Genomic DNA, 72,089 nt, shown 5'->3' on the forward strand with positions numbered 1-72,089 from the left:
CCCCCTCCACATCTGTGTGGAGGAGCCCCCGTATCACTCTGGCGGTGTGTATGTAGGTGGGGGTAGACGGGATCAAAATGCCAGGACTCTGCATATACCTCCACTTGTGATCAAGGCGAGGCCTTTGGGGCGCCCCCCACTATTCGCTCAGTTGAATTGAAAAATCTTCTTATGAAATTCCCATTTTTTCAAAGAGTGTGCATTTCATGATGTTTTTGCATCTCCGAAAATGTGCCAACAGCTTTGTAAACTTTTGTGTTGGTTTTCGTCCACAAGTTCACAAAGTATCTTACTTTGAATTAAGAGAAAACAAAAACAAAAAAAAAAAAAAAAAAACACGAAACAGCAAAAAAAAACAAAACAAAACAAAAAAAAATCCTTGTTTTGCGTTGTTTGCTTTAGGCATAAACTACAGAGGATTCAAAACTGGCTCAAATTTATTTGGAAGCAAATATATTCAAACCAGTGATGATGTTTCTAAATAATTTTACACTATGTATGAATTAATACCAATTAAACAAAAAGCAATGATAATTTTTTTGTCCATTTGGTAAAGGCTTTAAAGAAATCCTGGAAAGGTTGACAGGAATATACCACACATCTCAGAAAACTTCATAAACCATTTTTTCTTATTTGATTTGTTGGCCTTTTGCCTTAAAATATGAAGACGGGGTTCATATGACAAACCCAAAGTGAATTAAATAATATGAAAGCAATTTCACTGCTAGTATTCATTAAAGAAATAAAAAATTGAAAGTCCACTGATCAATTAGTCAGTACTTAGGAGTATCTTAATCCATACAGCTTATAAAATGAGGCAATACACATAGTTAGATTCACAAAATAAGCCCCTGTGTTTGTTTTAACACATAGTTAAGATTTTACGAGTCATAAACTCTGTTTCTAATCATCTTTAATGGCCACAGAATAATTTGTTTCAGGATTTTATATATTTAGCCTTGAGATACTTCCATTTTCTGCTAACCACTGTCTCTCATGTCAGTGCGGAAAGACTGACCACCGTTGATCAAGAATAGATTTTGATTTATTGATGTTCAGCTGCAGTTCAGATAAAATAATACTGTAGTTTAGCGCAGATAGTAAGCTACATGAAAAATGCCAGCTGCTAATGGTTAGCTAGTTGCAGTATTTTTTTTTTGGTAATCTACCAATTAACAAAAAAAGCTGTGGTTGGACCTTTTATTACTGTGCTGTCAGCCAGGATAAAGTACAATATTCTTTAGTCTGTCGTCATAATAAAACAATTATAAGGTAATTATGACATAAAAAAATAAACTTCAAAAAGTTGGTGTTCATCTAACAATAAAGATTTTTATAAATCTCAAACTGCATTTTAAAAAAATGTTTGTTTAAGAGTAAAAGCATCCAGTTCAGTTTTATTCATAAAACCAAACTTAATTGCAATTTTCCTTTACATTAGGGCCGATGGGTCGCTCCAGAACATTACGTCAACTTTAATGTGACTAATCCCCACAGTTCTTACAGATGATCTTACAAGTCTTGACTGGCACTCAGTCATTGTTTGTCTTCTCCATTTAGTTCCCAGAATGCTTCCCGACAAAGAATTTCAAACTTGCAGGTTTCTTCAGAGTTTTTCATTGCTCAGCCCCCCAAAAACATATTTGTTAAATCTGTCAACACAAGTCGAATCTGCAATGACTTCCAGCTTCTTTCACACCTAGATGAAAGAGAGTTTAAACCAGGGACCTTTTCAATAATATCTTACACTCACCAGACACAGTCCCATGCTAGCAGAAGACTGACAGCTAACTGAATAGCGTTTCCCAAGATAAACCTACACTTAAGGAGATATCATGTCGTTTTAATATCATGAAATCTTGTGCCACAAGCTCTTGTTGCAGCCCTGACATTACACACTGAATATTTTGTAAATCTGTTTTTTACAGCTAAAATAGCTCTGACACAATGAAAGGACATCTTTGATGAAAAGGAACCTTTGGGACCGTACTTGTATCTTTTATTATTTTCACGCTGGCCCTCTTAGCAGTGGGAAATGAAATAAAGATATTCTTTTTCATGCCCATTGGAAAGTGGGAGGTTTGATGCTGTTCCTGCAGGTGTCCTGCTATACCGAGCGCAGTTTTGGCTTTAGACCAGGAGTGCACAAGTCCAGTCCTCCAGAGCTGCTATCCTGCAAACTTTAAATCTATACCTGCTCCAACACACCTGAATCAAATGGCTGAATCCCCTCACCAGCAGTCATTCAGGTAGTGCTATTTTTTTTTTTTTTTTAGTAATGATACAAATACTTTCATGAATTATTCAGATTGCTGAGGACCTACTTTTATTGTTGCCTTTTGGTGCAGATGAATGCATAACTTAGAATCCTACAACATTTACAATACTTTAACAATTATCCTCCATGTTGTAATCAAAGTGAGTTGGACCTTCTAATTCTCATCTGAAATGTTGTAGCAACATCAGCAGGGAGCAGTTGAAACAAAGGATTAATATTTTCGATGTCTCACTTGAATTAATTTATTTTTAAACTCTGTCACAGTTTGCCTTAAGTACTGGTCTATAGATATTGGAACATATGGTAACACAAATTTTCATTTCAGTTTCAATTCAAGGATAAAAAAAAGACAAAGAAAGAAGAAAATCTTTGCTTTGTGGGTATTTTATTGCACGGCATGTCCCAATTCTCCTCCAGCCCCTCCTCTGTTTATATGAGTGTGTTTTCTGTGTAAGTTCACATGCATGTGCATGTAAGGGAAAAAGTACATTCATTTCAGATAACATTACATATTCTAACCTCTTTGAGCATTGTTCTGGGCTGCACAGAGGTGCAGTTGGTACTGTTCCCTGGCATGAAGAGAGTCCTGGGTTCAAATCCCAGCCTGGGGGCTTTCTCTGGATAGAGTTTCCATGTTCTCTCTGTGCATGCGTGGTGTTGGGTTTGAAAAAGACAATCATACCAGACGTGTTAGTTCAATAAAACAAATAAACCCTGAATGAATGGGGTGGAAATGGTCTTTCTCAATAAAACAAATTTAATTCAGTGCAACAAACTACATTCTGTTGCACAGCACCGCAAACCAAGCAGTTGACTCAAATTTTCCTCTCGCCCACAACTCAGATTCCAATGTGCTTGCTGCCTGCTGGCAGAAGCTGTGCATCATTAATACCCATGAAAAACACCATTAATTAACAGAGGATTTTAAACACAATAATCATAAACATTTAAAGAAATTATTTTCAAATAAAACACAACCAAAAATGGGAAAAATAAGTGATTTATAAGTTGACTGCTGGTGGTAGTCAATATTATGACCACTAAACTCAGGGCAAAACAGCTGTAAGTTTCATAAGGCGAAGGAATAGAACCAGAAGTAATTCTGGAAAACCATCAAACTGACGGCGATCCTCGACCACGACTGAGCTAAGCTTAGCCAGACTTCAGCTATGTTCAACACATACAGTAATCTGGAAATTAGGAGAGTACTGTAAATGTTGGCACTATGTTGAAGATTGACAGAGAGCAGAGAGCAAACACAGAAGTGTTGGGACCTGTGTAAAAGGTCCAGAGACAAAGCAGCACTGAAGTGCAGGGACAGAGTAGTGGGCACAGTGAGTCTGGGGAGCAAAGCTAAGTAAAAATCAGACGACGAAAGCTCAGCCAAACGGTAATCTTTGCACTCAATCTTTGAAGGAAGGGGCTGCTCACATGCCGTTAGAGGTTCCTGGTGGTGAAAATAGTTAGGGGGATCGGGGATAGGTTTCCATGTTAGGTAGGGTGCAGTGAAAGATAGAGGAGAAGCAGGAGTGTCATTATCTGCTTCCCAGCTTGTAGAAAGGCTCTTCTGCTGCCTATAGAGAGTCATTGCACCAAACCTGTGGGCTCCTTGGGTTAACACAGGCACCATATTGACACCGAGGCTCCAGCCCTTCCTAAAGGTCTTGAAAGTGTTTTCCAAGTCTTTTACAGTTTTTGGCCTCTTTACCCTCCTCTTTTGTGTGCAAAAATTCGATTACAGCAATACAACATTTGTGGGAAATGGAGCTGACATCAAATGGCCAAGGTTGTATATTTACAAGATGCCATTTGATCACATGCTCTGTGTTTTTCGTGTGTTTGTGGTTTCTTATTGTACAGTGATATGCTTTTTTCCAGACCTTTACATGGGTGTTTCTCTGGTATAACAACCGGTTTTGACAAAGATGGACCCAGACACAAGATAAATGGTGATACTGAACTGTATCTCTTCCTAGAGATCTGGGTGTTTATTGAACCCCATAGTTAGTAATGAAGACACCTAATTTTATAACTCTTTGTTCTCCTCATCTGACATTTAGTTGCAAGAAATATGATCTGAGGCTTTAACCTGAGTTTCCTAAAGTGCTGTACGGCAATTAGGCTTAGTGCCCTTGCAAGAGTCTAGTATCTTTTGCACAACAGAAGGTCGAGCGGGTTTGCTCCAGATGTGAGCACTTTGTGAGGATCCTGAAGAGTGTGTGGAACCTTGCCAAACTAATCTTTATGCGTTTGATAACTTGGAGAAAGGGATGCAGCCATAAACCCGCGGTGTGCCCTGAATGGAGGGCTGGCTTTTTCAAACAATTTTATAAGGTTCCCTTCAAAGTTGCACGAGTTTGATTAGAAAGTCATAGCCAAACTGCTCTTACAAACTGGTGGGTGTTGAAGTTTGTAAGAGCAGAAGTGTGTGTTAATGACTGTGTTTTTAACTTTATAGAGAACATGTCCAGACACTGACGCAGTAGTGTAGTTTCTTCTTCTCATTTGCTGACAATGGGTAGCTGGCATTACCATGCAAAGTGGCCCCAAGCTAAGCCAGATGGACCTGGCTCTCTGTTCCGTTGAATCTGTTTCCCGTTCAGCAGGGACTGAGCCAGCTCGCCTCCTTTAGATGGAGGCGAGATGAAGCAGGGCTCTGACAGGCAGACTGACGCAAAATTTCTGAAATGAGAATGCTACAGTGTCTGCTAATAGGCTACAAGAGAGCCAAAGGTGAAATTGGGAATGTTAGTCAATCTACTCAATTAAGTCTCTAAAGTTAAACTGTTTACTAAGATCTTGTTAACCTATTTTTTTTTTTTTTTTTTTTACTGTCTTATGAAACTTCTTAGGTGAATTCTTGGATAAGTAGCAATATGTAAACATTCTTCAAAGAGTTTGCTTCGTTTTGCTTTAATCCAATATAGCAACTTCTGGCCCAAGACCACTTTTCTCAGAAGAACATCAAATTCCTTAAATATTGCCTTTATGGAGATTAAGTTTATATTGTTAGAACTGCAGAGCTGTATTTGCATACACATTATATATGTTCCTCCTTCTTAGTTCTTGGCACCATGCACTGATTACTCACTGACAGAGGAGGTATTCTTTAAAATAGCTCAGATGTCTGTGCATGTGTGTATGTGTCTGAAGATGGTTTCGAATCAACTTCATGCTAATCCTGTTCCACGCCTTGACAGTCTTAGTGAGAAGTGCCATTAGCATAACTAGCTAGCTAGTGCATTGAAGAACAGAGCCTCGGAGTCTCACTGGTACCATGTGTGGATGTGTGTTTCTCACTCTATTTGATACAGGAGGTTTAAAAAAAGGCTAAATGCTAGTCTTCCCCCTTTTTTGCTCATTCGTTCTGTTTAGAAATCGACCATGCCTTGTGGTTCTCATTCACGCATGTGGTGTCCTTACACACACACACACACACACACAAAATACTATCAACTACTGTAAGAAGCATTTCCCCCACTTAGATTTCTACTAATTTTGTTTTTTGGTGTTTTTTTTGTTGTTTTTTTTTGTCTCACCAGAATGTTTTGAAACGGATGTTGATGTCAGACAAAGACGAAGATATTTAAATGTGTTTTTAACTGAAAATTTCATTAATTAAGGGACAAAAGAATAAACCTGGTTTTGTCTGAAAGTATAATTGCTTGTTAAATCTTGAGTGAACTGCAATTAATTAGGTTTTATTCACTTGCCACATCCAGACCTTAGCACTGCCCTTTTGTGATAGATACTAACTCATCAGTGCATGCCCACCCAGTCTTTATTATTACCAAAGCAAAAGGTTGCCATCTAAAATAGTCAAACACACATCTGATGTGGTATCTGCAGATTTCAGCATTTCAACATGGCTGCACATTAAAAGTGTGTGTGAACTGATTCAACTCAGAACTTTTTTACCTAGTTATAGCTTCTCCATCTGCAGCACGTGGGCAAAACAAAGCAGCTAAACAGCTTTGACTGTGCAATCTCATTTATTTACATACTCTGAGTGCCTACCCATATATCTTATAAAGCAGCACGGGTTATGCAGATAAGGTGTACTGGCTATCCAAAATGCCACTAGAAGGTAATGAATGATGTAATCATATAATTAACAATGTGTATAATTGACAATGTGTATGTAATTCTAATTAATGTAGAAGGGGAGGGAATAAAGTCTGATATGAACTTTAAGTTGTTCTTATTTAAAATTAACATGAGCATTTTTTCTTTCCAGCCCTATTCTTCTTCTCTCCTGATCAGACGGTTCACAAATCCATGGATTATGTGGTGCTGTTGTGACAAATATATATCTTTAAGTGGAACGCCTCTGTTCCTATGAGTAAAAAAAATAAATAAATACTTGTTTCATTGGTGTGTGAGTGAACATCTTCACAGAGAAAAATGTAGAGACCCTTTTCAGCAAGTCCAAGGTCCTGTTGGTGTTGCACTGTAGTTCCACCCCCCTTTGCCCTTGCAGTTGTCTAGTAGTCCATGCGTGCCTGCTGATTGTGAAGGCCATGAGGATAGTTTGTTGGAGTCTACAGTCTACGCTCCTGCGGACATGTATTCCAGATGATAGCCCTGCTGTGCCTTTATTTAGTCCACATTCTGCTCCACTTCATTTACCAGTGATTCAACATTCATTACGAGGTTCAAAGCAGAACGTTCATTTTAAAACTTTTTGTTTTGATATTGTTTAGAAACCGAGTGGTCTCTCCTTCATCTGCTTCGTGGCTCGGCTTATTTTTTTAAGCAACGGAGAGTCCGACACACAAGAAGACGGTCGAGGGAGGCAAATTTGACAAAACAAACACACAGTCACCCGCCTCATAGCGGCTGCTGGCACCGAGCCATCCTGTCTGGGTCTGTCTCGGTGCATAGGGCGAGCTGTCTGCCCTCATCAGTGCCAACATGTCGCCTGTACATGAACTGCTTCGGGGGGGGACCTGGGTGTGTGTTTGTGTGTTCTGTTTTGCTCATCCTTTTTTATAAACCACTACCCACTGACCATGTGGGGACAACAAAGCTCATTATACTGGTGACCCCATTCCTGTTTGATATGTGCAGTCGGAGTTTAGTCATACACAGATGCACACGCACTTTTACCGACAGATTTTGCATACTTTCAGGAAGATGAAAGTGTAAGTAAATATAGATTCACAAACAGGAGATCAGAGCGATGCCCAAAAGGCTGTTCAGCTGTCAAAACATAAAATCTCCGGATGTTTCTTAAACATGAAACTTTCATATTTATCATCAGTGACCATTAACTAGATGGCTTCAGTTTTTATTCTCATATCAAACCAACCAAGACTGTCATTCTCACTAGAAAAAAAAAATAAAAAAATTCTCACACTGTCTCCTTGGAAACATAAAATCAATCCCATTTCCCACTTCCCAAAGCAGAACTTGCTTTAATTATATGCTAATTTCTTTCTTTCGTTATTTCTCATGCATTAAGAGAGCCGCAGTGCTGCGTACCTTAATCTGGGATTATTGCTCATCCTTTTATATGAGAACTGTCCTGTAAATAAGCGCATTATCAATGAAAAAGACAAAAAAATAAATAAATTCAGGTATCCTTTTCAAATACTTGAAATGCTTTTTCTTTAAAAGCTAGCAATCGTTTTAGTCTAAGCTCTACCGCTTGCGTTCTTCCCCTTTACAATGACTGGTATTTGCACACAGCACTGAGACATTGGACCTGGTTGGCATTTACAGATGAGGCAATGTCTTCAGCACTGATGCACCCACACAAAAAATGAAAAATCTTGTATATGTGAGAGATATACATTACATGTTAACAAATATTACTGCATATATATGGCTACAGATTTAAATATGACAATGAAATGTGTTTTTTGTCATGCTCTTTGCACATATTTGCGTATTCATCCTTGTGTGTGTGTGCGTGTGCGTGTGTGTGTGTGTGTGTGTTGGTGGTGGGGGGTGATAAAGCTGTCTTATCCCTGAGGCCTCAGTGTCAGGAAGCATCGCGGTCGACAGTGAGCACACTCGCTGGGGTGACTGGCCTTTGGAACACTGATCTTTGTGTCAGCTCAAAGAAAAGGAATCGCCCTTTTTCACTGTTAACCATCGTGTGTGTGTCAAAAGCAAGAAGAAGACACAAAGATCTGGCCCAGCTTTAAACTCTGACACTTTGTTATAACAACTTCACACTGTCTGCCGTCTTGCTCAGTCTGACTCCTTGTCATCTCTTCTTCTAACTGCTTCTTCACATCACTGGTCTTTTTTTTTTTCAGTGCTGGGCAGACTTTGTAATTTGTTCTGCACAAAGATTAATTGCTTCAGTAAAAATACACCAAAAAAAAACACAGCTGAGGCTCTTTGATTACAGCAGTAGGCTGCAGGTATTTACGTGGACATAATCTGTCCTTTGATGTCTTTTCTTGTGGTGTCGTTACAATTACAAGCTGCAGTCACTGTTAAGGCATGTTTGATCTCAAAGTAATCAGACACATTTACATTTTCAGGCATTGACTCCTTGTGAATCCAAATCTGGAAGGATTGAAATAAAGTCTTGATGTCGATTATAACAATCTGGAAACATTTTCGCGTATCTTAATTTAGGAGAAACTGTTCCTAAATCAAGTAAAACATACAACATTCAATGTGAATCTCAATATATATTGTATCTCTCTCAGTGACAGATTCCTCAGCTGATTCATTCCAGTCAGCCCTTCCTGTATGACCATTTCTTGCTCCATGAAGTCCCATGGATTCCTCAGCACACATGGAGTAACACAATGTCAAACATAACTCATAATGTACAAAACTGTTGGCGTGTGTGGCGTCTGATCTTATTGTATGGCTGCGTTACGAAGGATGTCATATGATGTCATATGATAATACAATTTGCAACGCATCAACAACTATTTATCACTCCCAGCAGTTACCGTATTTCAAAAATCCCAATCCAACCAAGCCTTAGCATGTTCTCGTATCACTTACTGTAATTAGATATACTGTACACTTGGTTCATTATATTTGGGTAAATATCTCTAGCTAAACCCAGGCTGGATCAATGCTGGACCTGTCGAATTAAGAAAACCTCTATGTGAACAATATGGAGTGGGCTAAAATTTCTCAAAAAGAATCCCGCCTCTGATCCAAAAATGTTATAAGCCAAAGAAAAACATATTACTGTCATCAATCAATTTGGAAAGGTCACAAAACTATTTCTAAGCCAGTAAATCAGAGAATCATTATTTACAAATGGAGAAAACAAAGAACTGCGAACCTTCCCAGGAAATGCCACCCTACCAGAATTAGGCAGTGCGTACTCACAACTCCCCCAAGAATCCAGAGCAACATCTGCAGTCAAGGTGCAAAGCTTTAGGAAAGCATGATGTGGACTGACAAGAAAAAAAACAAACCTTTTTGGAAGGTGTGTGACTCATTGCAGCAGGTGTGAAACAGTATTTCAAGAACAGAACATAAAATCAGCACTCAAACATGGTGATGGTGGTGTGATGGCTGCTTCAGGATGTGGGAAACTTTAAGCTCAAGCAAACTTGGGTTTTGCATCAGGACACCTCTGGATGACACATCATGCGACCCTTCAACATGAAGTAGAACATTAATTGCCAGTTATTACAAACTTCACCTTGATGAAAGTTGTTGCCATCAAGGACGGCGTAAACAGTGATCAGGCTCAGGGTGCAATTACTTTTTCACATATCGAAAGGTTTTTAGGATAACTTTTTTCCACCAATACATAAAATTAAGTTTTTGATCTGTTCTTGATCTACTATTATTGTTGTTGTTATTTACATTCTCTGAAAGACGTGAATGTGGCAAACATGCATAAACAGGAGAAGCCTATTAGGGTCGAATGAATTTCTACTGCACTGCATACGTCAAGCGTCGTATACACTCACAGCCCCACGACAAGCCTCTTAAAACGACAGTATCGCTGGTAAATCCAACATAAAAGTGACTCTGTCCTTTTCAACACCTCCTGAAATGCCAATTAAAGCCCCGCACTTAATTTGAATATTTCAGATTATTATGGAGGCTCTCTCTCTTACGTATTCAAAACAGGGTTTTCAATTCAATTAAATGGGCCATGTGCTGTAAAGGCGTGGGCAAACATGATTGAAGGCAGAGCTTAGGATGACAAACAGGAGCAATCTGAGGGAGATGGAAAACCGCTTGCTGTGAAGTTAATGGAAGACTCTGCGATAATCACTGATGGAGCAATGGGTGGAGCTGTGTTTGTCTCTCTCTCTCTCTCTCTCTCTCTCTCTCTCTCTCTATCCCTCTCTTTCTGTGTGTTTCCGTGCGCTGTGTGTGTTTAAAAGACAGGAATACAGAAAAATAAAAGGACTAAAAGGAAAGTGTGAATAAGGACTTAAGAGGGTGAAAATGAAATCGAGGTATAAATTTGCAGAAAATAGAAGGAAATGATGTTTGTGGGAGTGCGTAATGCTTGCAGAGTCCATTTTTTATTTGTATGTATGCTCTTAAAATCTATTGCCACTGCATTTTCCCGAAAGGCGCTCATGGAATATACTCGAATGAAATTTAGATTTGCCAGCTAACGTACAGGGGCAGGCGGAGATTAAAGAAATAACATTTTATTTAGAAAATACCTAACAAAACAATTCATGAAGCAAAAAGCAATTACTCTAATAGCTATGGCACAGCGTGTTGTGTTATCTGGAGAGAGTGTTATTTGGAGAGAATATTTAATTGGCTTGTTCAAAAGCGCCAAGTGTCAGAGGTGCCCTTTTACTCCTACCGTCAAGACATTATGTTGATAAAAAAAAAGGAAAGAAGAAGCTCAGTAAATGCAGTGGTGTGTTTTGTGTTTATAATTGTGGCCCTTCATCTGCCCTTCGTTCAAAACCCAATCAGTGTCTTTGCACGTGTGTACCCGAGCAGCCTGATGCTTTTCTGTCAGACTCTTTTGCCTGATGAATGCCTTGGCGTCCCACCGGTTCGCTAAATATGCGCAGTGAAATGAGCTGAAACACGGGCCTTAATTAAAAAGTGGAGGCCCACGAAGATGTGATTAAAGCATCGCTCAGCGGATTACAGTGACTAAAGCGTCTCCAAAGGCATACAGACAGAGAAATGGAGACGTGGAAAAAAAAGAAGAAGAAGAGAATGAGTGAGTGATTAAAGCACCACCTTCTGTCTTTCTCTTTCATATTTGGTCTTCCTTTGCAGGATAAATTCTCATAGAGGATCTTTTTTTTTGTCTTTGCTTGACATTGCAAGCTATGAGCCTGGGCCTTATGTGGAGCAGTTTGGAAGAAGACAGGCTGAACCTCTTTCTGATAACCCATTTCATATTCACCTTATATCGGTGCTCGTGTGGAAAGACTTCTGAAACATTTCAATTCGATAAACTATATTGAACACCCATAAAAGATTATGATTACAATGTCATTCTGTTGATATAGCAAACTTTACTATAAGTTATCTCCTGGACAACAGAGGCTATATTTCTTGCAGCCACCCAAGAATATGCTCCAGGAGCTGCTGGTTCTGAACTATCCAGTGCACATCCATCACAAAACAGGACAAGTCCAAACTACAACGAACAATTAGTTCTGCAGAGAGGATCATCAGGTCTGACCTTGTCTCCATCCAGGACTTTGCAGGCCAACATCTCTGCAGACCCCACACATCCTGAACATAAACTGTTTGAACTTTATCCTTCAGGTCTCGGCTACAAAGCGCAGAAACCAGCCGCCTCAGAGATGGGTTTTATCACTCAGAGAGCCCAGATTGAAATTTTGCATATCAGCTCATGCATATCAATCTTGTCTTGGTGAAAACTGTCTGTATGTAAATATACCAATACACATATTTACAAAAAATCCCTTTTTTCCTCAGTGTCTTCGAGAGCAACATGGAACCAAAATAAAACTCTTTGCGTTTTCTACTTTCTTTATTAATAAATTGATTTAGATATTTAATCAGACCTATTTACTCACAGAAATCAAACGGCAAACCTGCAAAAAAAGACCGCAAAGAAATAAAAAAGAACGGGCCAACGGGAAAAAAAAAAGAAGTAAAATTAAAACAAAAAAAAAAAAACTAAATATGTGCAGCTTTTTGTTGTATGCAACACATTTAAAAAACCGTAGAAGGACAAGACAATCTTTCACAAAATCTGTATTAACTTCAAATAGCAAATACGAATAATACGAATAATGATTTTTAATTGCTTCTACTCACAATGGTGTGGAACTGTTTATCCTAACGTCATGTATTGGCTTTAATAAAACCTTATTTTCCAAGGCTAAATGTTTTTATGAGGATCTACAGTGTGAACAACCTGATCCTAACTCAAAGTAATGTTTCTGTTATTCACAGAAGCTAAAGCTGAGAAATGTCTAATTATATAAAGGGGAAGGTCAGATTAATACTCAAAATAAGTATTTTTTCATCTTTATTCCATGTTTCTTAATGTGTAGATTTAAGCTCCTGCATTAGTCCTTATAATTTAGCATCACATTAAAAATACCCTTGTCATTACAAAGACAGATCCACACTGCTTATTCCCTGCTTTCTGTATGCAATCTCTTTACTATCAACGTAATATCTGTCATTCATTGTCTCTTTTCAACCAAAACTCTCATAAATGAGATAAGAGTTGGATGACAGGTAGATTGAAAAGGTTATAATTTAAAATATAGTCAGAAATGAATGAATACATTCATTTGCACATTTTCTGTTTTCTTTTACACGACTAACATGATTTACACTAAAATAACAAATACATGAGGAATGTCAAGGATGGTGAAAGGAGCAATTGAAAATTTGAACACCTAAAAATAAAAATAGAGGGCTAAAATACATAAAATAATTAATGAGAGCATGAAAGAGGAAAGGAGGCATAGATGGATGGGAATATAAAGGATCAGAGGAAGCTGAAAATCGATGTAAGAGAACGGTTATGCTGTTACTTTACAAGATCCTCACTACACATCCCCGCCTCACTCACTTCCATATCACTGACACCTTACAGATCTCATGTCTCCTACTGACAATGACTTATTATCAACCTCTGAAGGCCTGTCTCACCCTTCATCGTGACGCCTAAACCACTCAGCACTGTTCTTATAGCTACAATCTTTTTGAAAGAACTTCTCCCCCCATCAAAAATGTCATCTGCTGGCTTTTAGAAAATAAAATAGGATCAGTTCAATTCTCAGTTAGCAGAAGCTGCAAGAAGACTCTGGGGCTGCCGCAGCCCCCCGCCTTCACCGTGAGGAGCCTGAACAACGATGCAGCAGGTTAGCAAAGCGGTACTTAGCACATGCAGCGCCAAGACGTTGCATTTTTTTGCAAAATGAAATGCTAACTTTATTCCTGTAGCGCAGTGAAGCTTCGCCTTCCGGACCAACATTCTTACATGTAAACAAAACACCTTCTTCTCAGTTCTTTGTTTGTTTGAAACAGATGGTAGCTGAACTTGTGATCGCAGGAATAACCCTGGTTTGCTTCGACTGAATGTTCAACACATATTTTGAAGCCACTAGCTTTTTCCTGTGTGACAGCTGCAAATCACTACCCCTGGCCTTTACCAAAGCCCTTGATGTTAATTGTTTCGATTCACTTTAAGCAACCCACAAACTGAACCATAGTGTACACTGAACAAAGGTGAAATCAAAATGGAAAAGAAAAAAAAAAATAGGGAAATATAAGTACACGTCAGGAAACATGGAAATGATCGAAGCAGAGGCAAGGCGCAGACAGCCACTTCAACGGCACATCTTAGAGAGCGCTACAAACTGAAGCTGGAACTGAAGAACCTGGCATCGAACAATGATCAATCAGGAGCTTATATAGCAGGTGAAACAGGTGAGCAGCATAAGTGGGCCGGGCAGACACAGGCGGGCTGAATGAGCTTAATTATCGGTGAGTGTGAACAATATAGAAACGGGGAAACAAGACTCATAAACACGGAAGGAGCTGAACTGGTACTCAAAAGATCATGAAAGCAAAAGAGGAAAAGCCTGACAAGAATCTAAGAAAGCAGAACACAAGAATAAACTAAGAAACTAAACAAAGAAATGAACAAGTGGGGCAACACCTCAACAAGACTAATAAATATGGAGAATAGAACCGACGGTGCACCTCAAAAACAAGCAATTTGCTTTACCGTGAACATTGCTACATAACTTTCTTTTTGGCTGAATCCTATGGACCAAATTACTTACAGAGTAGAGAATGAGAGGATTTTACTGAAACTGTAGCCCTATTAAAATGTAGCATGTGCAGAGAACAGAATAAAAACAGATGTGAAGGGCTGACGGAGCGCAGAGTGGAAATACGAGCTTATGAAAAAGATTAGGTAATTACAGCTTCATGTCATTTTTACAACGCTTAGACTTCTAAAAATGTGTTTTCAGACACAACACTTCATTGCACGATTGTAAAAGACTTCACAATGAGATTGTGTGTAAAACTTTAGGGAGGTGAAATATCTTTTAAACATTTGCAAAGGGAGAAATTTTACAAGACGGATTCTGGGTTCATGTGAATGTTCTTTCCACTTGGCACTCCAGAGTTAACTCTGTGCTGCTGTCCATTTAACAACGCTTGGCTCTGTGATTAGTGACTCTTTGGAGAAGCACATAATCTTTGCTGTATTTTCAACACACACATTTTACAGTTTTTAAACCAGACTACTTCACGTAGCATTAATTCTTTTATAGTCAGATATTTATCATTAAATACCAACATTCAATCAAGCGGAGGTGGTAAAAATACTCAAATTAAATAAATCGGTGAGGGAAAAAAACGGCGCCTTTCAGCTGTATCCTCTCTCTTGCTGTAACAGTTGTAACACCATAGCTCCTCCTAATAAGGCATGAATTAAATCTTTCACTACTTCAATACAGCGTGGTGTTCTTATGACGAGTCATTTGACTCATGGTGTCACCTGTCCTGCTGTGAGAACATCCAGTGTTGAAAAGGTCAAGGTGTTATCGTTACGAGGAAGTGAGATTTTTCAGCTTTAATGGACACTTCACTGTCACTCTGTGTCCTGGTTGTTGTCAATATCACACTCACCCAGTTCTTATTATTAGTCTGTGACTCAAAGAGAGGTAGTGACCTGACTGAGAACATTCGACTGTCAGACAGATCACACTCACATTGTGGTTGCGTGGGATGATCTTAATCCATCATTTGTCAGACAAATCATGCATCCGGTCATGTTGGGTCTGTTTTTAACGCTATTGTTTATTCTTTTTAAGTAACAAGTTTGAAGAACTTCCAACTGGCTTCTTTGAGATGTTCTTAAAGATTTCACAAAAAAAAGGTGCATTCTTGCAAAACGTAATGCCAGCATAAAAATGATCACTTTATGGTGACTTTTTTTGTTTATGTGATTCTTTCAAGGCAAAATTAACCTTGCATGATAAATCTGATGAATTGCACAGTGCTAGCTTAGATATATTACGCAATATAATCATGGAAAGACTTATGACAAACTTAGAAAAGGATGCATTATCAACAGGGAAAGTAAGTATTTGTATTGGTCAGAAGCTGTAATTGTCAAAAGTATTGGCATTTTGAAATGTATCACTCGTGTGTTGTGGTTCTTTGTGAGATTGACTTTTTGAATTAAATTTATGCAATTAATGAACCTTTCAATAACTTTGCAATTTATTTACTGGCAGTTCAGAATGTGCCTGTACAAGAGAAAAACAAACTTTACTTGTCAGTAGTCTGCTGGAGAACCTTCTTTACTTGGTCTGTCCCTCGATACCTGTTTAATAAGCCTAACTCATTTTAAAAGACAGAACCCCATACGCTCTGTAATGTTACCTTTGTCATTTTCCCTTTCAACTGCTCTTTCCATTTGTCCACATTCACTGTATGCGTTCATTGGCTCAACCAACACCCACCTGATGATTAACTCTAAAAGTAATCTAAAACAGAAGGCACACAGATCATTAAAATGTCAACACATTTGCTGCTGACTTCCAGAGAAAGACAATAATGGACTTTCCTTTTGCTAACAGGGTTTTCTCAATGTCCAGGCAAAAATGTGAAAGAAAGTGACAATTTCACCACTGTAAGTAGGCTCATAAAGTGAAAAAAAAAAAAAAAAGCTTTGGGTGCTTTGTGTGAGTAGGAGAGGCTTGTAACGTGCATTGTGTGTGTGTGTGTGTGTGTGTGTGTGTGTCTGTGTGTACGCGCACATGTTGAAAAGTGAAACAGTGGAGGTGAGACAGCAAGGCTAAAAATACTTCCAGGCAGGAAGTTAGCAGGGCCATCAGTGCAGAGCGCTGTGAGAACACCACAGCTAGGTGAAACCACCTGATGAGGTGTCTCACTCCTACACACACAAGTTCAGCTGTGTGACATTATGTCAGTGACTCCCCTTTTCTCATTATGGAAGCCTGCTCCCTCCCCTAGAGAAACTCTGACCTAGTTACTGAAGCAAAGACGACGGAGTTCTTTGCAAAAAAAAAGCATTAAAATCAGTTTTGTTTGTCTTTTTTTAGAGTTGAAATATGCGATACAGGAAAAAAGACACAGGAAAAAAGGCATCATAAAATGTTACAAATATTAGGCAGATGTGGCATGCTGTTGTTTTTCATCAGAACAAAAAAGTCTGAGGATTGTCCTTGATGAATGTTGCTACACTGTGGACAATAAAGTTTGCACATGAGAAAAGACTCATGGGTTGTTTGCAATGTGGCAAACTGCCTGAATCCTTTGAGTTTCACAGAGAGACGTGTCTGCTGGTGGCATTTACATGTTTCAATCTGTTCCATCTTTCAGGCAGATACACACACTGCACCATAAGGTCGACCACAGCTATTTAAGGTCCAAACTTTGACTTCCATCTGTTAACTGTGAGCTTCACAAATGCTGATAGAGTTTAGATATCAGAAATAATTCCTTAGGAGGTGGTTATTGGTTAATGAATAAGTGGGAAAATATGGTTTCTGAATATGTAGTTCCTCAAATGCTGCCACTTATATTAGTACCAACTTCAGTCCATCTAAATCCAGATCTACAGTATTTATTACATTCTAGTGCTGAAGTTAATAATTATTTGGTAGTCAATAAGTCAAAATGTTAAATGTAGTTGATTTTAATCCAGATCCGCTTTGTGCAGCAGCACTTAATTTGTTCTGATTGAATTTAGATGCCTACATTATCAAAAACTCCCAAAAATTAAAAGTACTCTTCAAATGTGACTTTGACTAGTCCATAGTGTAAACTGTAGAGCACCTCAAATTAGTCTACACCATTTAGTCCTCTTTAAAAGTCTTCTTTTAAAGAGCACATCTCAATGAGGCATTTTTAAGCTCATACAAACAATAACATTCATATTTAATACCTGCCTAACCACTAATTTTGGATTAATCCACTCTGGGTCACTCGATGTGCATCAAACTTGCTTCCCAAAATGGTTAGATAATCATTAAATATGAAAAAAAGAAGAAAAAAAAGATTGTGACAAAACAAAGTACGTTACTCTGCACTAATCCAGAGCGCATTTTACAAATCGTATACACTTCTCTGTACACCCACTTTCTAAAAGGGCATAAATGATAAACCTACTTCATATACATTATAGGACTTATTTCTCAAGAATGCATGTTCAAGTGCAAACAGGAAGCAGCCACAAAAGTCTCTTTGTTAATGCCAGTGGAAATGCGGTCTATCTGCAGGTTCACGGCACCACATTAACCACAATCTAATTATCTTATGTTGTTACCTCAAAGCAAAGAAAAGGTTAGAGCTATCCCACGCATCAATTATGACTCCACCAGTAGAGCAAAAGATACTTGGTTATTTTTAAAATTCTTTCTTCTTTTGCATTTTTTTTGTAACTTATGTATTTTTTACCAACTCTGTTTTGTTCTTTCTGTTCATTGGTAAAACTGAATGTGCAACCATGGTAGACCTGTCTTGTCACTGTAGATTATTGCTCTTGGTATCATTTCTGCAGGGCCGTGCAGAGACCACTAAAAGGGCAGGTGCTCAAAAAAAAAAAAGGGCACATCTAACCGCATTCTAGGACAGAATATTAACAAAGCCACACAGCTTTCAGAGTTTAATAAACAATGATACATTACAAAATTGTGACATATACAATCAAAGTTAAGGAAAATCTCTATATAGAGCATAAAACTATGCATATGTAAGATATTTTATCTGCAGATCTATTTTGTTATAGGAAAGTAATGCAATGTTCAAACCCGCAATTTAGCAAGACATGTAAATCAGAGCTAGACCACCAGACATATTGTCTTTACAGAATTACACTATTAAAATATAAACAAGGGCACAATGCAACCTTTTAGTGACTGTAATCTATAAAAAAAAAGAGCTGCCTGTTTGCTACTGCAGTGGAGATGAAGATGGTCCATTCAGGAAAGCAGAGCTGCATCAAACTTTAATGTGGAACTGCAAAAAAAATGAAAAACACAAAAAACAAAAGCAAAAATGTAATTGTTAATGCATGTCACCATGAGAAAAGCCTACTGAGTTTTGCTTAAAACACTTTTTTATGAATTAAAATCACACATTTTTGTCTCATGAAGTGATTTTTTTTAGTCTTGGCAAAACAAATTTATTTGTGCATGTCATAAATATTTTCTTGCTATTCAAAGTTTTTGTTTGTGACTCAAAGTTTTGCCTGTGATTCTCACATGACGTCGTGGGCAGGGCCCAAAATCACAACAAAAGATTTCTGATGTGTGGAAATAAAAGTTTGTTTGGCAAATAACCTTTTAAGTTCATGAGACAAAAATTAGTTATTTAATTAAAAAAGAAAAAGATTTTTAAGCAAAACATTTTGTTTTTAAAAAAAGAAATCATTACAATTCCCAAAGTTTTGATTACAATTTTATTTTACTTAACTGAGGTTAGTTTTTCTTTTTTTATTATTGAATTGGGAAAAAAAAAATAACTTCATACTTTGGGAACCAGACCCTAACCTTACTTAAAGTCTGGATCAATGTTTTCCCCCTTCATTAATGACACTTTTATTACATATATATTATGGTAATTAAGGGTGAGTTATTTTTAATTCTAAATGAATATCCTTGTTGGACTTTTATTTAAGAGCTATTCTCTTCCAAGGTACATTTACCTAACGCCAGAATAAATGCAATGAACATTATGCAGCAAAGGAAATTAGAAGATCAGACATATATCCATTATGGAGATGATAAGTTTTGGACGGGCGATGTGCCCCTATTGCATAAGCGATACTGAAGAATGATCATTAACAATACTGGGAAGAAGCTTTTTAATTATCTAGCTTCTAGAAAAGTCATTAGCTAGCAGCTAGCTTATAGCACAACAACAGCAGCCTAATGTCTGCATGATAAAAATACTGAATCGATAGATAAGAACAGTTTCTCCTCACCTGGTTGTCTCCTCCCCTCAGTAGTTCTTCAGAGAAAAGCAGAGGCCTGTCAGTGTCTGTTGTATTTCATTACCTCTCTGCTTAAACCGCGACTCCGTGCTGAAGCAGAAATGATACTTCAACGTTTTCCGTCATCTGACAAGTAGCAAGTCTACTCCACTTTATTCACCAAAAAAGTTTTTTTTAATTCACCAAAAACTGTTCTGTAATCTGGAACGTTCGCTTCGTTGAGCTCCAGTTAGCCGCCTTATCTCACTGCGCAAAAGGCAACTGCGCCATGCGTCACGGGCAAAAGGTCAAAGGTAACAAGGTGACCAGCTTATTATATTGTACAAAAAACCCCAACAAAAAAACAAATAATTTTAGTACATGTTATTATGTCAGAAGAGGGCTTAGGACATAATAATACAAAAAAAAAGAAGACCAAAAGGGCGCTAAAGGGCAAGGAGCAAAAGGGGCAGGTGCTCATCACCCCTTAGCCACTGCACTGTAACATTTTTGCAGGTTGTTATTGCAAGAGGGATGGCATCAGACTTTCATAAAGACTTCAGCAGACCAAAAATCTTGGATAAGCTTCACTTTTTTCCCCCTTTTTTCCAAGGATAGTTCAATATATTGGTCTGGTGTTTAACAGCATGATCCATGTAGCCATCCTGCTGCTGGATAAATTGGTCAGTCCTTTTTTCTGCCATTTACTGCAGCTTTTATCTGAGCCTCTGTATGATGCTTTTATTTAAGACTGCACATTTGTCCAGCACCAAGGGCACCATGCACCCAGTGGGTCCACTGAAGATATATATTTGTCCAAGCTAAATGGAACTGGGACTAATAATACTGACGGTTCCTTGCAACAAGCTCTTTTCTTTTTTTTTGACCTAAAAAAATAGATTAAGAGCCATACTATCCAATATTGAGATTTTATGTCATGGATCAACTCAAAGTAACAGATTTGTGGGGGGAAAGAAGAAGTACGCCTAGTTTTCAAAGATTTTTCACAAATAAACTAAAAGATTAGCTACAAAATTTGAGAAATTCATGTCAAATAATGGTCCAATCAAAGTCTAGACATATATGTAATTGAGAACCTGTGGCAAGAGACCCAAATCTAAATGCATTATTTATCCAGTCTGGCTCAGCTTGAACTAATTTGCAAAGACATATTTAATCCTCTAAATATAAAAGGCTGGTAGAGACATACCATAAGAGACGATGCAAAATTAATTTATTGAGAGTCACTTCACAAACCTTTTCACAAGGCGCTAAATACTTCTGCTTGCTTCACCTTTCAGTATTTTTTTCTTAAAATTACAACTTTATCGCGCAAAACTCCATAAAATACATTAATGTTTTTGGTTATGATGTGACAAATACTTAGGTAACAATAATAGTTTATTCAACTAATTGAGAGGTTGCCCTAAAAAAAATATGTGTTTGTTTTTCATCATGGCAGGATAGATTGCAAGATTTTATGTCATTACAGATTAATGCTGGTCATTACAATAAAGTAACTGAAGTAAAACGTTGAAATCAGACAGTTTTAGTCTTTGTTGAGGTATTTTTGACAGTTGTCCAGTGTATGAAATGTCATCAGATGTTCAAGTCTATGACATTTAAATCAGTCAATTTGGCAAACAAAGTATCAGCTCTTCACCATCACCAACCGCATGAAGTCAGTGTTTAGTTGTATTTACATTACTCAGCTGATATGTTTTAATCTCGGTCTCTGCAGCCCTCATTTTCCTGCAGCCCTCATCTCCTCTGGCCAGCCTGGTGTTGCTATAAATAAATTGAGCTAGATGCATGATCAGGAATGAATTTATCTGCTTGACATGCAGCCTGCAACAATTTCCAAGGCAATTTGTAACTGTTTGAAGTTTGAGGTGTTCTGAGCTGGCGGTTAACAAAATCTTATCAAGCCACAGCGGGCTGGCCGGAGAATCTGAGCAGTGCACCCCCTCCCCACCTCCCCCACTCCAATCTGTTGGATTTTATTCACTCCGGTGGCTTCAAGAGCTTTATCGGTGCGCCAGAAATACTAAGTAACCGAGTAATGCCCATTTCTGTTTCTGGCAGAGCCTCTGCGCATATACAGATTGCGACACAATATCATAAAAACAAACCTTACCTTGTTTATGCACCTGAAGTTCCACTCAGCTGTGCTGTATTTTTGAACACACATTAAGTAAATAAGCCCCTTTTTTTCTAAGTGGGCATCGACAGAAATGGACTGGCTATGCAGTCGCAGACATACTGCCTGTCAACCTCCTACCGCCGCAGTCACACACACACACACACACACACACACGCACACACACACACACGCAAACCCGCACACGTACACTCACAAATACACACACACACACACTGGATTGGTCCCAGTGCCTGCCATCTGCGTGTGTTTGTATGTTGGCCTATTGTACCAGGAAATGTGTTATATTAATGTGTGAAAGTGAATGAATGGGTGTTGAAATGAGTCTTTTGATATTTGGAAAGTACAGAAGGTCAGCCTGTTATGCTGTCAAGGCCAATGTTGTTTCTTTGAAGAAAGTTTAGATTGAAGTTTGTTCTCACAGAGCAATTTGGACCACATAGCTCTGAAAAGCAAAAAAAAAAAAAAAAAGGAAGCTTCTTTTTGTTCAAGAAAAAATTGGATGTAGTCTTAAGTGATTTTATTGAAACAGAAAGCAGAGCCGAAACACTACATTACATTGTTACAGGATGTCCTCTTGAATGAAAGGTATTGACAAAAATTAACTGTTGGCTTCAAGTCTCCTTTGCCTTTCTGGCTATTTGCTTTTTATGTAAAAACGATGTCCTTCCAGATGCTTGTGCAGAAAGAAATGTGTTTTTTCTCTTCATGCTGTCATTTTTTTAGGAGTTTGTTGATTGCAAGGACGAAAAAGCTTACTCCTTTGCCTCCTTTCTTTTTGTGAAAACAGGAGTGATTTGTGTGCTTAGCGAAAATATGTACCGTTGAACTGCTTGGGGTCAAATGTATTTCAAATGAAACTAAAAAACAGACAACTGGGTCAGAATAGATTTTGCTCTTAACCTATGGCTAAGTTTTCTATTTCCATAGATAAAAAATGTTCACTGTCCTTAATATTAGACACATTATATTTCTTGTTTTCTGCATGCTTTCATTGCATAGCATATAACACAGAACATATAACACAAAGCAAACTTTTTAGAATAATTTAAGGTCAAAAGATTTTTATTTATTTATTTCACAGAGTAGACTGTGAATATGTTCAAGAGGGAAATACTGTATATTGACTTTTCACAGGTTGGAAAAAAGTCCCAGAGTCCTTCACATCTTATAAGGATATACATTGCAAAACCATAAATAAGACACCTACACATAAAAAAACTAAAGTAATAAGTCCCATTGTAAATTACATACAGTTAAAACATATTTCACAATTGGGAAGAGTGATAAATACAGTTATTGGAAAAAAATGATCTGAGGAACAGCTGTTCTTACTGACCAGCTGGGTTTGGATCAGATTACTCGAAGGGACTCTTATTGAGACGTTAATGATACTGAAAAGTCAGTAGCATCATCTTACAACACTAAAAAAAATACTAATTTAAATATTGATATAATCTACAGTGCAGCTCTTATCAGCACCCCCAAATAATGCCATTAAAAATGCTTTATGCTTTAAGTTGATCAGAATGTCGAGGAACTTTGAAATAATAAGTAATAACTGCTTTTTTTTTTCATGGAGGATAATCACCACTAGTCCAGACGAGAAACCGCATTTATATTTCCTTCACACATCATTGTAAGGTATGCAAAAACATTCACTGTCAGATGACTGAAGCAAATGAGTGCCATCATTGGCCATAACCATTAGACACCATCAACAGACCTAGTGGTTATTTGGGAATGATGCTAGAACCCAGTCCCCCATTTCCTTGTGTTACAGTGGAAGCAGACATATATAGGAATGGATATTTTCTGGAATTGAAAACACTACAATCAACATTTAGTAGTCAGATATATGTTTTCATAACTTCAGTAGGTTACCTGTGTCATAAAAGTTTAAAGACATTTCCATTTTCAAACACATTTCGATACTGACCTGTGCTTTCAAAAAAACCAAATAAAAATAAATCACACAACTTTTCTACTGGCACAAGAACAGAGAAGAGCTTCAATATCCAGAAATTGTTTCCGCAGTGTGAATGGTACTAGCACCCTCTATCATCTCACTAATGGCACACTTACAGCAACTTGTCATTACACATAACACTTTGGGACGAATCTCAGCAAAGCAACAGGGATGCAAATCCTGCCTGTCCACCCACACCCTAATCAAGATGTCCAGCTACTTCATAGCAACTCGCAGATCAGTCGACACAAGTTTTCAAGTGTTAGTGTTGGCAGATGATGTCGTCTCAGTGTGTTCTGCACTGCTCTTTTAGTCACAGATGGACATCGAGCACCAAACAACACATATCTAGACCTTATTCCTTTATGCATTACTTAGCTGAGTTTGCAAATAAACCCTCACAGCATCGATGCAAATAGATAAAGGGAAGTTGTTTCTTACCGTGCTTTGTGACTTTTACACTCGGTTGAAGGGTGTGTGTCTTCCTCTTTTACAACTTTTTCTTTAAAATGATGTTCATGCATCGCTGTGTCCAAAATCGATGAATTTGATTGAACAGTCCAGCTGAAAATTATTGCAGACCTATTATACCTAGAAAATACTGATGTCAGGCACCATTTCATAACTCTTTAGCTACCTGAGATAAAAATAGTGGTAAGAAGTAGGGGAAATTTGGGAGGACAAATTATAATTCTGGTAGCATTCAGGTCAATGTTATATTTTTGCTCGAGTTCTGAGCAGCACTTTCAGTGTGATTCAGATGGGCATGCCACCAGCGCATTCATTTCTCCTAACACCTGTTTTATCAGTGAGTAGAAGCAGTTGAAGGTTTCACTTTTTTACACATAATCGGACAGTGTTTGACTTGTGATGGTTGAACAGCACTGCAGTGACGGGACTCTCAGAGGATTCTGGGGACACATCTATTAATTTAAACTCAGAAATTCCCTCCAGTGAGTCTTCCTACAACAAAATGAGATTTTACCTGGGAAAAAAATAAACTATGGTAACAACTGCAGTGGTTCTAAGAAGTCTCAGAATAGTGATTTTTCATCAACTGCAGAACCTTAGAAAAAAAAAAGTTGTGGTGGCAGGTAAGGTAGATGTCAAAAATATTTCATTTGGTGCTGCAAGAAAAGGTCTTATTTGTCAACAGTTTTAGGTGTGCAGCAACACGTTTCATCACACAAAGCAGTCCCTTCCTGTTTTAAAGAAACGTGGATCCAAATGCAGAAAATCCTGTTATCCTCAGAAACCTTTCTAGTTCGATCTGCGATATGAACATTTTGCTATCACAAAGAACAATATAATCAGGATTAATAAAACAACTTCTCTACTTTTTCCACTTTTGGTTTTCAGGTTTGTGTAGAACATCTTCTTGTCAGTTGCCTTGTAAATCCACAACCACGTTGGAGTGCGTTTTTATTTATTATTTTTATTATTATCATTTTTACAATGAACTTCAAATTTAACCAACTTTGATTTTTCATGAACCAACCTCAACAGAATCACAGTGCATTACTGATACCTCCTAAAACTCGCTAAACCTAATCATCTACCATGTTTCACAATCAAACAAAAGCAGACAACGGGACTCTACATCCCCAAATGCTTCGCGTGATCTCTGCCAGCCTCTATCTGGAGAGACAGGGGACTGGAGATGGAGAACGCACAACACAGACGTACTGCGAGCAAACGAGTCTGAGGAGAGAATGAGCTACTGTACTACATGGTGCTGTAGTGGCAGATAAGTGTTTTTCTGGTGTGCAAGATTAAAAGACTACAGTCTTCAGATGAATGTATTAACATTTTATGAGGCAAATCGGGGAATGGCAATTTCTTCGCTTGCATAAATAATGAGCTGGTTTAATATGACTGCCTGGTTGGGAGTCTCCCCTGACATGTGTGAAATTGAATGGGATGCTGTGTGTGCGTGCACTTGCCAAATGTGTGTAAATAGAGGTAACAATGAGTGTGTTTGCTGGAGGACGGATGAGGGCTGCATGCTGCAGTGAACAGTTGGGGTTTGGCTGCGGGTTTATGTGTGGATGCTGTGCATTCGGTATTGGCTTGCGCGTGTCTGCGTGTGTGTCAGCGTGCGTGTGTGTGTGCGCGTGTACAGGCAGGATGCTAATGACTGGATCACTGGCACTTACACCAGGACATTACACACATGTACATACAAATAGGAGCACCCAAGCACCTTGATAAAATGTGCAATTAGGAGCTGTTAAGCTGCAAATTAGACTGTGCAAAGCCTTCCAGATTGCAGTTTCAGGAAGGCTTACCAGAGTGCACCATCTTGTTCTATGACTTTTTGATGTGGTTTGGCACTATTTGTTGTATGCAGCAAATTTTCCTTTTAAAAGGCTACAGCGACATGTCTGTCACTTGTAAATAAACATAGCAAAACAAATTAAAAACTGCCCACTTGTTTGTTTTATATAGTCAAAGAGAAATATATAAAAAAATGCAGTTATGTGAAGATGTTTGCTCTTCCGTTGTCCTGTCCTTGAGGTTGAAGTTTTCTTTTTTTTTTCTTTTTTTTTTTTTAGTTATTTCCACCAAACAGAATGTCAAATCTCATGCTCTACAAGCAGTTAATGACACGTACCGGAGCTCCATAAAAACACCCAGTGACTGAAAGGCAAAAAGATGGTAACAAAAGATAGACATTGAAAATGTCTATCTTGTTATGAAAGGTGGTTTTTAACCATTACCACTGACGAATACTTGGAATTCAAGGATGGCAACAATCTGGTGTCAAGGGTGACGAGCTAGTGGTACAAAACAAACATAACAATGTGCTGAAGTGAATGTCTGTGCCACATAAAATCCGAGCAAAAATAATAATAATAAAAAAAATAATAATTTCACACCTTTTGTAAAGGGATGAAAAGCAAAAGGTGTTATGTGAGGATTTTCACGTGGATTCATCTCAAAGCGACCTGGGTTTCTTTTCTTTAGGCAAATATGCTGCAGGTCAGCTTTTAAAAGAAACCTGAATAAGATACAAGCTTCTGCCTTGATGAAGATAAAAATTTTTAAATTGAAATGGTGCATGAAAAAGAAATCGCTTCAATTTGCTCTTGTCTTGATTTATTAATTTGCATCTCCTGTCTAAGAATGGACTGAAATAAAGACTGAATGATACAGAAAATCCATTTACCATGCTAGGCTTTGAAAAGCTTTAACTTTTTATTTCTCAGTTGTCGCTTATGAACATTTGAAAACAAGTGAGTGTATTTTTCACATTTAGAGCAATCAGCCAGACTTTATAAATTGCACGGAGAAGCAAACTACCATGTTATTCTATTAAACGGCTACACATATAGCAGCACATATTTACATCAATTACCGTTACGGTGCCATTAGAAGCCAAAACAAGAATCAATTCAACCAAACTGTGAAACTGGCGACTGGTTCCTGGAGTGCTTTATTTCATAAAATAAAAGCAATGTCCTGAAAACTTGTTTTGCTTTAAACTCAAAATAAAATAAAAATAGTAATAATAATAATAATAATAATAAATCACATAAAAAAATATTCCATAACCTAGTTGACTTAAGTTGCACATGCTGCACCCCAAACCTATCCACAATCCTTGAACTACAACGCTATGTTTATTTATTATTTGAAACAACAGACTAATCCAAAGTGTAATAGTGAAAAATATTTTCAAAAATGATCTCCCTGTTACATAATACCCATGTTTATGTGTTAGAGTAACCCAAAGTCCAGTCTGTAGACATATAAAGTCATTTTATGTGTGATATGTGTGAAATGTTGAATATGATGTAATATTTATTTCTGCTATTTAATCTGTTGGTCTATCGCTTACAAATATAACACAATAAACAGAAGAGTTTGGTTGTAATCTGACATAATATGAAAATGTTCATGGACTAGGAATACTCCTGCAAGGCACTGTGCACATTTTTACATTCATACTGAGGTTAGCAGGACAAGAAAGAATGATTGAATAAAATACATGGATAAAGCAGCAGTGTAGAAAGGGAAAAGATTGAATAAAAAGTACGATCAACTTTAAAGTGACTTTAGTCAAATCGACAGTGTTTTTTTTATTTTATTTTTTTATCTTGATCCAGTTAGATAAAAGATGGCAGGGAAATACTTGGTGAGTGCCATTAGTTGTGCTGTGAATGGACATGCATTATTCCTTCTACAATGAGTTGCTTTAGTGCATAGCTGCCTGGATTATGGAGCTCCTCTATTGATGTGGGCTTCCCATGAATATGTCTGATTAGAGAAGAAGGGTCAAGCGAAAGCCTTGCACCTGCAAGGCCGGTTTGCAAGGAAAAATGAGCAAGAAAAGTTAGAAATGAGAGATCTTTCGCTTGGCTCCACCATGATGAAATATCCCAGAACATAAGTAACAGATCCAGCATAAAGGTCAACTTATTATTGTGCTATTTGTGCAGGCGAACACATCTCAGCACGTATATGTGAACTCTTAAAATGTGTACCCTGTTAGGAACAGGACGGTAGAACCAGTTCTAATACAGAGGGGACCTGTGTGGCTCTGACCTACTGTGATAAAGTGTGAATGCTACGCCCCCTGAGAAGTGTGGAAGCACAAAGAAACAGCTCAAAGTAGAGCATGACTTTGGCAGGTCATTAACAACACAGAGCTCTGTGCTCCTGCTGTGAGTAACTTGGCTGGGGGGGTCACTTTATTTTGACTGGTTATGCGTCACAAAACAGATTCTAAGCACTACAGCAGCCACCTTTGTGTTATTATTGGCTTAAAAATGAGATAGGACATCAGACAACTAAATCAAATGTATTTCCGGTTTGTACTTTTTATGCAAACACAGCTCATTGTTAGGTATTAAAAAAAAAAAAAACCTTTAATAAAACCAATTGGCTGTACAAATGGCATAAGTAAAAACTCCAGACGGTTGTAGTGCCATGGAAAAGTCATGACAGGATCTGCAGGAATATGATTTGTAAACCCTACAGAAACAGACCAGTGGCAGGTTATTGTTTTGACCAATCACTTCCTTCCATCAATGTGTTTCTTCTGTTCAGCTCTTTAAAATATAATCTCATTTCTGTCCCTGCGTGTGCTAAAGCACCCCAGTTAGCATGTCCAGAGGTTTCCTGATTCACATTGGTCACAAACATGTCTTTGTCTGCAGAGATGTGAAGAGAATTACCTAACATAACCAAACTCAATAAATTTTTGAGAAATGTAATGTCTGGATAATAATAATATAGTGCAGTTTATGAAATGTTGGTAAACGGGTTAATGGTCCTCTGCGATAATTTCCTCACATTTGAATGTCTGATGAAGGTTATTGAGCTCTTTGCATGCACAGAGTTCTCTACCTATGGATTAATCAAGTGTGGAGACAGACCACATAAAGCTTGGTTATGAGACCATGAAGGACCTCAAGCCACGCATCGTAAACTATTACACATGTCTGAGTCTTACTTTGGGTTTCCATGGCTCTCTCAGAGCTTTATAGCGCCTGCCTCTAAATTTGACAACATTATCTGAAGCACCAAGTATAAAGATAAGCCACGACATCGAATGTGGTTTTTTTATTGCATTAAAAAAACAACAAAAAAAAAACAACAGATATCTTTTTGTGTTTCAGAAACATAAAGCAGCAACCAAAGAGCAGGAGGATTTTAAATAAGTGTCTCCTCACCTTTTCATGTTATTTAAATACATACTTGTCTGAATCGCATTGTTAAATTTTTCTTCAGAAGTTTGTTAGGTAAAGCTATCGTCTGCTGTGCATTCATCTGTGATATCTTTATTTTTTTTCTTTATTTTCAGGTTTTTTAAAGAGTTTATCTGCAATAATAGTGACAAGATGAGAGTCATTATTATAGTTTAACTACAACACTGAGAAATAAAATTCTTGCAGCCTAGTACAGATCAGGAAAAATGTGATTAATGTGATAACTGAAGAATGCTTTATAAATCTTAAAAAGTCAGCTAGATTAAACATTTCATAAAAGTCTAATTAGACGAGTAAGTAGCTCCGATAATGCTTAAAAGAACTGTACAGAAAAGCCTGGCAAATTCCATACTAAACATAATTAAATTTGAAAAAAAAAAAAAAAAACTTCATTGACAATACTGATAAGGAAAAGAAAAAGAAAATATCCAAAAATTTGTCAATTTGCCAATTTCTCCAAATTGGTTCTATATTGTATAAACGCAGATCATTTTTGGCTCTGCGCCCGACAAGAAGACCTGCAGAATAAATTTAAAGCACATCAGTCTTTCAGCTCGTAAAATCAAAGATTTGCAGTCTACCTTATGAAAGCAATACTACACAAAGATGAAGTACTGTAGTGCTCAAATGAAAAAAAAACAAAAAAAAACAGACTGAAATCAATCTTCAGCTCCCTAAAACCGTCCATCATATACGCCCCACAACATGTAAGAAGCATTCTAGAAATTTCTTTTGACGCTGACCAACATGGACGGAGAATCAGCGACACAATTTCCACTTGAGTGAACAACATGAGCAAATGAAAACTGATGACTTGCACAACTTTTCTTTTTTTTTGGACCAGATAAGTTCTGTTGTGGTGAAGGTGAGGTCCGTTTGTTCAAAGTGATGAAAGGATTCTTCAGACTACAAGATGGGAAGATTGCAAACAAAGCGATCACTCTGTTGTAATTTTCTTGTAAACTACAATTTATTGAACTGTCAGAAGCTCCTCAGTCTTTGAAGTTGCATTAAGTTTCACGTCATTGGCTCCTACATGCTCTGACCTCTGCAAAAGTATTCATACTCACTGAAATTTTCTACATTTTGCATTCCATAATCGTGAAGTGGATGGAAGAAGGGGCATGATTTACTTTCTTTACTGCTATTATAAACCTACCAAGTGACCATCAATCTAAAGTTGCAGGGCAAAGAAGGAGAGTGCTAATCAGAGAATCAGCCAAGAGACCCATATTTACTCTGTGGGAGCTGCAGAGATCCACAAAGAATCTATTGACAAAACAACTATTTTTGTGAGTGGGAAGAAGAAAGGCATAAGAAGTAGTATTTGTCCTTTTTCACAAGTCATGTAAAAGCAAACATATGACTAACCCTATATGTTTCTTTGGGCAGGAATATTTATAAAGGTGAGTGGGTGGGATATTTGTTTTGTTTCTGATATTTTAAGCTGTTTTAGTGATGTTATTTTGCTATTGTTCGTACTAGTTTTGTGTTAAAAATCAAGCTCTTGTTTGCTAATAAACAGAAATGTATTCACTTTTCCTCCACTTTTGATTCTTACAGAAGAGTTTTTGCTCTTCTCTAAATGGGACATAAGCCTGAAAGAGAACTCCCAGTACACACAGTATGATGACTCTAAAGTCAGAGGGTTGGGCCTAGATACTGTAAAGTCTGTGCACACTGTCCCCAAGCTGTCTCTGTCTGTTCCCAACAATGGGTGTGTACCTTTCTCAGTGTTGTGTACACAGACTTGCGTGTATCCTTGCATTCTGCATGAATACAAACCTCCACCTGAGCATGACTGGCTGTGTGTGTGTGTGCGTGTTTATTCCCTGCACGGCTCTTGTCCACTGTTGGTGTTAAAGTCTGTGCACTGGGCCTTTCTCTGCACAGGTGGCGATAGACTGGCCCCTAATGAGTCCATATGGGACTGTCTGGGAGAGAGGTGTGTGCATATGTGCTTTTCTGTTCATGTATGTGTGTCTCATGTCAGGCAGCAAGTGTGTACTATTGACAATACCAGTTGCTTTTACACTTATGGGCATTTATAAGATAGAAAGCCATATAACACTGTAACAGTCTGAGTGTAAGGAGCTAAGTCAAGACTCACCTCTGAGGGAGAAACTTCACCAACCTGTTAAAGTCACATACGCTAGATCTTCCTGTGTTTCACACCTTCAGGTTGGTTTAACTTTGAGTTAATTTAGTGCTGCCAATGTTTGAGAGGGAAAACATAGGAACTATTATGTGTTACATGTAGAAGAACAAAGATTTCACCAAATATGTTAGTGAATAATTTTCTGAATTTTCAATACACATTTGTGCAAAAAATGTTAAACTACCTGTGTCTTTTAGGTAGTTTATGTGCAGCAAGGTGTCCTATTAATAATAATGTTGACATTTATAGTTGAAGTAATGGATCTTCTCTGATGCCTATGTCTTCTGGAGAAGTTGGGGTGGTGATGTTAAGTAGCCACGTGTGTCTTAAAAAAGTGCAGCTTGTTGGCCAAACCAATAACAAAAGCATCAGAATAGCCTAACAAAGCTCGGTACGTTAATCAGCTGCGAGTTTCCCCCGCACCAACAAACACCTGAGATATACTCTATAAACATATTGAATTCAAGCACAGTGTTTATCATTTGAAAATCTCCTAAACTGCTGTTGGCTTCTTCTCCAACCACGGGGTGATTTCTTCATGACTACAAGTACTATATTTTGCAAAAAACCTATTTTTTCACAATTTTTCCAGAAATTTATTTATTTGTTTATTTTTTTGCTCAGGTGATTTGTCCCTGGTTTTGCTGCGGAGCCTCACATATAGTAAAGGATTCTGAAAGAACTAGTTTCTAAGAAAAAAAAAAAAGATTATTTTTTATTTATATTTCACAGAAAAATAATGCTAAAAATCATATACAGCACTTTTGATAATCAGTGGAAAAGCTTTACAGTGATCAGCCTTTTGTGTGTTTCCAATTTTGTTTGGACATCTGTTTTATCTTTGGTAATGAGCTCCATCTCTTTGAGGTTAGAATGCATCATTCCATAACCCTAATTTTTGTCTCCCTCCACAGAATTTCTGTCAGATTCAAGTTGTGTCATATCTGCGGCGCTGAGACCAGAACCTGTGTGCGTGCGTGTGTGCTTGTGCAGTCTGCGTGTGCGTGCGTGTGTGCTTGTGCAGTCTTGTGTTGTCTCTGTGCTGCTGGCAGAGCTGACATGCTCAGCCACCCACAGTTGTGGCTTATTAAAGCTCATCAGAAGGCAGCTTAAAAGAGTGGCTGAGGCAGAGCAGAGTTTCTGGTTTGTTCTCCACATCATAGTGGTAAATTGGCTTCCCATTTCCTTTTGCTCCTTTTCCCCTTCAATCTAAGAACTCTTGAATGCTTGCTCCAAGTTGATTGTCCGATTCGTCTTTGTTTGGGCTTCCATGCCAGGCTCCAATCTCCTCCTTCTCATTCTCATTCTGGACACTCATTTTTCCTGGCGCTTCTCAGAGCGCCTCCTCTACAAAAAAAAAAGAAAAAAAAAAAGAAGGAAAATTAAGATTTTTTTTTCCACTTTAAGATTATAGAGTCGAATGTTTTTAATTGTGTAAAAAAAAAAATGTTATCCTTTAAAACAATTACAATATACCACACCTGCCTTTAGGATCCTTAAAAATATGATCCTTTGAACTGAATTTGGTTTCCTCAAATTCAACCCACACCGGATTTATTTACCACTAGTAAAAACTTTCTTTTGCAAAAGTGTAATCATTCCTGTGTTCCACCAGAATAAACACTGATGACTATGAGTTATTTCGAAATCTTAAAATTACTTAAGCTTGACGTAACAGTTTACCACATTTAAGTTAGCTTTTGTTGCCAATAACTTCGCTGAACCTCACATATAAAAACAAAAACTGAACTACCCTCTTAAAAAGAAACGTGTAAATGACCCAGCTGACAAAAACCAGATCAGTAGAAGCAGTTTAACTGAACATCGGGGAATAAACAGAACTACTGAGTCTCTGTTGATATTGTGCACACTTATTTAAAACCATGAGGCGTGTGCTTTTGATTTATTTTTCCATTGGCGTTTTGATGTGTTATCTCTCTTTCTGTTGACACAACATGATGAGCGTGAGTCACTGAGTTGAGTCAGTAGTTAAGAAACTGGTTCAACCTGCCTGTTACACGAAACCTGCTTCTTATCTGCCAGGCAAGCAACAGTGCAGCAGAAACAATAACAAAATTGGGCCTTTAGGTCTCTAGCATGGCAGATGTTTTGAGCCGTAAGTGGCAGTATATACACTGAATTAAAACGTCACTCTTTTAACTATTGTTTAAATATCTTTTGAAGTGGAGATGGACAGAACAGGCTTCTCCTGGGTAAAAAAAAGTGCATTGTTTTGATATCTGAACTGCCAATTTTGATCTGGATTGAATCTTTGTTTTTGTACTATGACTCATAAAAGAGAAAACGTGCTGTGGAATCTTTAGTAGAGATAATGACGTTAAGTCCAACAGAAGGGGAAATATATGTAAGAATATCTAACGTACGCATCAAAGCATACATAACCAAAAGGTGCATCAAAGCACAGTACACCTGTTGGAGTTCTTAATATGTATGCATTAGTTTAGAAATCGTGTCCTTGAACTAAAGAAACACGGAAATTAAATTACGATTTTAAATATCATTCAATGTTGTCATTCGACTATTCTAGGTTTAGCACATTAGCTCATATTTGATATCTAAAAATCAAAGCGAGTGCTTTGTAGCCACATTCCACCACAACATGATTATCCGTAATCCCTCTCCCTTCACACAGCAGATGTAAGTCTTTCACAGATATAACTGGGATAATAGGAAGACAGCAGGAGGTCTGTAAACAACTCATTCTTTCTTCGCAGAGGTTTAAAAATCCTTATTTTTATTCAGCGAGCGGAATCTCTGCTGCCTGTTTACAATTATAATATAACATTCTCTTCTTAAACATCCAAGTCTGAAGAATGAATTAAGCATAGGAAATTGGTATCGCACATGCAGATGAGGGAGACAATCAAAAACAGGAGGAGGATTTGATGAAACGTTTTACCCACCTACTGAGAGTCGACTTGCATCAAACGCAGGGAGGAAATGAAGCTTAACACAAAAGACGTGACTTGTGAAAGGGGAAGGCATTGTTACTCTATTAGGACAATGTGCAGCGGTCAGTTAAGCATTTGGTCTATCAGAATTACTGCGTCACTGTTAACCTTGACATGTCATGAAAGTCAGCTTCGACCAGTTTCCAATACAGATTTCAGATTAACAGTTGCGGGGAGAGTTGACCTACTGATTTTGTCAAATTACAATTTCCCTTTAGGAATTGTAAATGGCAGCACTGAAAATATTTTTAGTAGCCTTCCTGCCATATGCAAACTTCACTCTGTGTGTGAGAGAGAACAGCTGCTGTAAAAGAGATTTATTATTATTTTGAAAGAAAAAAGAGATTATGAAGTTTTTTCATGGTTATTTTCTGCATCCTATATTAGCAAGTAGTATTGTTTGATAACTGCACAAAATTGTACAAAAACGTAAATAGCATCCTCCTTGTGTAATTTGCTAGGCTTCCCTGTGATTTCCACAGGGCTGCCAAAATGTTTTAAACTAATGTGTCCCATAACAGGAATTAAAAGAATGAAATGCAAACTTCCAGTTGTCTGTTTGTCTTACTTATTTATGCAGCAGCCTGCATGAACAGTTGACATGCCTTGATAAAAACATAGAGCTTCCTTTTAAAAACAGTTTCTTGCATGCCTTGTCCTCCCGTTAAATTAACTCAAAACACTTTACTGGTGGTGAACAAAGCTACAATTTGGTCTTCTTTTTACTATAATACCTTCCACACTGAAGAGGGTTGTTGTTAGCATTAACTAGTGTCAGAAAACAACAACAAAGAATAAAATTCTGGGGTCTCTGCATCTCACTTTTTTCCTGCATTTTTAAGGCTCTTTGACTTTGTTAAATGTTGGCACCAGGTTTTAAAAAAAGAAATGCTTAACGAACTTTCACAACAATGAGATATTTGCTTCGACAAACTTCCGTACACTTTTTGTACTTTGCGCGGCGTCTCTTTCATATTTTTGGCTTAAACTACCACCTTAAACGAGGCAATTTCTTTAGTATAAAAAAATGTCTAGCATATACTGTATAGAGCATTTAAAGTGAAGTACCAAATAAAATCGCACAAGAATGCCTCTCACATCGTCTCACAAATTGATATAATTCACTTCGAGATGTTCAGAGCAGAGTCTTGTCATCTACTGTAAAGGGCTGTGGAAAATCTTTAATTTCATAGCACTTTTTCCTACTGTATTTCTCATCTGGCATTGTGCTTCATGTACTTTAATAATAATACGCCACATGACGCTGAAGTAACTAAAGTCCTTTGATTTTGTTTTGTTTTCCAAATCCCCTTACATTTTTTTTTTTTTTTTGAAAGCCAGGCTTCAAGAGAAGACAGAAGAGTAGGAAGAAAAGCAGCACATATAGAGGGTAATTTTGACTAACAAAGACAGAACACCACGGCACAAATAGATGTGAGTGACTATAAGTGGCTTAAAGCGACGGATGTGCTGTGTAGTTGCCATTTACAAATAATGGACCTGTCATGATGTGGGAAGATGGCGGTGTAGGAAAATGGGGGGAGGGACGGGGGGCTCCTGGTTCATTTGATGCATGTTTATGTAAAGGTCAACTTTATTATGCTGAAATAGAAGGAGCGCAGCAGCCTGAACTAGCTTGTCAGCTAAAGAAAAGCAAGTGTCTGTTAGGGGAAGAAGAGGAGCAGAGTGATGATGAGGAAAGCTACTAATGAATTGGAGAATGAGATAAAAGTAATAATGCTATGAAGGCTGAAGGATGTTTGAATAAAGGGCTTAAGGAAAAATATTCAAGTATTCTTCAACTTTTTCATATTTTACCACATGTAAACTCTAAAGATATATATATTTTAAAAATATTATTGTTTTTAAGTTTTCTTGATACAGTTCTTTCACTAACAAAAACCACGAGGCGTTCTCAGAATGTTAATTTTGATACTAATGGGCCCATTCTGTGGAATCATGCAGAGAGGAATCAATACATCTGTGTGCAATATTTTTCACTTTTTTATTCTTGAAAAACATGAAAACCGTGTGCGATACTCCTTCCATTTTACAATTATGAACTATTTTGAACTTCTTGTCCAAAGCCATCATATCCTTTGATGATTCTTTGAGAAAACGTGTATGATCTGAGTTACTGCAATGTTTATTTCCTTTTGAGACGAATAAATTAATTTCAAACTGCAACGGATTTGTGTTGGTCTATCGCACACAATCTCATCCCATCAATGTCACTACAACTGTGTGTTTTTCTTAAAAGAAAAAAAAAATAGAAACATGTAAGACTGATTTCTTTCTTGATGAAAACTCTAACCACCACAAGGTTGAAAACTCCACTTGCAATGTGTCAGTAATTTTCAAATGAAATGTCTTCACCGGTGACTCTTGAAGTCAAATGAAAGGGCTACAGTTGATTCCTTTTCTATAGAGTATGAAAAGAAAAAAAATTAGAATTTTGATCAAGCTTATTCAAGAAGGTGAAAGCAAAGTAATTTTGTGTAATGAATTATTCATCTCCTTCCCTTTCCCAATCTTCATTTTCACTGACAGGTGCTGGTGTGTGTGTGTGTGTGTATTTTTTTTTCTATTACCCATGTCATTCATTCTCTTTCAACCCCATTTCCCATTTGTGTCCTTAACATCGATCCCCAAATCGGGGACAGCGGACGTAGAAGGGTGAGGGTAGAAAAGCTTGAAAACGAGCATGAAAACCCTAATAAGTGTGATGAGAAATAAAAAAATCAGTTCTTTTCACTCTGATGCATAGCTAGACTCGCAGATTTATAGATAAGACAGCTGGGAACTTATCTAAGCCATGTCTAAGTCAAAAAGCCAGTCTGAAACCTTGTGGTATGACGGTACAAAAACCACTACTTCCAGATGGACAAACGCTCAGCCAGCCAGGCAGGCAGTCACACTTCAGTTTACCACCTTACCAACTGTACGCTCAGCTACAAAAAAGCTGCGAGAAGCAGCTCGCGAGCAGCCAGCATTTCAGACTGACAGCTTTCCATCCATAAGGCACACCGACAGATATAGGGACAGCTCAGAGAAAGAAAAGCCTTCTCCCCGCTAAGGTTTCCGCTAATCTGATGGCAGCTGAACATGTTGGTGTCATGTGTGAAGTCCCCTGCTAGCACCTCTTCTGCAGGGAAAGTTGACGGAAATCTCACAAGGTTGGATTTACAGCGCTTTACAAAACTTTTAAACCTTTCTTGTAATTCCCACCAGACTTTTTTTCTTTTAGCTGTCAAAGTTGTCTTGATCAGCGATTCTGGCCAGTGTTTAAGTGAGTAAGTCTGTAAACTTTATTATCTACGTAGAGCATTTTACAGGTCTAGGACCACAAAGTACTGCACAATGACAACAAGCAAAAAGATGATAAAGAACCAGAATACATACAACATCAGGCAACATAAAAAAAATATTTAAAAGCAAGTATTAAATTGCTTCTTAGAATAATTTACAAAATTATGCCAACACAGAGATGGAAGCATCAAATTCGACAATCTAGTGGCAACGCTCTAAACAATTTATTCGATCTTGTCTTAAAATGTGTTCATGAACCCAACAACAGCCTTTGACAGGATACTGTGAAATGGTCAGAGATATGTGCTAGGGCTTCACCAAACAGACCTCTAAAGACTAAACATTTTAATTTAATTCTAAAATGTGCTGGAAGCCGATACAAGGAGGTTAAAACTGGAGTAGTGTGCCGTCGCTTTCATGTGTAGGTTAAAGGCCTTGCAGCATTCTTAGCAGCCAAGATCTTATTCAAACACATACAAAGACTGTTACAATAATCAAGACGAGATTATGAACTAGCTAAAAAAAAAAAGCATATCCATGCAACACATTAAATAAAAAGCACAAACCATTACCTCCAGTTCAGCTTTTCAGACCAGAGTTGGAAGCTAAGAAGAGTTTTTGATTAATCCACTTGAAAAGCACTTTAAGAGATGAAGAATTATGAAGCCAGACAAAAGGAAAACAGAGGAAGATTTCAGGCCTAAATAGCTATCAACAGCAGATGGTCAATACCTGGAAGTTGTGTCAAAGAAAGTAAATGCAGCGAAGACCGAGGTATCGTACTTTGTTTTGTAGTTTAGGTTTTTGTAAACATTTGGTGCAAAACTATTATTTTATGAGTTTGAAGTTGTGTTTCTTTCTTCAGCTTAATCAATGGAAAGAACTTTTAAGAAGTTGTTTTTCTTCTTTTAAGAAGAAAAACAAAGTGCCTAACGATCTAATCTAAAACTGGTTCTTTTTAACTGGTCACCTGCTATGTGCAGACCTAACACTGGTTCATTGCTTGAGTTTGAGAGTAATTTCAATGTGCGCAAACAACAAATGGTCTCAGAAATGAATTAAAGAAAAAATAAATATTTTAAAAGCTCAAAAAACACTTCTTAAAGCAGCCTTAATAGATTAGAAACGGTTCTTTAAAAGCAACACCAAGGAATTATCAGTCAAGATTTTGTGAGACTGCTCTTGTAACAGGTGCATTTGATTATTGTCTAAATAAGTAAATTACACACAGTTGCTTTATTGATTATAAGATTAGCTTTTCAGAAGAGTCCTACACATTTTCATGCAAATAAAGGCTATTGTGCCAAGCTTATCGGAGACGTATCAGTATATTTCTAATTGCTTTATTTAACTGTCTTTACATTCTCTGCAGCATGTTCACTCGCTTTGATACTGATAACAAACGAGCTGTTTTATAATTGAAAACTACGAACTATTGAAGGTTAACTGGGTTTGAGTTGGAGAAGCTCACGCTTCTGCTGTGTGTGGAGTCATGACGAAGTAGAAAGCCACATCCTGCTCAAAACACATTTCTGGTTCATTTGAAGGAACAGCATGTTTAAAGTTATATAAAAAAAATGTTTTCAATTTCAATCACCAAAGTGTTTTGCAGTTACTGTATTTTGATACATTGGAGCGTATTCCAATCAGATTATTATTTTTTCTCTCTCACAACGATCTGAATGTTTCAAAATAGGCATTTACAGAAATCAAGTTTTGATATTAATGATGTGTAACGGTGCAGTCAGGTCTCCTTCAGCCTCACAGAGATATGAGTGGCTCAAAAAACAGATCAACTAAGAGGTGCAGGACATGACATAATCTCTTTCTCTGTCCTTTCACTGTGAACATCAGTGTAAAGGTAAACATATGACCGTAAACTTTGGAAATAATTGTAGAGTGCTATATGTTTGAGAGTTAGACCTTGGTCCAGACACACATGCTGTTTAGATCCGAACTGGAGTCTGGACAAACAGACTGTGCGAGGCTGATGGTCACATGTTTTACATCTGTTTCAATATAATTGTTTTTGATTATTCAGGTCTGATTATAGAGTATTTCCAGTAATCGTGTGCACACTAAACTTGCAGTAAACGTTCTCCTTCTTAATGAACTTAATCTTTGTTTTTAAGTTAGTAAAAGGTCATTGCTGGTGTGTCAGCTGCATTCTGGGGGGCAATGTTCAACACTGAAAGTTTTCTGGGCTTTCCTAAACATGGTGTATCGGTGGTCCCATGGTAGAGACAGACATGACACTGCAACATACAATACAGTCTCTCTTTTACTGTGAATGTGATTGCCAAGAGTCAAAAAGAGATTGTTAGGGAAACCTCAGATTTAGTAGATGAACAAAAAATATTTATTACATAACACTTGTGACCTGATTGGGACATTCCTGGTTAGATTGAAAGTTGCCTCTGTAATGCTGTAGTATAAGATGGGTTTTTCTAAGGCATGTGTGAGTCAACCTTAAGTCACAGTAAAGAAAAGGAACCAATGTGTCAACACTGTAATGCTTATGCACTGACAGATTAATGATGCCGCTGATGTTATCTCTCTCACATAGTGGGCTCATGGTTAAAAACAGAGCTAAAGAATAAATAAATGATCAAAGCAAGAACATATGTATTATTTTTTATCAATACATTGTCTGGTATTCTGCACTGAGATCATACAACACAATTGTGAAGGTGGGTGTTATATCAAGGCAGTTTATCGCCTTCACATTCCAGTCAGATGTTCAATAAAGGAAACAAAAAGCAGCAAACATCAAGCAGAAAAACAAATAAAGTACAAGGGCGAGTTAGAAACATCCATAGTCCATATGGAAAACTGGGAAATTAAACAGAATTTTAAGATGAGTTTTCTTCTGATTCTGCTGTTGTATTCTTTCCTCATTTGCTGTTTTATTTCCTCACTCAACTTTAGCTCTCTCTCTCTTTTTCTCTCTCCCAGTCTCCAGCTCCTCTTCCCTCTCCCTCTTGCTCTTTCTCCAGACAGCGGTTAATGTAGGTCACCCCGTCTGGAAGCCTCTCTCCTGTGTCTCTCCTTCTTTCGCCGTTCAGTCGTTCATTCTGTGCCTCTCCTCCTTCGCTGGGGACGCAGATTCTCCAGGCTGGGCGCGTGTTGCTGGATGGCTCGCCTGACTGGACACTGCTGTTCTGGATATAATTTATATCGCATCTGGAGAGAGCAGGAGCTGCACGATTACAAGGCCTGGGCGCGTCTTTATCCTGAGAGGGAGCACAAGAGATTTCTGTTGTTTTTATCAGTCACAGCATTCAGGTAGAGGCTGAACATGTCCAGAGCTGAAGGGTCATCCACTGACGGAGGGTTTTCAACAGAGAAAACACTGGCATCCCTCATCTCTTCTCACCCCATCCAAAAAAAAAGACCACTGGAACGCTTTGTGTCCGTTTGCTTCCAAAATCCAACACACAGGTCCAAGTTTTTCTTTTCTATCCTCCCACTTTGGGTGTTTGTGTCGTTTTTTTTGGCATGTCACTTGAGTGATGTATATTCCTTTCATGATGACGATACTCCAAAGACCTTTAAAACAACTTTCATCACAATGACAAAAAAATAAAAAAATAAAATAAAGACTCCGAGAGGTTGTTCTCCACAAAATGCTGTGCTGGCCAGCATCTCTGTCCTTGTCTGTTTCCTTCCAGAAACATAGGAGCGAAGCAGAAACGTGTGTGAGTCTGTTTCCCCTGCCTGCCGCAGTGCAGAGCGACTGGCTTGGAGAAGAGAGGGAGGCGAAACGCAGACTGTTGCTAACTCTGTGGTGGCAGACTGGCAGAAAGTGTTCGGGTTTGTTGGCTGACTGGATGCAGCTTTGCGGGGCATGGATTATACATCTGAGGCCGTCATACAGTGAAAAAGAGGTTGTGAAAGTTTGCACGAGTGCATTTGTTGACACCTCAGAAACTATTAAACGTCTGCCAAAATCATCAAACACAAGAGATTTTTCCATCATTCAGTCAGACATAGCAATTAACAAATTTTACCATTATTGTGCTGTGGCACAAATTAAAGTACTACAGAACCTTAATTGAACACAGATAAGGTACTATGGTACAGTAGAGCTCAAACATGACAAAAATTAGATTTTTTTTTTCCTAATCATGAAATGGATCAATATTAAGAACTCACAATATTATCAATAAATCCAAATAAGACAATGTGCACTGTTATAAGTTCAGTAAAATAAAATAACTGGTTCTACTATCATCTTTAGAACTCAGACCACAAATACCCACTACTGCAAGAGATGCACTGAGTCATTGTTAGCATTACTGAATCTCATTCTAGTGTGCAGATGCTCCTCTCACCTCAGGACATTGGATGCTTGAAACTGAAACTGAAAATAATTACTTACTGTCACACTAGTTTGACTAACTAGATTAAATACTAATGGATTTAACTAATTTGAGAGCCTTAAAGAATTTCTCCAGGTTCTTAAAGTTTAATTTCAAAGTTTAATTCAACTTTAGAATTCAAAAGTTGAATTAAAAATGACTTACCTTTATCAAAGAACCTGTGGACACCTTTATTTTATCTTTATTGTGTTATAGTCCGCCCTGCGACAGACTGGCGACCTGTCCAGGATGTACCCCGCCTCTCGCCCGGAACGTTAGCTGGAGATAGGCACCAGCACCCCTCCCGACCCCACTGAGGGACAAGGGTGTTCAGAAAATGGATGGATGGATGGATGTTATAGTCCTCAGAAAATATGTCTTTAAAAGTCAGAATGGGGAGACCAGACCTTAAAGAAACTAGGCATTTGTGTCAGACAGGTACAACCTGATTGGTTCACCTCCATTTAATATTTATTTTGAATGTCTTTTGCAAATGTGAAACCTCAGTCATTTTCAAGTGAGAAAGGGTACTTCTTTATGATGCTAGGCATTTCATTTCCGGCACAAACTATGTAATTATATTATATTCATTCAACACTGCTTGTTGATCTGTATGTTTACACAAGTGTACCTAGAAATATATCTGACTGATTGCATGATTGTTTTCTTATTTTAATGAAGGACTGTAGACTGTTTAAATTAGTTCAGAAAAATTTTGTTATTGGTTTATTTTTGTATCTTGTGACTGCTCTTTCATTTATTCTGTGTACAGAACCCTGGTACTGTGGGTGCTTAAGGCTTATTGCAAAGTAACCTTCTATGGGATGGTATAATAATAAACATATTATGGTGCTTCTTGTGAAAAAACAAACAAACAAACAAACAAACAAAACAAAAAAAAAACTAGTGTCTGTCACCCCGAAACGCCTTTTAACCTGTCATGACTGATGGTTCCAAGTCATTTTCTATAACATATTACTATTAGATGTGGTTTTATTTTGACATAAGCCAGCGGGAAGATTTTCAGAATTATCTGGGTTTAGTCAGGCGTCATATTCCTTATAAGTTAACTTGCCTAAAAAGTGATCAGAACTGCGAGCTTTGGAAAAATGGCTAAGCATAACGTTTTAAGGAAATAGTTTAAATCAAATATTCATTTGATCTGAGCCCTTTTATTCCAACATATCTTTCTACTCCTAGAAAGATACAATGTATGTAAATGTACTTACCGTGGTTAAGTACATATATCCAAAGAAGTTCATGGAAATGCCCAAGTGAGTTCTGATATGTCAAGGTTGATATTATTATAACCATCAAAAATGACTTTGTAGGCCAACCATTGTTGCATGCTTGAAACCTATTTATGTGATCATAATGTTGTATTTGCATACTTTGTATGAACCCATTTTTTGCAGTAGGTGTGTCCATAAGTATGCTGGATAATCATACACAATGCAATTCATGTGTTGCAACCCATCTAATAGAATGCTAACAATTTAAGAAAATCATGCACATAAGTTTTATTATGCATAAAAGCATATAAACATCTTTGAAAGAAAGCATCAGAGAGCAAACAAGAAAACCAGATATTCTTTCTTTTCAACAAACCTACAGCATTTCTCATGTTCCAAAAACAATACTTTACAAAGTTAGGTAAGAGTCTGGATAACTTTAAGCTCTCTTTGGGAACACTGTCATAATGCTCTGCTTTCTGTGAAATAACAAGAATTGCTGTGATCGTCAGTCTGAAGCGTCCCGCGTGGAGACAGAGAGAGAGGGAAAAAAGTGGATGAAGTCAGTCCTGGCACAGAGATGAAGCCTGATGTTGTTTCTCTCAGCTGCAGCTCCTTCCTCTCCTGCTATTTTGTTCCCTAGTCCTTTCAAAGAAGGGTAGTGACATCTTCCTCTGGCTCACACATCAGCCTAATATGTGATAACTGGCCCCAGTTGATTGCCAGTTTTTAATGAACTGTTGCTCTTTTTTTTTATAGAATTCAATATCCTCCTAGGCTATTTTTGTATGCATACATATTGCTCTCTAATCTTTTCCATTCCCTTTTCTCAAATGATATGCACTTTATGGGACTTGGCTTATTTAGACTTCTTTGTCTTGATGTTTTTATTTGGTGCAATGTCAATAAATCTACAAATACAAAACTATTGATAATTTACTTTTCTTCTACACCAGATGCCATCACCAGAAGGAAAATTATTTGAGTATTTTGCATACTTGATAACTAAATCGGATTCTAATTTAGTAATTTAGGGTACATCCTTGTACATTTCTGCACGGTTTAATAGTTTCGTGGTGGTGAGGGTTTTGCAAACACGCTAAATGTCCACTGATTGATACCAACATGTATGCTTTTGTTATTTACTTCTGTTTAAATATGTCAGTACCAATTTCAAAGAGGCCTCAGGGAGGACAAAACGGATCCAGAAGCACATACAGTCTGTTCTTACAAAAGTACGGGGAATTACCAAAGGCTTCAGTTACAACTCTCCATTTGGTACTCAAATCTCATACTGCCAATACAAAAATACAATAATTTCCCCTTTTCTTACATCGTCACCAGTTAGGTGAGTCGAAGGGATTGCTAAGCCCTTGTGTCAAAAATGATGCATAAGGCAACCTTCAATGTTAGGTTTCAACCACTAGTTAAACACTGAAAATCATTGTCATTTACAGCCAAGCACATTTTTACCTTGATATAAACAAGCAAACCAAACAAACCTAATCCTAAACAGAGAGAAACCAAAGGTAAACAGTGCAAGTAAATTCAAACAGGAACACTACTCTGCCACCGCCCTACTTTCTTCAAGAAAACATAATTTTCAGAGTCTTTAGCAAGAAGGTAAAACCCAGCCACTCGTCTTATGCTATTTGCTACGTACAGAGTGTCCCGGCTCTCGGCTGTTGAGAACCGATACCTTCCTGAATGCGTGGACTGTATTGAGGTTTTAAATTTTACCCAGTTGCCAACGTCTGCCCGTGACGTATGTATTGTGCGAGTTCAATGCTTGCCACTGTTAAAACTACAGGCAGACTACAATTCTAAAACACCACAAGCAATGGACGTGATCAGTCACAACCTCACCTTCTGTTTGCTGATTGGTCCAGTAAAAAATCTACATACAATCCAATTCAAGGGGAGAAACCCCACACTGTGCAGGAGGGAACAATTCTTTTTTTAATTGCACAGGAAGGTAATGGTCCAGCCTGGCTCTGTTTGAAGGTGTTCTGCTACTGGCTGAGGGGTCTTGGGATGTTTTATAAAACATTGATTATTCCTGCTGATGTCCAACAGGTGGAATTTATGTCTTATTTTTTTCCTAGCAACTAAAGGCTTCCTATATGTGTGCTAAAAAAAAAACAAAAAAAAAAAACGAAAGTTTGAAGTTATCTGGTGATATGAAGTCGTAGTCAAATAATCCAATGAGTAAATACTGTACTGGTAAGGCAACATTACCATGATCCTGTTCTGTATTGAAGAGTTTTTGATAAATTTGCTTGAAACATTTTTTAGTTGCAGTTACCTGTAATGTAGACAGAACTTACTGAAAAAGTACTGCATTAAAATTAAACTAGAATGTTGTAGTAAATATATGTGTCCTAAGCAACCTCACACAGACAGTAAGAAGCGATTGCAGCTTCTCTCTCACTTGGATATAACAACAAAGGATGAAGAAAGGCCTGGATTCAAAGCTGGAAATCTAGATTTAATCAACAAGGTAAAATGCACAAACTATAATACAGTTTTGCAAATGGTGCTTGAGAAAATAAGCCATGGTTGTTGAAAACTGGTTCTTGCTGGAAGTACAGCAGACATAATTACAGGCTGCAGACGGTAGAACAACAGGAGCTGGAAGCTGCGTTTCAAAAGCAATACCAATCATTTAAAAATGCCTTGATTGAGAACCTGATTCCTGGGATCAGATCAGGACATCGCTATTGTACACGGCCTTGATCACAGACAGCAAGCAGTGAAACCAAACTCTTCTCTTTGGTTCTTGCAAAGCAGAGGAAAAACAGCAACTAGATTCAAAGCAAAACCATTGAATTCTTTGAAATATGAGGTGAAGCTGTGTAACAATGTTAAACCGTCCCAACATCCTAAAGGCTAAAACACTGACGGGTGTCGTTAATAGTCTGAATCCTCACTGAGTGAAAGTGAAAATGGGAGGATGTGCTATGTGCCACTGCGCTTGTCAGAAAGATCAGACATGAGTAAGAGAGCATTGTCTGCCAAGGTCTGACTACCAGTAAAACAGCTTATTCTTGTTCCATCTCACAGTTGCTTTGACAGATTTTCAACCCACACATGAAGAAAAATAAAAGCTTATTTTCTTCTTCAGCACCTTTTGGCCAGTAGGAGAAAAGCAGGTGTCGGTTTCCTCTGCTTCAGCTTCTAAGCTTATGTATTAGAATACATTCTAAGATTTTTAATTGATTGACGATGATACTACAGTAAGGGCAATATCAGCTGAACCTATTTCATTTAATTTTCAATAGAGGTTTTTGAGAATTGATGGTAGATTTGTGATTGAAAGGCTTAGTTTATTAGGTTGCAACATGTTCACACTAATACTACAATGACAGAAGAAGCTTAAATCATTTATAATAACTGCACTAGTAGGTGTTACTCAAAAACACTTCAGATGTTTCTCTGCAGTGTGTTATGGGATGCATCACCCATGTTATAACAGCTTGACAAGTTCAGTTACATTTTGCAAGAAGAGACTTTGGACTAACATAATTTTGTGCTGAATTTTCTAATCACATTTGATTTGGTGAACCAAAAAATTATTTGTTTTAATAATTTTAAAACGGCTAATTGACCTTTATAAAATCAGTTTCAAAAACCAATTTTTAAATAAATATTGAATTTATTATTTATTATTTGTTTCGTTGTTAGCTATTTATTATAGCTAACAACGAAACAAAACCCTAATTTCATCTAACTTAAATGAACATTACCTTAAAACAACATGGTAATTCATGTTGAAAATTAGTGACATGGGATTATCAAAAACCCGATAACAGCTGAAAAAATGTGAAAGCAAATGAGACCTTCATCTTTCTGACTTAGTCTGACTACAGGGCTCTCGTTGCCCATTTTCCTCCTACTTTCCCCCCCCTTTCTTTCCTCTCAATCTGACAGACACACATGTGCTCATACAGATTGTCAAGCACATCCTCCCACTGCCAGGTGTGAAGAGGGAAATGGCAGTCAGTAATTGGTGAGAAAACAGTTTGTCACTTTGCCGGAGGATGGATTACATCCTATATGCTTCTAATATGATGGAACCCAGATCATAGACATTATATTTACTATAGCTACAGAAAGCCAACCTGTACTTTCTGATGTGAAAAAGAAAATACAAGGACACATGGTATGAGTGTATTTAATGATACATAATGCAATTTATAGGTTTTTCATTTAAAACAAAATAGGTGTTTCTTTCAAATTATCGTACAAACTTAGCAGTAAAACATTTTCAAATACTGGATCAAGATCCAGTTATTGGTTGGTTGTTTTTGCAGTTAATATCTTGCTAAAGTTTAACCAGTATTTTTTTAAGAACAGAGTTACATGTTGAAAGAAAGTGACAAAGTTAATAAGATTAGCTTTAACTATCAGACTCATGAAAAGACTGAACAGATTAAACCCATGATGGTTGAGTTGAGCCCATCACAATGAATGATGAGATAATATTACGAAGTTAATTCTCTAACATCCTTGCATCTTCATGATTAAGTCACAGTTTAATTAAATTAAAGTGAGTGGATTTTAATTTTAGGACTGATGAGTTGACAACTAAGGTATCCCAAGCTCATCAGCATTTTAAATTGCATCTTCCAACTTATTAAAGGTTTAATGTTTAGGGATTTTCTGGTTCTACTTTCTACAAACACAAACATGTTGTGCTGCAACCTTGTGTTTTTCAGAATAATGCAACTGTTTTGAGAAAACAATACCAGGAAAAGTATGATTTATGTATCTGTAGGACATAATGTGGAAAATTTGTATCGGTATTTCAAGTTTTTGTCAACATGAAACTGATGAAAAACTCATCTGAAGTTACAACCCCAAACCGACTCAATTAAACAAATTGCTTTTTCAAATGATGATATATTTTCACAATTTTATTAGCTATGTTTTTCATACAGAAATATTTTCAAGGTATAGTCAGCAATGGCTGTGTAATTTTTATGTGACACAGGACAACACTGACTAATGTGCTTTTAAAAGGATTATTTATTATCACTATCTCTTGTGGTCATCAGGTGAGAAGCATGGTATACTCTGGAAAGGTCGCTTGTGCACCACAGGATAATTGTGATCCTCTTTTTTGTTTTATCTGTAACTTCTCCATGTCCTCCTCCTTGTTTTCTCTTTAAGTCTAAAATTCTCTGATTTTACAGTCAATGTGCAGAGAGAACAAACCTCTAGAATGGTGACTATGTGCTCATGCATAAGTGTGTGTGCATTTGTCATCTAAAGCCTGAAAGCAGTAGTTAATCTCCAGAGATGTGAAGCACACACACACACACACGCTACTGCCACATCACCTGAGGTTCACTCAAGGGACCTTTTCTGGCGTGTCATCTGTGCAGTCAGCCTGGGGCAGGTTAGCAGGGATCTCGAAAGAGGTATCTTCCCCCACACACACGCACGCACGCACACACACAGGCATTGCACAAGTAGGGTTGGGGGGTGACACGGTGACACCATGTCTCCCTGATACCCGCTTTCTGTGAAAGCTCAAGGATAGCTGGTCACCTTTGATAGACACACAAACACACACACACAATGCAAAGACTTTGCATTGACTTACATTCACCTTTCACTCATTTCTGTAGCCTAACCCTGACCTTTACCCTAAACCAGACCATTACCATTACATTCCAAACACTAACACTAACCTAAACTCAATTCATACCTTAGTCCTAAATCGAACCCTGAAACCCAAAAACACTTCTGCTTATAGTGCCCAGGCTTTGAACTCAATAAGAAGAGGCAGGTCTTTCTGCAACAAAAAATGAGCCTTACAAAGTAAGAAATGCTAAAACACACAGCTGCACACCTGTATATCTGTAGCACTAAGCATCTAAAAATATTTGACTGCAAAGCATTGTTTTATTTTATTTTTTTCCAAGGCATATACTCTGATCATATCTTAATTTTACATGCTTCTCAAGAAAGCATTGTTGCTATGCAACATCATGGGGTTAGAATAAATGAAAACTAATTAACTAAACACATTAAACTTGGTACGATGAACAGAGTCACTGTTGCTGAAAATCTATTGTTAAATATTTCCCATTGCCTAATTCAACCAGACTGTATGGGGAAACATGAGAACATTACATAATGTCTAAGAAACATATGTAATGTTATACATGTACCAGACTGTTGTGACAAATTTGCTTAATATGTGTGCATGTGTGCATGTGTGCGTGTGTGTGTATTCTGCTTAATCACTGCCCTGGTAGTTTCTCCCTGCCTGTGTTTGCTTTCCCTGACAGAGACAACCTTGAAATGTGACAGATGTTCAAACTCAACCTGCTGAACTTCACAAATCAGAGCTGGATCTTTAGTAATCGGCTCCTGTCAGTTAGGGAAAGGAGAGACCGAGGTGGTAAATTAGATACATATACACCCAGAGACACATGCACGCTCTGAGTTACACATCACAAATCATTAACAGCTAAGTTGGGGTCATACTTTGCAGCTGCTCTTTCTGGATAAGATAACACTTAGCTGCTGAAGGTGGGTGTGTATTTGCACTCAGATATGTGTTTTTGTCTGTGTGTGTGTGTGTGTGTGTGTGTGTGTGTGTGTGTGTGTACATGTAAAAAAAAAAGAAAAGAAAAAACACCTGTTCAAACAACCTTTTCTAAATATCAGTGAATAAATATATTTCATATATACAGTAACTAGCCATCTGTCTGTTACAGGGTTGTAAAAACACATTACTAGCAACACCGGCGTTGTTGATAGTAGAAATATAATAAATCAAAGAACTTCATTGTATCCATTGTGATGGAGGGAAACAATGAACTGTTGGCCCAATGTCTTTTCATTTACTCTTGTCCAGTAAAGGTTTGGGTGAGCTGATCAGATCACACATCAAGGGAATATATGTGAGAGTGTTAAATGACCCAAATGCAATTGTGTTGTATCTCAGATACTGCGTCCTGCAAAAACTTTTCATTGGTATTTTATGTAATCAAATGTGCTCTGGTCAGATGAGGCCAAAATGTAGCCTCTTGGTTGTGCGCAACATTGAAATCCCAATAAAATACAGTTTGAGATTAGTGCAAAGAACTTGCCCTATTTCAATAAGTTCTATTTTCATACATTGTACCAACATTCAGCTTTGATAAGTCTTAAATCTCTTCGTTTCGCTTATTAAACCCTTTTTATTTCAGTCTGTGGAGGCAGAGATTGCTCTTTACCTCTAGTCTTTGACTGGCATGTTTACTCATAAACATACACAATCCACAATTTACCTTTGCTTTTAGAGAGCATTAAACTATTTCAGTGGAAGCATCCAGATTTCCACATGCTTGTGCACTAGTTAGGACTTTTCTTAGGATTCTACATCAGATACAGAAGCTTGCCTATTAATGACTTGGAAATAATCAGGGGTATTAAAGGTGGTAACATTTTTCAAATTAATTCAAAAATTTGCATTAAAAAAGGTTCGCAAACAACTGAAATGTTTCTCACTTCTTTAATTCACAATTCAAAGGCAGTCTATTCCCAACAGTCCCTTGTCTGTATTCATAGCACCTCCACTGTTTTTCTTTTTTTTTTTTCTTTAAAAAGAGTCTGGCCTTAAGCATTGCATTTTAATTGCTATAAAGGTCAAGCTTTGGCTGGGATTAGCAAATGATTGGGTAGAATCTTAATTGTTTGTATGACTGCTGGCTTTTGTCGAGCCTGTTTGCTGTTAGTCAGTGTTCATGCACCTTATTTAAAATCTATGTTTTGTTCTCGCAGCCAACTGGATAGTTTACTCATGTCAGGATTTAACCCTTTGTTTTTACAACTTCTTCCAATATCCTCGCCTCGCTGTGTCATGAAAGATCAGCATGTTTGGTAATGAACGTACCGCTGCTAAAGATTCAAAGTGCAGGCCGGCTAAACTCTAAGTAGTGTTTGTGACAGCTGGTCAATACACACCTCCATTAATATTTAAATATGGGAAGATTTTAAGTTTTCATGAAACCAACTAGATGTACTTCGAGTGGGTGGCAGACCATATGGTGTCACTGTTCTGAATAACAGATGACCTCAGATCGGATTTATCAGCGGAGCGAGAAGGGGGGAGAGAAAAGAAAAGGGAGATGGGGGAGATTTGGCAGCATTCCTCATCTAGCATTCATGCCAATAACGCAAACTGAGCTAAAACGAGCAGAGAGCTGAGGGGGGGTGGAGAGGGCTGAGAGAGCAGAAGCAGAGGAGGGAGTGCACATACAAAGTAGAGAGAGGTAACTTCCTGTTGCACTTCAGCCTATAGGAGAACTTCATGTAAGTTCCCCAACAAAGTAAGAGATATCTACCAATACTTTCACATACTTTGAGAATGCACTGCTCAAGTTACAGATACAGGAAACTTGACTTTGCTACACCTATCCATAGTAGTGAGGAGAGCAGCTGCCTGAGGGAAGACGAATGAGCAAAATGTGAAACAGGAGTGAGCCTGTTAAACATTTTCTACGGACTTAACAAATACCTATATGATCATTTTATATTCATTTAGTCTACAGATGTTTCAAAGTAATCTTCAACTATGTCTGAGACCTAAAGTGCATCTCAGATTTCATGTCTTCTTTCACTTCTTTATTACTACCGACTTGATTTTACAATCACGAGAGTTTAGCTTAGAGTGCATCTTGAATTTAAGAGCAGGAGAAGGAAAATGTTCAGGGAAGTTGCGAGAAAGTGCAAGATAAAGAACAAACGCAGACAAAAAAAAAGTTTGGGGTTGGTAGGAGGAGCAAAAGGGGTGTGGGGAGTGGGGGGGTGGAAGGGGCACAAAAAGAACACCTGTTGAGATTAGGGTTGGCACGCGACCCACTCCAACTCGCGTGGCAGCTGTACCTCGCGGAAACAATGGCGGTAAAAGAATGAGACGGAGAAAGAAAGGGGGAAAGTTTGAATGCTCTGCTTATCCTTTCAGCTTGTGGGTGTGGGTGTGTGTGTGTGTGTGTGTGTGTGTGCGTGTGTGTGCGCCTGCTTGTGTGTGTGTGTATTTACGTATCTAGGCATGTGTGTATGTGTGTGTTACACATTCTAATGTGTACACTGAAAAACAGAAAGGGATGAGGGGCGGGAGGGAGAGCTACAGAGAAAGCAAAAGAAACAGAGAAGTCTGCCAAGAGACAGAGGTGTGTATTCAAGTGAACTGTGAAGCCAAAAGTAGGTGAAAGGTCCTATTTATTTGGAATAGAATAGAATAGAATAGAATAGAATAGAATAGAATAGAATAGAATAGAATAGAATAGAATAGGACAAAAAAGGCCAGCTGTCAAGTGGGGTGCTTTAAACATGCAGTTTCAAGCTTAAAACATCTTACTAAGTACTGTGTAATCCATCACCTGAAAAAGGAAAGAGAATGGCACAATGACAAAGTTACTAAACACTCTAATCGCAGAGTCATAAATAAGAGAGTATTAATCAGGGAAGCAGCCAAGAGGCCCATTTTACCTCCGGAGGAGCTGTAGAGGTCTACTCTGTTGAAAAGACAACTGATAGTTGATCATGTAGGGGACACAGCAAACATGCAAAAGAATGTGAAAGTCAATAATCAAGGAGTGCACTTCATTGTTTTTCTGAGCCTGAGCATATTTTGCAACAAAGAATTAGCAAAAATGCACATTTCAAGATGCACAAAGCCAGTGGACACATAACCCAAAAACATGCAGCTCTAACTGCGGTTTATGGAGGTTTTACAAATAAGTAAAAGTTCAAATGCATGCCACATTTGAATGTTTTTTTTGTTTTGTTTTTTTTTTTAAACACAATGCAAATTTTTCCTTCAACTTCACGAATACGAACCAGATTGTTTTGGTGTTTCATGTTAAATGGCAATAAAATAAGTTGAAGTTTGACTTTAGGAATGCACTGTATAAAAATAAGGGCTAAGGCTGATGATTTCTCTGCAAACAGCCAAGACCAAAAAATGTAATTGTACAGTCTTTAAAATGCAAGTTCTTGCAATACCTATTAAAAACCTTCAAAGGTTAACTGTCAGAGTGACTGTCTGATATGAAACAAATGGTAACAAAAGCAAAAAGATGTTTTGGCTTAAAGCTAGCACTATTTTATTTTTATTTTATCCTACCTTACTTTTCTGTTTAGTTAAAACTCTGGAAATGCTTCACATGTTCTGCTCTCAGTATGCGTTTCACACAGAAAACTGCATCCTGCCTCCATATTCTTTGTGACTAATAACAGGTTTTGCTGTAAATTAAATCTTATAATATACTATTGTATCTTGACAGATCTAAGTTGTGACATCCATAACTTACTGAACTGGATTTCTACTAAATGACTATGACAAAAGAGTTATCTGTTACACGTAGGCTATTAAATAATACAATTCTCATAGAGCCAAACTTAAGAAAAAACGATTCCCTTTAAGATTAGGGACATTATTGAGTTATTTTACCAGGACTCATTTCCACTGAACTGTACTTTTTTTCCCTGATGGAAACTTTTATTTAAAGGACTCCTTCTTCAGCCCCTCCACTTCTATAGGACTCACTTATGTAAAATGTTTTCCTGCATTTCCTTATTAAATTGGCATTGCACAGCAGTGCAAGATTGTGAGTTAACGTTCTTATTTCCATTGCAGTTCTGCTCCATGAACACACAAATTGGAGCCCAATTACCCGTCGTTTTCCTTGGATGCACTGCAGATATGAGGCCATATTGAGCATAATTGCATCCAGTGAAATGCATCCAGTATATTGTTATTCTTTCTTACTGACTTCCCAGTTGGGGTTCAAATCAGCTGTGGCTTTTACTAACAGACAGAACATCTCAACATCTCTCTTGGTCTCTGTTTTATTTTATTTTTTTATTTTTATTTTTTAACTGTAGACCTTTTTGTCTTTATTTCTAGTTTGGTGATACTTCCAAAGTGCAGAAATGTACGTGAGGGTTTGTCTGCAGAAATCATTAAAGCGCTATCTGATTACAATCCAAGCTGATTTCACTAAGAGCAAACTGCTGTAATGTTCGAGTTAATTTCACTTGTTATACCCCCACCTTACCTTGGAGCAAGTCACCTCCTTCCTTGCCCAGCAGTCTTGCTTGGATGGCGTTCTATCGTACAGAGACATTATGTAACTTACCCCTGCTAACCGTTCTTATTGCTCTGACTTGATCTCTTTTTTACCCTCACTAAACTTCCCTCCAGCACAGCCATGCATGGTAAAGTGCTTTCTGGCTCTGCGACGCCATCTAGCGGTATTCCAACTATGTATTGATTGCAATCCTTTCCTATTTTTTTCCCCCTTTGGAGAGCAACAATTTGTTTTTAAATTAATTAAAAATATTATAGATATGATTGTCTTGATGAAACCATGCATTTTTTAGGACTTCTGTTGATTTTTTTTCTTCTTCATTACATGTTATTCCTTCCAAACAAAGCACAAAGTAGAAATTGTTATTAAGAGCAGGTAAAATAAACCTGTGAAACTCCACTTAAACGTTGCATAGTTACGAACTTGAAATTGTTTTAAGGTGAAAATGAAGGCCTTTGAATTTTGCACGCAACTTTGAAACTCAACTGTGTGGCAACATGTGCCCAATTTCTTATGCAAGTTACGAGCGCCTTCCCACACCTGCTGTTGTTTTTGTCTCTTCACGGGAAAATGAACTTCTCGCAGTTTCGGGCGGTGCGGATGTTGTGCGCTCTCGCGGCGGGCTTGTTGCTCGTTCCTCCTCTGCTCTTTTCTTTTTTCTGTCTGTCTGGTCTGGTGTGCTAGAGAGAGGCTGGTTATGTGACAAAAGACCGCCCAGTCCCGCCTCGGAAGGAGAGAGAGAGAGCGAGAGAAAGGGAGGGCTACAAAACCCCAGGCACCTAGGTTTGCAGACTTCTTTAACACGAGCCCAACGATTCTGAAAAGACATTTGCCTGTTTGTGTGCCAGTGAGCAAGAGACGCTCGACTGTTGTTTAGCAGCATGTGGATCACTTATGGGCACCTGCGGTTGACAATAACAACTGTATTTAATAGTCAACAAACAGTAGTGGTAATAATAATAATAATAATAATAATAATAATAATAATACTGTAGGTGTAAAATTATGTTTACTATCAAGTGATACGTATTTTATATCAGCTGCATTGGTTGCCTTTAGGCTCTTCACGTTTATTCATTATTACATACCCTCCCCATTCACAATAATAGTGAGGCAAACAGAGCAGCACTATTTCTTTAAATCTGTTTCTCTGGCTGTGTGTTCAGCACAACTATAATTGACTTCCCATATAGCAAAACCTATATGTTAATGATAGACACATGGGCTGTCATAGGGTAGTGGAAAAGGGGGGTTCATAACATTAGCCCGTGTCTCTTTAAAAAAAAAAATCAAGTTTCTTGTTGTATTCTGGAATGAGGTCAGACACGAGGCTTCTCATTGCACGCGCTGATTATTATTAGAATCCTTTGCTCGCCAATCAGGTGCGAGAGGGGGCGTGGCCTGGCCCCAAGCAGCGTAGCGACAGCGTAGGGGCAGTCTGATTGGTGGATTTTTATCGCCGTTGTATGAGAGAGGAATAAATGCAGGCAAGGGGGGCAGCAGTCTGAAGGGGTGCTTGAAACAGCGACTGTTAGTCTTTGCAGATGGGAGGCAGGGGAGTGTGAGTTGCTCTAGCTTCTATTTTTTTCCTTCTTCTTTCCCCTACCACAGCATGCACGGCTTTTGATTCTTGAAGTAGATGCAGAGAAAAAGCACTTACTTTTACACATTGTATACTTGGGGGCCCTTTGTAAGTGCCTGAGCGCATGTGTGGGCACTCTGCTCCTGCAGCTTTGTAGATTGTGTTCAGTGATCACAGGGCTGTGTTGATTCTTTTTTTTTTCTTTTCTTTTTTTTTTTATTCCAACACCGAATATACGCTCCACAACAAAGACGAACTGTTTTAACACCAACAGCACCTGGAAATTAAACTTTTTTTTCCTGCATGTAGCCTTTTTAGGCAACTCTGGACTGTTTTCGAGTATCCTGCGCATCTCAGGAGTGAATAACTGCTTGCACTGTTTGCACTCAGCACAAACTGTCAGAGTGGGAGAAAAGAGCTGAGTTTGCTTTAAAGTGAACCAGAGGAACCCAGGAGAGAGGGGGGAGAAAGAGCAAGCATCCCGCTCTTACTTTAACCGGACAGCATGGTGCAGAAAATGAGCCACACAGAGAGCACCGCCGAGGCGCTGTCCTTTTTTACCGGGGACTCAGGCTCCGACTCCGGGGCAAGCATGGATCTGGACCCGGCCGCCTCGCCTCTCTCCCCGGCGGGCTCCGCAGCCTCCTCCACCGCCGGCGACAAGCTCGGGGAGAACCCGGCGTGGTGCAAAACTCCCAGCGGCCACATCAAGAGACCCATGAACGCATTCATGGTGTGGTCGCAGATAGAGAGGAGGAAGATCATGGAGCAGTCCCCGGACATGCACAACGCAGAGATCTCTAAGCGGCTGGGGAAGCGCTGGAAGCTGCTCAGAGACAGCGACAAGATTCCCTTTATCAGAGAGGCAGAGCGGCTTCGACTTAAGCACATGGCGGACTATCCCGACTACAAGTACCGACCGAGGAAGAAGGTAAAGTCGAGCGCATCTAAAGCTGGCAGCAGCAGCGATAGAGGAGAAAAAGTTACCGGTAGCTCAAACAACACCAGCACTAAGATGTCCTCATCTGCGAGGAAGAACGGATCAAAATCACCCAGCAGCAGCAGCAACAAACCCCAAAAATCACTTTTCGGGAGCAGCAGTAGCACCAAAGCTTCACTGTTTGCATCTGAACACCCGTCAGAGCACCACCACAACTCTCTCTACAAGTCCAAATCTGTCTCCTCGGCTGCCAAGCAGATACCTGATGCCAAGAAGCCCAAGAGAGTATACGTTTTCGGGAGCGGCGCGGCCAGTCTGAGCGTCAGTCCCACGTCCTCCGTGGCGGTGCCAGCTAGCCCTACGCTCAGCAGCTCGGCGGACTCTAGCGACCCGCTCAGTCTCTACGAGGACGCGGCCAGCGGCAGAGAGGAAGGCGCCGACTCCCCCGGCAGCAGCAGCAGCAGCAGCAGCAGCAGCAGCTTCGGCGGACCTTCGGAGCGCCGCAGCGGCCACACATACAGCAACACACGGCGGGCTTCTTCGCCTACTCCCTCTGGGTCGCACTCTTCTGTCTCTTCCTCCTCGTCTTCCTCGGAGGACGAGGAGTTCGAGGACGACTTGCTGGACGTCAACCCGAGTCCGAGCTTCGACAGCATGTCGCTGGGGAGCTTCGGCTCCTCGGTCCTGGACAGGGACTGGGACTTGAACGGCGAGTCCGTTTGCGGGGGTTCCCACTTCGAGTTCCCCGACTACTGTACGCCCGAAGTCAGCGAGATGATATCGGGAGACTGGCTGGAGTCCACCATCTCCAACCTGGTGTTCACATACTGACTGAGTGCTAAAACTCGCAGACGCAAACAGAAACAGAGGAGCTCCTGCTTACCAGTGGGTTTCACTACTGCAAACCATGTCCCTGCAAATCATTGGAAAGCTTAACTCTAAAGCGAATAACTTGCTTTTTTTCGGGACTTTTCTTCGGATGCCTGGACTGAGGGAGTCGGAGGGGAGCCGTCCAAACAAGAGGAGACAAAAAAAAAAAAAAAGACAGACTGAGAGCTTCCTGACAGCTCAGTGCAGGACTGTTTTTAAACTGAGTAACTTAACTGTGATTGATTTGCACGTTATGCGGTCCGCCGTACACTTAATCAATGTCGTTAATGAATTTTTGACAGAAAAAAGGGACATTTTCACAACTTTTTAACCAATCGCCAAGTGAACTTCGCCACTAAAGGAAAAAAAAAAAACAAGCAAACAAAAAAGGTACAGACTAGGACTGCCGTGCGACAGTTTTTTTATTTTATTATTATTGCATCACCAAGAGGCTTTTTTTAAAAATGAAACCGAGGTGGGTTGATGTTTTTTAAAAGTTATTTTCTCAAGAAACAAAAAAAAGCGTGTTTAGCATGATAGACTACTTTGTTCCTATATCTTGTGCTGAGATTTTCTGTGCGACTGTTTGAGCAGTTTGTAAACTAGTATTAGGGTTATTTAAAAGGATCTAGGTGGCGCTCACTTCGGTTCTACTTTTTTTACGGAGAAAAAAAAAAGGACTTTGAAATAATCACCAGCTCACTTCAGGACACAAACACAACTTCAAGTCTGTGCTTAACTGTATTGCTACATTTTTTTTTCCCTCTATCAGGACCAAAATTCTATAATGTTATTTTCCAGACCATAGCTATAGAGAAATCATCAGCGATTTCTATTTTGTTTTGTTTTGTACATGTATTCAGATGCCATTTTTATATGGGGATGCTGTATTTATATACTGGGCCAAGCATCTTTTGTTTTGCTAGTTCTTTTATACATGATCCTGTCAGTATGTCTGTGTCTGTCACATTTCCTTCTCAGGCGAAGGGCTAGAGTTTTAAGAACACACAACCTTTTTAATTTCCTTTTTATATTTAAATGTACACACTTTTTGGACACTTAAAAGAGAAGAAACAGTTTGATTATTTTCTCAGTGTATTTTTGTACAAATCTATATTGAACACGGGGGTATGTGTAGCCTAACTAATACAGCTGTATTGGATTTCCTTGTTTTTTAATGCCCTCAGCAGGCTGGTTTTTTTTCATGCTGCCTTCAAGTGCTTATGGTAAGCTTGTTACTTCAGGCTCAGTTACTTTAGTAGATTAGATCAAACAGTAGAAGTGTCCGTTTTGTATCCTTGAGGTGCCTATTGTTGGACTTATTCTTTCAAATTTAAAGATACACTTCCACTTTTTTGACAGAAAATGCGAGTTAGTAGAAATCTGGTTGGTAGGCCTTATTTGTCCTCTTTCACAAAAAAGAAAAAAAAAATCCAGAAACACTCTTTAAGTCCTCTTTGATGTCAAACACTTAAACATCTGCAGCACAGACGTGAAGGTGATTAGGACATAATTGCAATTTTTCCGACAGCACTTGAAAGCAGCACCAGTCTCAGCCCCCTTTTCCAACGTTTACAGTGCCAGACTGCAGGCTCATTTTTTTTAAAGACACAGGAGCACGAGTCTTTTTAAGAGGCTCCTCCTGTGGGACCATGTGGTTTAAACAGCAGCACTATCCTAAAAAGCAGTCGCTTGCTTTTATTTTTTTTTTTATTTTTTAATCATATTTTTTTGCGTCCAACGTCTTGAAGATTGTAGCTTTAAATTTGACTTTGTTTCTTGATGTTTTCACTCACTGATGTCACATCTTGCCATTCGGCCAGTGGATTGAGGCGGGCTGTCCATATCACAAACAAAGATGACAACATCAAGCATATTCAAATTTCTGACCTGAGTTGCGCAACACTTTCTTGTACTGCGTTTCTCATTGTATTTGAATATATAAACTTTTCTACTTGTCGGCTAACTACTAGCTAATAATTGTTTTAGTATCTTTATGGCATGGTGAATAGCATTTGTATTTCAGATTCAGGTTATTATTAGCTGTTGTGTTTTTTCAGAAAAAAGAATGGAGAAGAAAAAAAGAGGAAAAAAAAACAATGAACTTGATCTTTGTATATTTTACTGTACCATAAAGCAAAAAGATTGTGTGTTTATGTATGTTGTTGCTATCGAGGACAGGCACTGTTTAGAACTGCTATCTTTTACACATCCTTACTTACATTTAAGGTGGTCAGTTCAGACTGTTGTTTTTTTTTATAAATATATAAATATATGAAAGCATTTTTAAATATATTAACTTTATTTTTCATCCATCCTGTGCAATATGCTGTGTAGAATTATCATTTATTGTCTTTAATCATGCCATAAACAAAGAAGCCACCTCTTTTTTCTGATTAAAAAAGGGGTAGGTTGACTCATGCCAGCTAAATTTTGTCCATTCACTGCCTGTCAGATTGTTGATACAAACTTGTGTACAGAACTTTTTCAAGGAAGGAAATAAATATCAGCTGGAACTGAAACTCCTGAGCTCTTTTATTGCGTTCAGTGTTTTTTGGCAGTTGCAGCACAACGTGGTGAAACTGCAAAGACAGACACATAATGATCATCAGGATAACTGCCAACATTTAGTTTCATGCATTTTTTTAGCATTATGATGTTGCTTTGCAAAAATCCAAGAAATGGAGAGTAAAATGTAAACATCTTTTCACTGCGCCAGATTTTATTTTTTATTTTTTAGCAGTTCTATCTTTTTAATTTTGTTGGGTAAACAAAGGCAGCTGATAGTGAGCCTCAGTGTGTGGATTAGGCTTAAGTGCTTTAAACAACCAATAAGAAATGATCTAGCAGTGATGGAAAACTGCTTTGAGAAAGCCACTTCAGTTTGTTTTTGGGATATGTTCCTGAACAAATGTCACGTATACAGACACTTTTAAAGGGAAGCAAACTGACTGGAGTGTGTAAAAGAAAAATAATACACAAAACAAGTTCAGTAGATACTTTAGATTTATGACAAGTAATGAAAGATTTGTGGGATAAAACTTTACAAATACATCAGTTTCACACAGAATCAATACATTTAAACTGCCTCCCCACAGGCATGTGTTTTTAGTTTTGACAAACATCTGGATTAATAAGCATTTAGAAAGCTGAATCAAACCTTAAGCAAAAGAAAAATAATAATAATAAAAAACACAAACCTAGAATTAACTAGATGTGGCATAATTTTGCACCTATTTCATTGAAAGGATCTAAAAAGGGCTAAGTCTGTGTTATGCATTGGGGGGCACGCTGATCTGAGACCTGCATCGCCAATGCCGAGGATTACGTCACCGCACTGCATGGACCAGCTAAGGATTTTACAAAAACTCTTAAATACTATGTGGTCCTTTAAAGGACCAGATAGTGTGGCACCTTTTTTTTGTGTGTGTGCGATATCAAAGACAGACGTCTCTGCACATGAAAAATTGATTTTCAGCTCAAGGCGTTGCAAATTGTGAACACAGTAGCTGGAAACTATGCTGCTCCTGTGTGAAAGCAGAAAATAGGCTGGTGTCACATGTTGTAAACAGAATACGTTTGTTGTTTCCTCCCCAGCACCACATGACTGCATTAAGTGCTTAATATATTAGATTTCCTCATGGTGTGAAGTAGTGTATAATCAAAAATTGCCAGATCGTTTGCAGAAGCGTGCAGCATTTAAACGATCAACATACTGAAGGAAAATTGAGAGCCGTTATTAAAAATGCCTGCGTAAAGATATTGGTTGAAAGACAAGAATCCACCTTTACAAATATACCATGCAGCAAATTAGATCGGGATTATTTCTAATTGCCTCAGTAGAAGAAATTCTATTCTGTGTCACTGCTGCTTGCTGTGCTGGGGTCCAGACAGTTCTGATTCCCCTTCCCCCTCTCCCAGACAGGGCCTTGCAAGGGGGGATGGGCAGCAGCAGTCCGCCGAGGGCCCTCCAGCATCGCTGACAAGCATGCCTGTCTGTCTGCTGGATGTGTGTTAGTGTGTGAACATGTATGAGCGTTACATGACATGCATGACATGGTGTGTCTATCTACTCCTTTCTAACGGTGGGTTTTAAGAGCAAAGCATGTGGGCTGAGGAAAAAGGTACTCTTGTTATTTACTGCATAGAGATTCACGAATCAACCTTTTCCTGGTTGATTTTTTTTTCGGTCCTGCTGAAAATATATATTTTTAAGAACTATAATATATGTAGACAGTAAAAAAAAAAGTGCTGGAGATTTTGTAATAGAGACAGCAATTTGGATCAGCAGAAAAATGCATCAAAGCAACCTTTACTGACTTTTAAATGTGCTTAAGCAGAGGACACTCTGTTGGTTGAAATGTATAGACTGAAAATGGTGCCATAAAAAGAATGGTAAAAACACACACACAATAAAACATTTTTTTGTATTTGACCTGGATGTCCAACATTAGAGTCAATTAAAGCTCATGTCCATGTTCCATTCCATTCTATTCTATTATTTTTCGTTCAGAAACACATTGAACAGATTTTTAAATGTTATTCTTTAACTGTATCACAGATTATCTTTGGCATATGAATGAGTCACGCTTATATCCACACCCCACTTAATATTAATCTGTTTTGTTCTATTGGCTTATTGCACTTCATACTGTTTATATAGGAATAACTGATATCGCTTGTAATAAAAGATAATCAGTTTTTTGATGTAGTTTAGCAAATTTCTGCAAATTTCTGAGCAAATCCAGCTCAAACTCTTGTGGTCTTTCCAGTTTGATGTGCAGTCTCGGCAAGGCCACAGCAGGACGGAGCAGAACAAGGTGGCTGTGTAAGTCAGAACTTCAGCAAAACCACAGCAGGGGAGAGGATAGGAGCACTGCTGGAGCAAGTTGAGAGAGGAATGACTGCATCCCATGTCAATATATATAGGAATTCTTAGGTAAACACAAAGATGGGGTGGGGAGGGGATTCTTATCCTTTCTCTCGTATTCTCTGGTTTATCCTGTGTTTGCAGTTGGACATTATGAATTTTGTTTCCTAGGTATTTATTACTTTAAAAGGAGTCTTCACTTTGCATTTTCTTTTTGTCTGTAAGAATAAAAACTAAATATAAATAAACATATTTACTTAGTGTTAGTCTCTGTGTGTCTGGCAAATCAATGCGGTTCTGCAACATACGTGGAGAGGGCTGGTGTTTGCAAGTCTCCACCTGACTTGTTCTGTTTAGATGGTTTTACAGGCTCACATTAACACAAACAGAAACATCACAAATACCAGGCAAGCTGATATATGTCTGTTTTTAAAGCCTATGAAGAGGCTGAAGTTCATAACCAAACACTTGTTTGTGAATGGGTGTTGATATGTATGCATATACAGTGTCTGTACTTGTGAATGTATCATATGTCTTTGTCTGCCAGTATTATTTCTTGCTGGCTGTTATGGAATTATAACACCCAGTGGGGAAAAAAAAAAAAAGAAAAAAAAAAAGAAAAAAAAAAGTTTTACAACTGGGAAATCAGAGACATGGCTGTAACTTCTTCCTGCTTTTGCAACATTTATTTTCCTGCTGGTGTTTTTGAAATGAAAAACAGCCTTTACTGGTACATCACTACATATTTGCATATGCATTTTGAAGCTATAAAATGCATATGCAAATACTTGTATTTTCACTTTTACTGTAACTTTGTAATTAGTCAATGTGTAGATGAAACTACTACTGAAATGAATCGGGTTCAGAACCTCTTAGTCAAAAAGCCTTTTCCTATCTACAAAGAAAAGAATCACATTCTGACCTTAAGGTGAACTCTTAAGTAAACACTGATGCAGAATCTCGGATGAGCATTCCTCGGTCAACACAGACTGAATGGCTTTCTTCAGTTTCTCTGCTGTCATTGCCAAACTACCTCCATAGGCTGACAAACAAGTGCAGAAAATTGATGCTGTCTTTCACAACTCCCCTTTCAGTTCGCTGATTGGCCAGATGAAATGTATCCTGAGAAATTGAACTCAATGGGACAAATCCCAGATGGAGCACTGAAGGGAGATGAGAAACTGGCAGAATTGCACAGAAATTCAATGGCCAGGCAAACAAATCATGAAAAGTCTAGAAGGTGAAGTTTGGTTTTATCTGGCCAACGCACATTCTGCCGTACGGTTTCAGTAAATCTTAACCAGGCCTGAACAAGCGGGTAAGTCTGCAGATGAAGAACATCTGTAGAAAGTTCAGAATTTCTCAAGTACCACACCTAATTGGATGAACAAAATCAAGCACAACAAATGATTGGATTATTATGTAATTGCATTGTAAAAGTCTGACAGGATTAACAGTGTGTGGACTTTCCTTCAAAACAGGAGGTGATTGGATAAAATTAATTTCTGCCTCTAACTTTTTATTTTATTTTCTTCTTCTTTTTAAAAATTTTACTAGCTTATCTTTAGACTTTCATTTACATATTTTGTTTTCTGAGCTTGATAATTGATTGATTATCACTAGAGATTTTTAAGGCTAAATTACATTTGACCATTTCATTAGAAATCAAAATCCATTGTCTTTAAATAAGTGAATGGCAGTTAAAAACAAGTATAATAATAATAATAATAATAATAATAATAATAATAATAATAATAATAATAATAATCATCATCATCATTATCATCATGATAAAAATAAAATTATCATAAAATAATTATGGTGATATCTAAGTTGTCCTCAACATGAAAGATGGTATCCTTCACTTCATGTTGTCTTGTTAAACCCTTTAAAGCAGTCACCACATATTAGTGATTTCTATCAGTTTCTGTAAGGTTTCTGCAGCTGGAGCAGGAACTTTTGCTAATTACTTAGCTGAACTGACTGTCTCAAATTTTAAAAGCCACTTATTCACAATCCATAGAAAGAAGTTTGAGCTTCTTTCTATGCTGCAGATCTTACAGCGGAGACCTGCACCATAGATCACATCTTTCAGAAGAGCACTTAGAAAGGCCAAATAATATTTTTAGCTTTTGTTTTTTGGGCATTGTCTTGTTGGAAGACTCATGACCTTTGATTGAAACCAGTATTTTTGAGAAATGGAAGCAAATTTAGTTTCACGTCTTAGCATTTCATGGTACCCAGTCCAGACTCTTGCCAACCCAGACCAGGTGCAGCCTGCCACCCAAGAACAAAAGAAAACATGTGTTTAACAGAAAAAGCTCTTTCTTTGAAACTTTCATTTTAACAAAGAGCTGCTGTAACTTACCTGAAAATTAAATGTTTTCTTATTTGTCCATTTGACAGTGTTTTTGATTTTCCAACATTTAAAGAAATGGAGTTGTAAAAACAACAAAATATGAGCACATTTTGGAGTCATAGTACAGCACTACACTTCTAGCCTATACCCAGTTGCCTTCATGCTGCAAAATCAGATACGATTTGTGATATCTATATCTTAGAAAGGAATTTTATTCTTAAAATGTTCATTTTGTGTTCACATAGCCATCATGGCAAACGAGGAAAGTTAATCTTTCTGTTGTGAGGAATGTTTTTTTTTGTTTTGTTTTGTTACAGGACTTACCATAAACGTTATATTACACGCAAATCAGGGCGCACGAGACAGATTCAAGAATTTTTTTATTCGTTTTGCACATACTTAGACAACATTGAATTTATTTTTGATATTTAACGTTTTATTGCCATGATGACGTAAGACAACTTGAAGATGTGAATGCATGCATCATGTTTTTTTATGGAATTTTATTTTCAAAAACATTGATTTTAATTCTTCATGGCATCAGTTAGAAAAATGAAACATAGCACATTTATGGTGTTGCTAGTTGTTGATGAGGGGACACTACAGTAGAAAACCTGGACTACTAACCTAGCACAAAAGTGGCTGCAGTACGCCGGAGCAATGGATTCACTATAAAAGCCCCTCAGCTTTTTTTCTTTTGTCACTTTCCCAGAAACCTGCAGCACAATCATTACATGTTGCTTGACAACTGAAACAGGAAGAAATGAAATAAGGCTGAAATTCTGAGTATTTCTGCCAGTCAACAAGGTCAGCAGTTGTAACAGAAACATGATGAGATCACCTGCAGTTTGCTGGTGCAATTGCATCCTTCTGGTGCTTTGTAACCTGTCTGCAAACTGTGGTAAGGATCTATCAAAGTCCAATCGTTTAGCATTTCAAAAAACATGGCAGTGAATGTTAAATAAATTAGAGCATGTGTTCTGACTTTGCTCATTTAATCTCCAGAAAACAAACCTTTACATTCAACCTTAATAGCTTTAGATAAAAGCCAAACAATAATCTAAACCTAAAATGTGGTCCAGACCATCCCCCCTCCTTCCAGTCAATGTGTTTTGTTTTTTTTCCCCCCACTGAGATTAATCGAACACACCAGTTCCTTGCACTGCTCATGGGTGTGCTTCCATGGCAACTTATGTCCACATGACCTGAAAGGGAAGGTGAAAACCAGTATCTTAAAGTTAAATCAATAAACTTAAATAAATCAACTCAACTTAAAATAAGCATATATGTAAATTAACTTAATTTGATGCAAATAAAGTACTTAAATACAGCACGTGTTAGTGAGGGACTGAATCCCTCATAGACTTCATTTAATTGACCAACACAAAATCCACTGTGAAGTGGAAGGAACATGGTTCCCTAGAAAATTTTGTCCACATTGAAATGATGACATCACACAGTCGCTTCAGATTTCTTGGCTGCATATCCGTGATGCCAATCTCCTTTCCTGCCACAAGCCAAAGATGTTCTATTAGACTGAGATGTGGTGACTGTGGGAGCCATTGGAATTGGTTTTTCATTCTCATGTTCGACAAATCAGTTTGAGATGGTTTGAGCTCTGTGATATTGTGCATTACCCTGCTGGAAGTAGGCATCAAGATGGGTACAATGTAATAATGAAGAGATAGAAATGGTTTGCAATAATACCCAGGTAGGCTGTGGTGCTGAAAACAATGCTTTGTTGGTATTAAGGGACGCAAAGTGTGCCAAGAAAATATTTCCGGTACCATTATGCCACCAGCAGCAGTCAGAGCCGTAGATACAAGGCTTTTGTGTTCTTGATGCCAGAATCTCACTCTGTCTGAATGTAGCAGCTTAAATTGGCATTCGTCGGACCAGGCAATGTTTTTTCCCATCTGTTATTGTCCAATGTTGAGAACTGTGGCCTCAGTTTTCCATTCATGGCTGACAGGGCTGTATCCTGTATATTGTTCTGGTGCTCTAGCCTATCTACTGCCAATGATTCGTATCATCAGAGATGCATTTGGCATACCTTGGTTGTACTTGCGCTGAGTGGTCACCGAGCTCCTGTTTGCCATCCTAACACATCTAACTATATTTCTCTGACCTCTCACATGAGCAAGATGTTGTAGCAGCTTTATAAAATGCACAAAACAGTCTGTCAACAACCATGCAACATTTAAAGTGTATCTAAATTTTCCCTATTTTGATTATTGCTTTTTACCTCAACAAACCATCTTCATTATGGCCATTGGAGTTATGTGATTGGCTGATTTATTTATATTTTCATTACTGGCTATTGGATAAATGGCCAGTTGTCCATTCATCCATTGGACTAATGTCCAATTAGTTAAATTGCCACGGGTCAAGTGACCCGTGAGTTTATAAGTAAAAAAAAAAAAAGAAAAAAAGAAAAAAATGTCTTCTCCTGTTACTTTGAACATTATAGTTTCTCACTTTTATTTATCTTTTACACACATTAATTTACCTGCCCGTTTATGTTATCAGGAGTATTATAGGTAATTGTACATTTTTATGTTGATACCACTTTATGCAGCACAGGATAGCGGCAGCCTTTTGTCTTTTTCTTTGTTTCATTGCTGCTGTCCAGACACAATGGCAGTCTCCTGCTGGCGCAATCAGGGAAGTTCTTGTCAGCCAGCCCTCCGCGCCTTTTATTCTCAAACCTGGTCAGAGGAGTCAAGGTAGACAAGTAGAAATGAGCAGCCTTAGAGTTAACTTAGTGCGGCTTTTCAGTCAAATGAAAAAACAGGAGCCAATCACACCAAATTTGTTTACGTGAAAGAGAAAAATAACCACATCCAAAAATGCGTCCAAATCATATTCTCAAACAATCACGAGATTCCTCTGTCCGATATTGTTTGTGCGCATAGTTGTTTGACTTTGAGAGGGCGGGACTCTGTGGAGAGCGAAGTGAACTAGGCGCGGCCAAGCGGAGACCCATCCATCTATCACACGTGTAGACAAAGGGGGGACTCCACAACACAGAGCTTGATGTGCCCCTCTCAAACTTTTTTCCACGGACGCACGGGAACGCGCGCACAGCAAACCAGCCCAGGTGAGTTGCCTCCGACCGGGATGCTGCAATCGCTTGCCCCGTCTCTGGAGTGACTTGGTTTGAGTGTGTTTCCAGTGAAAAGTTGCGGCTGTACTTGGTGCGTCAGCGCTCAAAACTTGAGCACAAAGCAGGAGGGAGAGGACGAGAGACATAGAGAAATCAAGGCAAGAGAGAGAGAGCGCGAGAGGAGCGGTCCCCTTTTCCTTTGTCTTTGAGGAGAGAACTTGAGGGGATGCTCAAAGACGCATCTTCATAACGCTCACTCATAGCAAACTTGTTCTGCTTCTCAAAGTGTTATGTCTGGGATTTTAATGGATGTGAGATGGAGTAAGTGCTGGTGCCGTGTTTTTGTCTCCCGGGGATGTTGCGACACGCAAAACAAAGCCTGTCAGAAGTTTGCAAGGGAAGGACGCTTTACGCACGCACGCAGGAAAAACAAAAAAAGTGACTGGATTAGTTCATGTAAATAGTTGAATGTAGTCTCGTGTATAGAGATTTTTTATTATGATTTTTTTCATAAGTTGCGTTTTTGTTTTTGAGAAGTTGGCGCTGCACTGAGGAAATTCTCTACAATGCAATCAGGTGTAAAGTCTGCAAGAAACAAGCCAGTGAGTCACAATCAAACTTTTCTAATGCTGTATTTGAAGGGCAAGAACGATGTTGCCAGACGAAAAGAAAAAATAAATGCGTTCGTAGAATCCTTAAGAAAGTTGCTGCGGTGCGTTGAAAACAGATCAACAGGTATAAGTCGCTGCAGCGCGTCTTTGTTACTGTAAAGGTTCCTTTGTTCTCAGCCTCATACGAAGAAGAGCGACTGAAAAGAGCGCAAATCCACTTGGAAATGTCCCATTTGATTTTCTTCACTTCATAGGACATTTTTTTTTGCTAATATTGATATTTCAGTTTAGGTTATTTAAGAATAAACACATTACTTTGCATCTTAAAAATGATACTCACCAACTGGAGTTTTACTTGTCAGGACCAAAACACAGCAGCATTTAATGGGGCTTTGTACACACAACACAACACACACTCAAACAAACAAACAAACAAACAAACAAACAAACGAAGAAAAAGGAACCCAGTATTTAAATATAGTTTGTCCAAACTATTTGAAGTGGTACATTCATCAGTGTTGTACTTTTAAACGGTCTGATATTAACTATTAATCTGTAATGAAGAATAAAAACTGATTTAACCAGATGACTTTGAATAAGTTTGACCAAACTTACTGAAGTTCTTTGTTCTGCTTTATTAATGTGATTAAAAAAAACTTCTTTAAATCAATCATTTCTGTTGTTTTGATAGTTGTTTGCTGTTGAAAAAAAACAAACAAACAAAAAAAAACAGTATAACTTTAAAGCTAGGGATTTCCTTACACGATATTCTCAGAAGTTACATACTATATGTCATGTTACTGTAGATTTAAAATGTATTCTTGAAAATAACTAAGATAAACAACTTTGAATTTCAGTGTTCATATCTAAATGAGGTAAAAAGTGCCAGTGCTCCATATTGAAATTAAATAGGCTACTGCTGTTTTTGTTTGTCAGTCTTATTTCTTTTCCACGAGCTAGAAAAAAAAAGTAAAAACTGGAATTTAAAATAGAAATACAACATGAAACACAGTACATTTGTAAGTTACTGTTTAATTTACAACAAAGCCATCTTACTGTTTTATGGGACTGATTTCTCACCAGTTTAACATTAAATTTTGTGTAAAAAAAAAACCCAAACTGTAATAGTTATTGGATAATTCTTGACAATGGGCTACTCTTTTACAAAAAAATACTTTACAGTTTACAGAGCAAAACTTTGATTTAGTTGCTACAGTATGTTTAATCTGTTTCTCGATTCCTCTTTGCCCTTAGGTGGAATTATCGAGCAAGGCGTCTCCTGTGGAAGGTCAAGAAAATGGGCAAAAACAATATACTGAAACAATACGAAGATGCCACAGGATCACCTATCAGACGACGCTTTAAGATGGAGAGGAGGATTAAGAGACTGTGCAGGTTCTTTTTGGGGAGAAGGTAAAGACTTATCTCAGGTTGGATTTAAACTTTTGCAACAGCGGTGCCAGTTGGATTGCGTTTTAGGGCACACGTGAAAATCCCAAACTCATGGAGACACTTTAAGGATTATCCGAATTCATGGTAAATCTCTCCGCAAGACACATCTTGAGCCAGAGTCTCTGGGATAGCAGGATATTGCACTTCTGATCCTCCTCGGCCCTCGGCACGGGTAGGTGATATTACTTTTGAGTGGGCTCTGGCAGTTGTCCAGCTGCTTGTTTCCTCTCTCGTGTCAGCCAAACAAACACACAAAAGACAGGTAATGAAAAGTTGCCTAGTATTACTGAGGATAAAGAATAAAAATTACCATTCAGATACTGTTCAAGAATGAGGCCGTGGTAAAGACATTGTCATCTCACATGCTGTAATTTACAGATTACAAATGTACCATTAGCCTGTCAACAGCTTGTCCACCATAGTTATTCTATCTAGAAACAAGAACCACTGAAGCAATTAAGGCAAACTGCTAAAACAAACCAAGGACTTATTTTTTCTTCTTTATTTTCATCGAAATGGGAGACTAAGGAAGGCCTGGAGCAGAATTAGGCTCTGATAGAATGAAAAGGTTCAGCAAAAAGTTTTTACAATATTACAGTATTGACATAAAATTCAATCCAGAAATATTCATTCTGCTGCAAAATACCATAATATATTCATTACTACAGGTAAAATAAATAAATAGACCCTTTATATTACATGTATTGATTGTTTTTATATATCCGCTTAGGCAAATTTTATTTCTTATACATTAGCATAGGTATAATAAGCTTATATTATTTGGTTAGTCAGGCTGTCTGTTCCAGCAGTCAACCCACAGTCAGCTGCTAAACAGACATCCTCCGTGAAGCTCGATGACTGCATATTCATAAATGTTTCACCATCTGAAATTGTGTTCCAGGGGCCAAACAAATTCAGACTGTCTGTGCTTTAAGCAAACAGAAATAATATTACCCAACATCACCAAATTTGTTTCTTTTTTGTAAGTTAGGCTAACTGCCAAGCAGTATTCAGAAACAGATGGGGGAGGGGCAGGGCTCCTTCATTTTATCCATTATGCTACCCGAGATAGCTCTGGCCACTTTCTCATGAAAAAGACTTTTTCGTTGCATTGACAACGTGACAACATTTTTGTGATTGTGAAAATGTAATGTTTTCAACCTTTAATGCTGCCAGCAACCCACACCTTCTCTAAAATTTGTAGTAAAATAAAAAGAATAACCAGAAGTCATGGTTTCTTATTTTGTTGTCTAAATTCAGCTAACTCAGATGAACTCTGTGTTCAATGTTTTGACTGGTTACATTTCCAAATGTGCTGTATTAGCAGTGGATCAACTCTGCAAGAATTTGGAGGGAAAATTTTCCTTTTCCATTGATTTAAAGTTCTATTTACAAGATGTCAGAGAAAGCGCTGGAGTGAGCTGCAATGTATTCTAGCTCCTAGAGGCATAGATTAACACAGGACTGCCCCTCTCCCACCTGTTGCTGTGCCCTGCTGGTCAGCTGCCAGAATGAAGCCATCTGTACTTTTACAATGCTTACAAGAAAGAAAAAATTGACTCTTTCAAAAATATTTTCAGTCGGGAAAACCACCGACACGAAGACATCACATTTATTAAGATAACGACCAGAGTATCAAACCTCACTCATATCAGCTTCTTGTGCGTATGTGACTATA

The 72,089-nt window shown here is 38.1% G+C and overlaps 1 protein-coding gene and 2 long non-coding RNA genes across 4 annotated transcripts in view; 2 read left to right on the top strand and 1 right to left on the bottom strand.

Annotated features, from left to right (window-relative positions):
* Positions 1-30,447: 30,447 nt before the first annotated feature.
* Positions 30,448-42,505, bottom strand: LOC107833233 (uncharacterized). The gene is made up of 2 exons (XR_001659007.1): positions 38,508-42,505; positions 30,448-33,001 (listed from the first exon to the last, which is right to left on the bottom strand). It is a non-coding gene; the product is annotated as an uncharacterized LOC107833233 (long non-coding RNA).
* Positions 42,506-56,088: 13,583 nt separating this feature from the next.
* Positions 56,089-59,434, top strand: sox4b (SRY-box transcription factor 4b). The gene has a single exon (XM_007556311.2). It carries the CDS (start codon positions 56,709-56,711, stop codon positions 57,972-57,974), a length of 1,266 nt encoding a protein of 421 aa, XP_007556373.1. The 5' UTR covers positions 56,089-56,708; the 3' UTR covers positions 57,975-59,434.
* Positions 59,435-68,225: 8,791 nt separating this feature from the next.
* The window catches only part of LOC107833453 (uncharacterized), a 107,962-nt gene continuing 104,098 nt past the window's right edge, over positions 68,226-72,089 (top strand). The window contains exons 1-2 of one of the 2 annotated variants that reach the window (XR_001659307.1): positions 68,226-68,342; positions 70,214-70,583. This is a non-coding gene — a long non-coding RNA (uncharacterized LOC107833453). Of the gene's footprint in view, positions 68,343-68,380; positions 68,951-70,213; positions 70,584-72,089 lie in introns of those variants that run through there. The other variant, XR_001659366.1, reaches the window with a different exon arrangement.

This window comes from Poecilia formosa, unplaced genomic scaffold (assembly GCF_000485575.1).
Source record: "Poecilia formosa unplaced genomic scaffold, Poecilia_formosa-5.1.2 Scaffold0, whole genome shotgun sequence".
Classification (NCBI taxonomy): domain Eukaryota; kingdom Metazoa; phylum Chordata; class Actinopteri; order Cyprinodontiformes; family Poeciliidae; genus Poecilia; species Poecilia formosa.

Excerpts from the sequence above, each read along its gene's own strand:
- sox4b (XM_007556311.2), top strand. The coding sequence starts at position 56,709 with ATGGTGCAGAAAATGAGCCACACAGAGAGCACCGCCGAGGCGCTGTCC.